Here is a 72089-nt window from a genome sequence, read left to right as displayed (position 1 = left end):
TCAATGGCCAGCAATTGTGTATTTAACATATTTAGAAGCCAACAAGGAAGTGTACCAGCACAGCTGTATGTGGCTGTACAGAAAGCATACTAAATTGTACAAAATGGGCTATTTTGGTAATTTTCCCTTAAATTGCAGGGCTTTCAGGTTCATCCCTTGGAAAACACGAGTTATCTTCGTGTCATATTTTCAGGCTTCCTTCGTCTCTCTATCCTCTCTGCTTCTTCTTTCGCCTTCCTTCTCCACCACCTTATTCTTGCTCTGTAGAGAACTGCTCTGTAGAGAACAGAAAAGTTTCCGCGGAAAATCTCAAACCAAATAATCCCTAGATTTAAAAGTGACAAAGGGCCCTATGTCATTCAAAGTGTTCATGGTTGAAAAGGGAAGTGTTTATAATTGTTTCTCTACTGTAATTTATACTGTCGTATGGGCTAAATTACTGAACAGCGGACACAACAGAATTATTTCGGTTCTTCGTCTCTCTCCCTCTTTCCGTTATGTTTTTATTATACTAATTCTTATATAAAAGACTATGATTCGCCTTTCCTTTCCATTTTTTTTCTTTGGAATTGAAATGGAAAGCTACAAGCTTTAACTTCTTTTGTTTTCTTATGCACTGTACATTAGCAATGGTTGAAGTGTTCTATAGGAACTTTATATATATTTTATTTTGATTGTGTTAAAAAATTGTGGTTGAAGTGGATTCAATTTGTACCCACACAATTCCTTTCAAGATTTCAATCTAACTTTTGTTAACAAAAAGGGTGAGCTATAACTTATTTAAATTTTTTTACCAAATTATCAATATCAATTGTACTGTTTTCAGACAGATATATTGCGGCTTAATCTCCAGATGATAATATGGGGGGTGGCAAGGAAATAGGTAAAATATTATCCCTCATAAGTTTTCAGAAGTGATTTTTTTTATTTGTGTCAAGAATAATGTGAGAGCCCATTTGGATTGGCTTATAAGTTGCTGAAAATAACTTATAAGTTGTTTTTAATTTTTTTGAGCGTTTGACTGGTCAGCTTAAAGTCATTTTGTGTTTAAAATAAGTCCAAAAAAATAATTGGCCCCGTTTGGCTTAGCTTATCTAAAGCAATAGCCCAACTTTTTTTTTTTTTTGCTGTTGTTTTCAGCTTATAAGCTGTTTTTTTTTAAGCCCATCCAAACAGGCTCTTAGTCATGTTTATTCTTATGTAAAATTTTCACAAACAACTATCTTTTAGCTCCTTCTAGCAACCTATAATTACATGTTCTACATTTACAATTCGTAGCTGAAGGACCTATATTTAGCTAGTAGATGCGTCGACTTAAATATAGGATAAATATAACGAAAATACACACGCTAAGAAAACTGAAAGTGCTATATTTATGGAACAAAATCTATTCCAATTTAAATTAAAATCAGTTTTTAATGTTCCTTGATTCACGCAAATATCCTCCCATTCCATATCTGATCTCATATCTCATTTAAACAGCTAACAAATTCAAAAAAAATTGAATTCAAAAAGTACATTCATATTTTTAATAAAAAAAAAGGTTCAAAAATTAGTTCATCAAAAAACTTTGAAAATAACAATATCAAACCAGTGAATAGAGCTCGTTTAAACGACGAATATATACTTGAATTTATCTGTTGGAATATCATATTCAAGTTGAGTTCATAATTGAGGTAACAACGTTTTCACTGCAAATTTTTTTTTCCTGAAATTTTGAAAAATATAATCAAAATATATGAAAAATATATCTGAAATATAGTCAAAAGAAACCAGAATAAATAATATTGAACATAATAATAAAAAATACAATTAAAATATAGCCAAAATATAATCATAATTGAGTTCATAATTGAGGTAACAACGTTTTCACTACAATTTATTTATTTTTTTATTTTTCTAAAATTTTTCTAAATATAGTCAAAATATATGAAAAATATATCTGAAATATAGTCAACAGAAACCAGAATAAGTAATATTGAACATAATAATCAAAATACAATTAAAAATATAGCCAAAATATATATATGAAAACAACTATTAAAATATCAATCCAAAACATTAGGAATTGAAAATTCGGGTTCTATACCTCTAGTCCTCATCGGAGTAGAAGCTTTCTTAGCCATTTCACTTGAATCAAACAAAAAACAACCAAGAACAAATAGTGATAATTAATTATTTAGAGTTGCATTGCTGATTCAAACGAAAAAAAAAAAACGAAAATATAAGTTAAATACACGGTGAAACATAAAAATCAGTATAGAATTTTACCTTTTTTTGGGAATTAGATTTGAATTATGAGTGAAATTAATGAGTAGTTAATTAGAGATAAACAAGGAAGTTGAATTATTGTAAAATTGATTTGAAATTGGAGGAAATTAAGGGATATTAGGCATAATGGCATGTATTTAGGGGGATAGGAGAGAGGGACCCTTTTTTCTTTTGCTTAAATTTAGGGGTGTGGCAAGTTATCAGATGAGTGGTAAAAAAGTGATAGCTATAGAAAGTAAATATGTTATATTTTAGCTACAAAATATAATAATTGTAAAGTTTAGTTATGTTTCATAAATAGATAATAATGTAAGCTATGCCAAGTAAATTTTACTATTCTCATCCGTATTGTTTCCCTTCCATGTTGATGTCTTTTAAGAACTTCCATTTTAAGGATGAACTGATATACTACACTTTAGGGTGAATCTATTTAGAAGTTTTAGCAATATTGCTCTATTGCTTTCTCTAGTGTTGCTCAAACTTTATATGAAGGTTAAGGGAACATGTATATTAATCTTAGTGATATTGGGGATTTATTGATGTTGATATTGGGGATTTATTGATGTTTTCTTTTGGTTTCTTCTTTGTGCTATTGATAGGTTTGCTCTTAAGAAAGTTGCATCGTAGTTTAAGTAGAGAGTAATTGATAATCAATTGATATTACTAAAGAATAAATCTGGGAAAAGAAAATTATTTAATGCTACGATGCATCTGCAAGTGGATTTTTGGATTCCTTTATGTATAATTTTGGGGCTTATTATGCTCCATTTTGAATATATTATCTATTTTGTCTTGCAGATTCAGAAAAGACATTATGACCAACAGTTATCGTCCGGTATTCAGACAAAGATATTTTTTAGCTGTTAATGAAACTCTAAGTTCTTGCTAATTAATTATAGAAAGGAAGGGGAAACAGTGTCTGAATGTGTTTTGTACTACTTCAATCAAGTTATTTTTACCTTTTCTGGTGATTAGTTTTATTTTTATATAAATGTTATATGGATGGACTGTTTTTATATACGTTCTTTTTATTTGTAAACATCCTAACATGCCTAGCCATTTTTCAGGAGTTTACTCTACACTACTGCTATGACATAGAAGATAAAGAGTCACCAGACCTTGCTTTTCGCCTCGGATTGTTCAGTAAAAATTTTGTACGATTTTTTATTTCATAATCTAAATCTTTGTACCAATATATACAATGTGTAGTCTGAAGAATTTCGAGTTCTTATGGATTTAAATCATTTGAGATTGAAAAACGTTTTGTATACTTCCCAAATAGTATTTCTGGATCCTCACTTGCTTATTAATAGTTATAGTGTCAAGTGAGGGAAGGTGACAGACAAAAACATTTTAAGTTCTAGAAGCAGAACAACAAGCAGGCCAAACTATGGGGAAGGATTGATTTCAGATTCTCTAACTTTCAAGCCCTTCAGGCCAATTCCACATACCTTATTCAGGCCCTTTAGATTTTGGGTCCCTTTTCCTTGAGAAAGATCACAGTGTTATGCTTTTGTGTACCGATAATGGTTAGTTACTGAATGTGTTGTATTTGTAATTTTACTCCATCCGTTCTAGAAAATGATTACATTATCGTCTATTTCCCCATTTCATTTACATGAAATGTTTCTACATGTTCTTTTTCGCGTATCCTAACTTGGACTTCTTTCGTGGTGTGTTCTCTACTTCATCCAAAGGTTTTCAAGAAGTTCATGTATCCCTGTAGTGTATAGTGGATCTGGTCTGTATATTTTCATTCCTCTCCTCTAACTTGTTTAAAATTGTTGTATGTTATCTGCCATTACTTAATAAATTGTTCTATAGACAACAACCATCGGTTCAATTGGGAGGCGCTGCTGTCAACTTGGTTGTTGGAGAAAAACCTCATTATGTTTATTTTGGCATATAAGTGAGTTTTTAGATTTTTTCCCTGTAAGCTACTAAGAGGCCTTGAGGTGCTTTTATTCATCTGGTTTTATATGAAAAACTGACTTTGCCTGGTTGGTAATCTTTTTTTTTTTTTTTTCGTTTTCAAAGTTTTCGGAAATATGATTATGAGTTTAACTTAGGCTATTTTCAAAACTGTAAAGATCCTAATGCTTATTTTCCAAGTGCAGATTGGTCAAGGAAAATATGTTAACACTAACAAGGCTCACGGCCCTGAAACCAATTAGATTATCGCAGTGAATAAAGTGGAATTTGTCAATGCGAATCCGGTCGGAGAGTGTTCTCTTTATGGTTGAAGAGATTTGTATTTTACGTATATTGAACCACACAAGCATTATGAAATTGGAGGCTTTGGTAACATCAAGAATATCAGACAGCTTATATTTTGAGTTCAAGTTCATTGAACCAGGGGTACTTCTTCTCCTTACTGTTTGACAATTCCCAGAGAATTCATATTTATTACATGAGTTGACCTCAACATTACAAGACAATTACTTTTGTAGATTTTTTCCGCATATATACCTATTTTCCTTGTTAAATCTTGAGAGCATCGTGATGCAAGTGAAAATGATGTTCGAACGAGTTGGGAAGTATGAAATAAAAAAGAATTTTAAATATTTGCGATTTGGGTATATTATTGTAACATTCGTAGAAGCCTATCCATTGACATGTTAAAGGAGGTACTTGATAATTCCACACCAAGCTATTTTCCTTTAATTTTTGGTCAGTTAGTTAGGCTACACTTTGACACTAGAATTTAGTTAAATGAATAGTGAGGTGATTTCCAGTACTTTTGCTTCAATTGGGAAGTAGATCACATTTGTCTAACATATACATCTTTATTTGATAACATTAAGGAGCAATTGCTTCCAAGAGTATAACTACTCTTCCAAAAAGTTAAAATAATTTTTGAATAATTTTTTGTGCGCACGAAGCTTGACTTTCTATTCTTTGTTGATATATAGTTTTTCTTTGCATACATTCTACCTTCCACTTGTGGAATTACACTGGGTATGTTGTTGTTGAATTATAGTTTCACAGTATCTGTAATGCATTTGTATTACAAGAGTGTCTCCAATTCTTGAAGAACAAACAAATTATAAAATTAATTGTGCTCGTGTTCATTTATCCACTTTGCATAGAGAACCACACTTGCGCTTATGGAATGAGATCCAAGTTTTTGCAAGTAAAGGCTTAATTCGCACCATATAGCCATACTTCTTGTGCAAATACAAGTAATGGGCTCTCGCGCTCTTGAAATGTCATTTACAAAGGCTTTGAATTATTCTTCATTGTTGAAGTCCCTTTGCCAATCCCTTTGCCAAGATGTTGCTAGACAGATTGGCACAATGTTCGAAATGTGATCAACCTGTGAAGTATGCGTCATGATTATCTTATGATGCCTACTTAGCTTACAAGAATCTTCATTAAGGGGCTGAGTTACATCAAGTATCTTCATTAAGGGGCTGAGTTACATCAAAGTCTTACATGTGTCTGGAGTAGGCATGGAGGGGAATAGTAGCTTTCTTCTCCATTGCACAATTGTAAGGTAATTGTGGGAGCTATTAAACAGATAAATTTACATCTGAGTGAGGTGATGCCTAGCCTTTGATAGGGGGATGCAAGTTCATGAAGAAGCTGAAGAGGATTAGGATGACGACCATAACCTGCATCGCAGGTGTCCTTCTGATAAATATATACGATGTTCAAGGAAATACGATGTAATATAATTGTGGCAAAAGTCATAGATAGCCCCCAAAACTTTACCACATTTTCCTCATGGCTACCTAAACCTAACATTTTCTAATTTAATACCTAAACTACTCTAAATTTGTACCACATAGACACTTTTTGCCCACATGGCACGTACAATAGGCGCGTGGGTCCTCTTGTAAAATCTTATTTTAGTATTTCTTAAATAACTTTTTCCTTTTCTTCTTATTTTTCATTTATTTTGATTTTCAAATAATCTGTTTCTCTTTCTTATTCTCTTTCAGCGTGGGTCCTCTTTTGCTTTTCTAACCACCATTTTAGCTACCACATCCCTCTGTTAATTGTTCTCATAACTCCATTAATTCATTCTTAAAATAGTAAGTCCTTTATCCATAAACTATTATGCAACTATTAAATAGAATGTTAGATTAAATAGATGAATAAAAAGGTTGGTCAGAGATAAAATTTCCGGCTAATATCCATGGAAGATTTAACAAATTTTTGCACTTTTCATATCTGCAAAAAGATTTGGTGGAAAATTTTGTGAAAACGAAAGGAACAACTTGAAGGCCATCCGGAAAAGGGTTGGTATGGCCTGTTTTAGCCGGATTTTGGTAGTCAACCGGCGACGATATCAGGTCTAGGAAGAATAAAAATGGGCTGTTGAGTTGATGGAAAGTCGGGAATGATTTTGCGGGGAAGAAGAAGGGTAGGGTTGTGTTGGGTGGGTGGGGATGGGGATGTAGAAACGTTTGGGTTGATGAGGAAGAAAAGGAGAATAATTGTTGGTGGGGTGGAGGAACGACGGCTGGCGGTGGGGAATGGCGGTCGATGGTGGTGGGTTTGACGTGGTGATTGTTTTGGTTGTGGTGAGGTCCGTTATTTTTTTTAAAATTACTTCTTTAATGAGATGAAAATTGTGGGGAGGGGGGGGGGGGGGAGGGGCGGCCGGAGATGAAAATTGGGGGGGGGGGGGGGTTGGTTGCGGCGGCGGGAGATGAAAATGGGGAGGGGGTTGTTGTATATATTTTTTTTTTAATTATTATGATGGACCCTGCCGCCACGTGTCATGTTTTCATTTGACAAAGTTGTCATGTCATGGAGAGTGTAATACACTCTCCTAATTTTGCTGAATATTGTGAAAAAGGTACCCAATGGGATCGAATTCGGACTGATTTTGATACTCAATAGGTATAACCCTCGATTTAGATACCCCAGAGGAAAATGTGGCAAAGTTTAGGGGGCTATCTATGACTTTCGCCTATAATTTTTTCTAATTTCTTTGTTTAGATTATAGTATTAGGAAGCTCCGAGGATGTATTGGACTTGCATCGTTGTGATAATATGATAGGTCGAGTTCAATTTTTTTTTTTTGGGTGTAACTTTTTGTTGGTGATATTACAATTGAAAAATAAAAATGAAGAAATAAAAATTTCTTCGGCTGAGGCGCGGATATCTCGCTCTCTTTAAGGAGATTCAAGCCCACTGCAGCAAATCTACCGGTCTAGCAGTAATCTTTCTGACTTGTCCCCTCCAGGATATAACAGCCCGATCACGTCGTATAACTCAACAAACTCTGGACAAGATGTTGAGTCCAAAGCTCCACCAAAAAAGAAGAACACTTTCCTTTAACTAATAAACTCTTTTATTTATTTTTTCTTCTCTTTTTATGAACTCTCCAAAGGATATATATTTTCCTCTACACCCACAAGTTAAGGATTGATAACTTATTTATAGGTGAATTGGTGAATAATATCATCCTTATGATAATAGAGAAAAGGTATGGTTTTTGTGGGATATTAACCTTATATTTTTGTACAAGGAATAATTGTCATATTTTATACCTCAAAAAACATGAGAAACTAAGACTAAAATTGTCTCTTTGTGGCTGCCCAACATGAAAGACATGGTCACATTTTATACCACAAAAAAAAAAACATGAGAAACTAAGACCAAATATGTCTCTTTGTGGCTGCCATGGTCACACTTTATACTACAAAAAAAATGTGAAAGACATGGTCAAAGAGACACTTTAACATATCAATTAAATGATATTAAAATGCTCAAAACACTTACAATCCCCCACTCATTTTAATATTAATCTAAAGAGAGCTTATTATTTGAAGGTAGACTAGTATGCATAATGAAGGTATGCTCTGCATTGAACCTTCACTTAGTAAAACAATTATCTTTACTCCAGAGCTGTAGTAGTCTCAGACTTGAACTATGATTGCTTTAGGGAAATAAAGAATTACTGCTTACACATAATAATCAAGGTGTTGATCCCAGTTTTCATGAGTGCTTTTGAGAACGAGCCCAATTCTCATAGGGTGCCTACTTCCACACTCACATAGGTGAAATCTGTCAAGAGTGTTTCTGTAACTTAACACCCCACTCATACGAGCTACAGAGTTTCATTAAGAGTTTATAAACTCAACCTCCACAAATTGTTACAGAATAATGCACTTACACCATAGGGAGGGAATAAATAAAATAGTGCATTTTTCTCAACAAGTCATCATATGATTCGTTTTTCCCATTGAACCTGGTTATAGGATCTCTAGTCCCCAGGTTGGGTTTCCTCATATATGACTCATGAATTTATGGGCTTCAATCTCATCCCCCTCGATGTGCTCCAGACCTTTTCTCTTGCCAAGGCCTTGGTTAGTGGATCTGCAAGATTATCACAAGATTTAACATAATCAACATTAATGGTACCACTTGTCAAATATGATCTCACAGTACTGTGTTTTCTCCTTATAGGTCTGGATTTACCGTTATAATAACGGTTTTGAACTCTACCAATTGCAGCGGTGCTATCACAATGAATTAAAATAGGAGGAATTGGTTTTTCAAAATAAGGAATTTGAAATAATAAATCTCTTAACCAATTCGCTTCTTCACTAGCTGAAGCTAAAGCAATGAGTTCAGCCTCCATGGTAGAGTTAGCAATAATAGTTTGCTTTTTTGATTTCCAACAAATAGCACCACCTGCCAACGTAAAAATATAACCAGTGGTAGAACAGGAATCACCAGATAAAGTGTTCCAATCTGCATCAATAAAGCCTTCAAGTACAGCAGGATATTTTTTATAAAATAAGCCATAGGTTTTTGTACCAACTAAATATTTCATAACTCTCGTTATGGCATGCCAATGTTCAATACCTGACTTGCTTGTAAACCTGCTAAGTACTCCAACTGCATATGCAATATCAGGCCTAGTGCAATCAGTCACATATCTCAAACTTCCAATTAAGCTAGCATATTCCTTTTGATTTATCACATCATTGTTACTTTGAACAGGAAACAAGTGAACACTTAAATCAAAAGGAGTTATAACATGCTTGCAATCAAGATTTTCTCAACATAATGTGACTGGTCAAGGAATGTTCCATCACATGTTTTAGTAATTTTTATTCCAAGAATTAAATTTGCCTCACCAAGATCTTTCATGTCAAAATGGCTTCTAAGAATATTTTTAGTTTCACCAATACCATTCATGTTAGAGCTAAAGATCAATAAATCATCAACATAGAGACAAACAATAACATGTGAATTATTCCAAGGACATCATTTTCTCAGAGGACTTGGCTGACCCCTTCTCGAATTCAAAGGTAGAATTGAATAACATCATTGTGACATCTCGATCCCTTGTTATGACTTTATTTGTGTACTAAACGGTGCATTAAATATGATGTTGAAATAACGTAACTGTTTATGACCCTTCTTAAAATTTAAAGGTTGAGTTGAAAGACGTGATCTTGGGCATTATGCATGAGGCTGGGAAGATCAACCTAGTGGATTTTTTCCCCGTTCTTGAAAAGACAAATCCTCAAAGAATAAGGTATCGCTTGTTATAAAACATGTATCTATAAAACAAACTTAAACATAATATGTAAAAACAACTTAGATAGAATCTGTTAAAAACAACAAACTTCAGAAAAACGATAAGAACAGAAACTGGAAATATAAACAGTATCTGAAAAATAATTTTAAGTATCAAACCGAGCCCACTGAATTCACAGTGTGTCCTTAAGGAATTTATTCCCCTCAATGTACCCGAGGAGTTGGAATCTTTTCTCCCAGGATAGAACGATTTACTTACCAAAATAGAGGTACTTCAAATTTTGATGACGACGAACCACGAGAAGGCAGTATATCACACAAGAAGTTTAAGAAATTTTTGAGTGCAAGAAGATCAGAAAATTCGTAAGGAATAATCTGAGTATGAGTAGGAATTTATAGCAATTGAGGCACTGTTTCTGAAAAGGTTTGTAACCTTTCAGAACAGTCCTGTTGCAAAAAACTATGGAAAAAGGATTTAAATTTAATCCGGAAAGAAAGGGGGTCAGGTGTGCGGATCTGGGTCACGAAAATTTGGTCCAAAAAGATTATCAATCAATCAGATCATTTGACCAAATTCGAAGCCGAGCGAGCGAGCGACGACGGCGCGAGGGACTCTTCTTGACCCTTTAGCACTAGAAGTAATGCTTTTACTTATAAGCCCAATAACTCTTCTTTCCACTACAAATGAGGGACAAATGTTTCTTTCATAAAGAAAAGGGAATAACTTATTTCCCTCCACGTTTATTCCCTCCATTTCTCATTCAACCAACAATTAAACCCAACAATCTCCTCCATGAATGGGGAATGGCTATAAGATAAAGGAATGCACGGACAAGTGTGTGATATTTAAACGAAGATTAATTGCATCTGGATAAGTAGCTTTTCCTTTGAGCTTTCCGTAGTGAACTTATATCGGATATACTCGATCAATCGGTAGATTTGATATATTTGAACCGGCGAACTTTGTTGTATACCTAGACAACATAAGTGTCATGACCTAAATACCACTAAGTCGTGCCGGCACCTACTATATCCCACCTCGGTAGGAGAACCCTTCCCTTAATCAGTTATACAACAATAATTACTAAATAAAGCGGAATTGATGAAGAGTCTAACATATATTATAAATATCAAGTGTGGAATTCCCAATTCTAAATACCACCCAAGGAAAAATGGTCTGAAATAGTACAAGAGCCACTGATCAACGGGTCTGAATAATACATGAGTCTCAAAACTAGAAATACTGTCTAAGAATCAAAGTAAGACAAGTAGTAAAGAAGGAGTCCTAGCGGTGGCAGACTCGTCCAATAAGCTCACCCTAGCAAACTTCGCAGATAGCCTTGGGATCAATGTCGAGGTGCAGAAGTGGTACCGATCTCGTACTCTGCACTAAAAAAGAATGCAGCAAGGTAGGGTCAGTACAAACACAAGTACTAGTAGGTATCATAGGACGACCACAATTAGCTAACATATGCACAGGAAGAAACTGAAGAATAGACATGCTCGCAATCAAGTACAAGTAAAAATCACAAACCACTATATCAGTCCCAATATAGAAAGACATATACAGAATCCAAGGCATAAAAGGATGATATGAAGAATGAATAAGCAACGCAAAGCAATACAATACAATGCAGTGCAATGCCCGTAAACACATGCTATGGCGGTGTAGATCGTCGTCCAACAGCTATGACCCATGGGGGACCCGCGAAGTCCATATACCACTCTCACAATCCCGGTAAGGTTCTCGGGCCTGGTTTACTCTCACGATCCCGGTAAGAACCTCGGGCCTCGTTTACTCTCACGATCCCGGTAAGGACCTCAGGCCTCGTATACTCTCTTCTTTATCATCACTTCCAATCAAGTCACAACACAACCATATAAGGCTACAAGCCCACAAATCAATCAACAATACCAGCCTAGTCCATCCCAACTTCATACCTGAACGCGTACATGCTTTCTCCGACAGTATCTAACTATACATATGTTTCGCTAATCGAAGTCTAACCAAAAAGATAAGTTGTAACCTACCTCGAAGCCGAACGAGAGACACGAACAATCAAACTTGAGCTTTACCCTTCCGGAACGCTTCCGAATGATCGAAATCTAACAATTAAATATTCTATGTTAAAAATACAATTTTTTCATAAATTCTCATTTCTTAAGACTGGGACTCGAAACCTTTAATTACCCCAAAATTTTAACTTCGAATTAAAATCTAACTTCCACAGCTCAAATACCATGAATTTAACGGTCCATATACAATTCAATGCATCTAGTATTTAATTTCATAAACCTAATATGCTACAGTTGTAGTTGTAACATAATAATATATGGGAAAATCCGAAACTTGAACTAAGTGATGGAAACAGTACTTCAAACCAAGAAAACAATACATAGGAATCGTATACCATACCCATTCGTTATTGCTCAATTACTAGCCAATAATTACACTTAGCCCTCATATAATCGTGTAATCATTATGCCATGATGAATCCAACAATGCTCACAATATTCTAATAGCACCAAAAGCTAGGACCATAAAACACTCAATTGATGTAACCAAAAAAAAAAAAAAAACAACTTGGCAGACTCAGGAATTTTGAAGAAGATAACTTTGTAGTATAATTAAAGTCAGTCACGTGATGATTACAGTGAATATCAACAACAAAATGTAAAGGCCATCTACCTGATGCCTTTTGATGCCTCTTAACTGTTGTGCACGAAGAAGTTCATGGTAGTTTTCTTTCGCTACTGTGCCAAAGGGTTTCTATTTTTATTTTTTTCTTTCTTTGCCCAAAGTAAATGAATTATTTTTAAACCCTAGGCTTCTAAGATATATAGGTCATAAGAAGTGGTTTAAGCCCCATAACTTAATTACTTATTCACTAAACCATTTGTATAAAATATAGTCATTCCGTCAAACACCTTATTTACCAACCTATACCCTATATGTGTGAAACTCATATTCCTATAAATAACTATTCACACATTAAATAAATATATTTAAAAAAAATATCCGCCAATTAAATCACCATGCCACCAATTCCCACACGTCAAGAATACATTTTAAAACTACGAAAAGAGTATTTTAGTGGGAAAAAGTTCAAACGTGTTAAACGACTAAACGGGTCGTTACAATAAGTCACATAATTAACCCTCAACCGTCTATGGTTCTCACGGTTGCGTTCGTTTCAGCCATGAACACCGCTTGATTTCGTAAGTGCATAGAGAATGGGCCTTTACTATCATTCCCCTTGAAGCAGCTTACACTTCACACTCGCATAGGTGATTTCTAAATGTGTAGTCTTATGGATACACTATCTGGTCATATTCTGCCAGACTTAGACAACCATTAGAAAAATTTAATGCTTTATTAACTCATTAAGAAAGCCTTAAGGTTTTATCCTTGTTTCTGAACATTGTCTTCATAACGAGAATGGGTTGAGTTATTTGACAATGTTGAACCGTCATTCATAACTTTGTTTGATCTCTTTGAACCTAACTCTTGGGATCTCCAGTCTACTAGATAGAGTTACCTCCATGATGACTTGTCCTAGGCCTTAACCCCATTCCTTTTGATGATCTTTCAACTGCCTCTCTAGATAGGCCTTTTGTAAGTGGATCCGACACGTTATCTCTTGACTTTACATAGTCAATAGTGATAACACCACTAGAGAGTAGTTGTCTAACGGTATTGTGTCTTCGTCATTTATGACGAGACTTTCCGTTATACATAACTCTCTCTGCCTTACCTATTGCCACTTGGCTATCACAATGTATGCATATAGGTGCCAAAGGTTTGGGCCAAAATGGAATATCCTCCAAGAAATTCGGAGCCATTTCGCTTCTTCACTGGCCTTGTCTAAAGCTATAAATTCAGATTCCATTATGGAGCAGGCGATACATGTCTGTTTGGATGATTTCCAAGATACTGCTCCTCCACCAATGGTGAACCATATCCACTGGTGGATTTAACTTCAGATGATCCGATGATCCAATTTGCATCACTATATCCTTCAATTACTGCAGGATATTTATTATAATGCAAAGCATAATTTTGGGTGTGTTTTAGATACCCCAAGACTAATTTCGTTGCCATCCAGTGAGTTTGATTGGGATTACTCGCGAATCGACTCAGCTTGCTAATAGCACATGCTATATCTGGTCATGTACAATTCATGATATACATCAAACTTCCCAAAACTCGTGCATAGTCCAATTGTGAATCACTTTCACATGCATTCTTTTGAAGTGCAAAACTTACATCAATTGAAGTCTTTGCAACAATGAAATTCAAGTATTTGAACTTGTCAAGTACATTTTCAATATAATGTGACTGTGATAATGCTACATCTTGTGGAGTTTTATGGATCCTAATTCCTAAGATCAAGTCAGCAACTCCTAAGTCTTTCATATCAAATTTGCCAGCAAGCATCCACTTCGTAGAATTCATGTCGGCAATACTTTACTCATTATCAACATGTTATCAACATATAAGCAAACAATGACTTCACGACTTGGAGTATTTTTAATGTAAACACATTTGTTACACTCATTAATCTTAAATCCATTTGCCAACATTGTTTGGTCAAATTTCGCATGCCATTGTTTGAGTGCTTGTTTAAGTCCATAAAGTGACTTAACAAGTTTGCACACTTTCCTTTCTTTACGAGGAACCACTAAACCCTCAGGTTGTTCCATGTAAATTTCTTCCTTCAAATCTCCATTTAAGAACGCTGTCTTAACATCCATTTGGTGGATTTCAAGACCATACACGGCCGCCAGTGCCACTAGCACCCAAATAGATGTTATCCTCATTACCGACGAGTATGTATCAAAATAATCAAGACCTTTAATTTTTCTATAACCTTTAACAACAAGTCTTGCTTTATATTTGTCAATAGTACCATCAGGTTTCATTTTTTCTTTTAAAGATCCATTTCGAACCTAATGGTTTGTTTGCTGGAGGAAGATCAACCAATTCCCACATATGGTTGTTCAAGATTGATTCAATCTCACTATTGACTGCCTCTTTCCAAAATGCTAAATCAGAAGAAGACATAGCTGCTTTAAATGTTTGAGGTTCATTTTCAAGCAAGAATGTCACAAAATCTGGTCCAAAGGAAGTAGATATCCTTTGACGTTTGCTATGCTTTGGATCCTCTTCACTTGGAGTATTTTCCTTTGGTTCTTCTCGTGGTCATTTAGATCTTTCACTTGATGACTCACATTCAATTTTATACGGATAGATAGTTTCAAATAAGGGAAAAGTGTTCAAAACACACTTAAACTATGGCCAAAGTTGTCATAACACACCTAAACTTTGAGGGGGTCATAGGACTTATTTTTTGTGTATTATCTAAGCTTTCAAATGGACAAAGTCACCCAAACTCGTTTGAGTGTATGCACGCGCTCCACTACAGGAAATTTGATATTTAGCGGCCACTTCTTAACGAAGGGAGATGAATCCGGTTGTTATAAGTGCACTTATAGTGACCAAATTTTTTTGCAGTCGTTAGAGCTAATTTTTCTTTCAATTATCGTGCCTTTTGCTTTGTGCCTTTTGTGTTAAGTTTGTGACTGTTCAAGAATTTATGCCTTTTTGCTTTCCTTTGTGTTGAGTTTAAAAAATTTAATTATTCTTCAATTGGGTATTTTTCATTTCTCCACTTTTCAACATTTCAAACCCAAAAAAACTCCATTGTAACGACCAAATCAAACAGGTCTTTTTCGATATTATATAGGATTTGTGACATTATCGACATTGAAAACATGATTAATCATAGTGGATTAAGATAGTAGAACCAGTAAACAAAAACTCTATTAGGGACGTCGAGTTTCGACTTGAATCTTTCAGATCTGGGTCTTCAAATTCCGGATTTGATGAATAAAATTTTTGGTTGCTGATTGTTTGAAGCTGAACTCGAGCTTAGAAGACGTCTGGAACGTGAAGAAGAACTGAACGACTCCATGACTGCCATGAACAAAGCTTGAAGCTTCGAACTCGAATTTTTGGGTTGCCACAAATGAGCTCCATTTCGAGTGGATGATATATCAAAAGAACCGGAACGTTGAGAGGAATTCGAATCTGAAATTTGGTGATGTTTGGTTGAGATTTGAAGTGCATTAGGATCAAATTTCAGTCCAGTTCTCTATGAAGAAGATGAACAGTAATTTGCTGACCAGATTTTGCCAAAGTTGCCATAACACACCTGAACTTTGTGGGGGTCCTATGACCCCCCTGGACTTATTTTTTATATATTATTTACACTTTTATATGGAATCTTACGCGCTCAAAGAGAGTAGATACAATCGCTTGTACAGGTCACCATATAAAAACGTACAAAATACACAAAAAATAAGTACAGAGGGCTCATAGGACCCCCGCAAAGTTCAGGCGTGTTATGGCAACTTTGGCCATAGTTTGAGTGTGTTTTGAACCCTTTTCCCTTCAAAGAATTCAACATTATCGGATTCAATTACCATATTAACATGAATTTCGGGATTATCGAATGTTACATCTCGTACTTTTGTACGTTGAATTATTCGTAAGTTAACCCACATAATCTTGGAGAACAAGATTATTTTGAGGTTATAAGTATTTATGTAATTCTTAACAAGTGATAAGGAAGTGTCGTGAAGGTTAGAGGTTAAACAAATTCGGGCTATGGTTCAACCGCTCGGACAGGACAATTGTTTTGTCATACACAAGTATGCAAATAAAGAGATCGGAGTATAAAAGGATGAGGTCCCGAAATAATTTAGGGCTTAACAAGTGTGACCATGGTGATTGAGAATAATATTTGGTGTATGTATAAAGAAGCTATGGACTAGAGTTCTATCACATGATTATAATAATGAGTATATGAAATATGTTAAAAATAGATACTATTTAAGTGAATTGAGATCAGAAATTAATTATGGATATAATTATTTAAATATGAAAATTTCATGGGAGAGATATGAATTATTAAATAAGTTGTATGAAGGTTAATGGCTATATGGCACCATGATAGCAAGACACTAAGTAGCTTTCTAATGGTGACATCTATGAGTCTACATGTCATGATGTCAAAGTGGTGGCAAAAGGAAGTGGACCCCACAGCCCACTTAGGAGTCTATAACTACATTTATCACTTGGATATATACACATGCTCCAGCAACATTCACGCTAGTATGAAGATTTTATTCTCTAACCATATTTTTGGATAAATACATTCATCACTTGGAAAAAAAATATGCATATGTTCCAGCAACAATTTTCTAGTGAGATATATATATATATATATATATATATATATATATATATGTTCATTCTTGTCAACCTATATTAGGAAAGTTCCCTTTAGAAAGATAGGAACAGCAAAGTATGGAGGTGGAGATGTCCGCTTGCGCTGAAGCAAAACATGTAGGTTTCCTCCAGATAATAACAAATCGGAGATTTCTTCGAAGTGAAGTAAGGTGGAAGAAGAATAGTTCTTCGCGTATAAGGTAAGAATTATCCTCTCCTTGATATATTTAAATTCACTCAAGCCATAGCTAAATTGTGAGATGAGAACTACAGAATTAATGACGGAAATCGGTTAAATTGATGTTGTTGTCGTGTTGCTGTTGTTACTGCCGATGTGGTTGTTGTTATAATTGTTTGTTGGTATTGTAATTTTGGGCTAAGGATATAAACAGAGGAGATGCTGCCCAAATTTCGGCAAAATTCTTAAAGGATTTAATTTGGAGGCTTAAGATAAGCATATGACGACAAGCCTAATAAAAGTATGAATGATTTATATGTAGATTACGAGACTATGAATAATCTTATGTGGATTGCAAGACAAGAAGTAAGTTGGAAAGTGAAAAGTAAGCTTCCAGGTATGTAAGGCAAACCTTTCTTCCTATGGCATGATTCTTGTTGTTATTCGTTCTATATGTACTCCATATGATTCCATTCTTAGACGAATAAGGTCTAAATATTTCTTGGGATGGCTTATTGATATTGTACTCCTATTCTGTTCCGAAAGGAATACCCATAAGGTGCCAAGTTGAGTTGTGCATATGGTTTTACTAATGATTTCGAGGAAATGAGTTTTATACTAAACGAAAATAAAGTTTGATTTTCAAAACCACTCCCAAGGGGTGCGAGATTTTACTACTTCATTTCATTTACAATTTATGTTTACATTCCATAGTATCATCCCTTTGTGTTGATATGATGGTGATATTAAGCCGGAAGCGGCTGTCCGAAGGGGCCATCATTATTATGCCAGAAGCGGCCGTCCGAAGGGACTATTGTGATACTAGCCATAAGCGGCTGCCCGAAGGGACCATTATGTTAACATGTCGGAAGCGGCATGCGTGTTGGATTGCATTATTTACTTAAAGATTATTTTTGAGACTTCGTGTGCACATTTATGTTTCTTCCAGCGAAGGCTGCAGGTATTGAGTTAGATTGTGATTTCTTATCTCCTAAGTCAAACTATGATTATGACTAGTTACCACCTTACCTACTCAGTACATTGTCCGTACTGACGTCGTTTTGCCTGGGGACGCTGCATTCATGCTCGCAGCCCCAAACTGTTTGGCAGGTTAAGTGTATAGCTAGGATGCTTAGACGTCAGCTGGGATTGGAAAGTTCCACCTCATTCTGGAACCGTGCTGAGTCATGTGTAGATGTGTATGATTATGGTATGTCAGGGCCCTGTCCTAACTCATAATGTTCAATTTACTTCTTAGAGACTTCTGCAGACAGTGTCCTGTATTATGTTTGTCGAGATGTCGACAAAGTGATGTCAGTTGAGTCATTTGTGGATTTTAAAAGAGTATGTATTTTAGATGATTTCAATTGGTTTAAAGTACTTATTTGATTGAAAGTTTTCATAATTGTTATAAAGATAATGATTTCTATTTGGAAAAGTTTAATGTTCTTAAAAGTTTTTGAAATGACAGGTTTTGATAAAGCGAATGTCTGAGGGTTCACTCGACTCTGATGAGAGTCGGGTGCCCGTCATGCCCTATCAGAACTGGGGCATGACATCGAATTTGTGAATCAAGAATCTACATGCTTTACTGTTTGTAGCATATCCAATGAAGACACAATCCACAGTTTTAGGTCCTATTTTGACCTTTTTAGGTATAGGAACTTGTACCTCTGCTAAACACCCCCACACTTTAAAATATTTCAAGTTGAGTTTTCTTCTTTTCCATTTTTCAGATGGAATAGATTGTGTTTTGCTGTGGGGAACTTTGTTGAGTATTCGGTTAGCTGTAAGGCTAGCTTCACCCCAGAAGCTCTGCGGAAAATCGAAACTTATTAGTAAAGCATTCATCATTTCTTTTAATGTTCAGTTTTTCCTTTTCTTCCATTGGACTGTGGTGTGTAGGGGCCAGTAGTTTGATGGATAATTCCATATTCTGAACATATCTCTGCAAAAGAAGATTCGTATTCTCCACCCCTATCACTTATAATCATTTTTGTCTTTTTATTCAATTGATTTTCCACTTCATTGTATTGCTTAAATGTTTCAACCGCCTCATCCTTACTATTAAGCAAATAAACATAGCAATATTGAGTGCAATCATCAATAAAGTTACTTTTTCCACTGCGAGATGGTATTGACTTCATATCACAAATGTCAGTATGGATTAAGTCTAAAGGATTTGAATTCCTTTCGACAGACTTATAAGGATGCTTAACAAACTTAGATTCAACACATATTTGACATTTTGATTCATTACACTCGAATTTAGGCAATACTTCTAAATTAATCAACTTCCGCAAGGTTTTGTAATTGACATGTCCTAAACAAACAAGCCATAAATCATTTGACTCCAATAAATAAGAAGAAGCTGGAACTTTATTAATACTGTCAACAACCATTACATTTAGTTTGAAAAGGCCCTCTGTGAGGTAGCCCTTTCCAACGTACGTTTCATTTTTGCTAATAATTACTTTCTCAGATACAAAAACACATTTAAACCCATTCTTGACAAGAAGGGAAATAGAAACTAAGTTCTTCCTAATAGTAGGAGCATAAAGAACATTGTTGAGCGTTAACACCTTGCCGGAAGTCATCTTCAGGAATATCTTCCCATAACCCTCAATCTTGGTTGTTGTAGTACTTTCCATGGAAAGCACTTCTTCGGGACCAGCAGTGGAGTAAGTAGCAAATGCTTCTTTGACAGCACAAATATGTCGAGTGGAGCCAGAGTCAATCCATCACTCATTCGGATTTCCAACGAAGTTGCATTCCGAGAGCGTTGCACACAAATCATCAATGTCATCATTCTTTTCCACCATGTTGGACTGTCCCATTTTCTTATCCTTTTTTGGGAGACGACAGTCTGGGGCTTTGTGGCCAACTTTTCCACAATTGTAACAGTTGTCCTTAAATTTTTTCTTGTTCTGCTCCTTCGACTGTCCAGAAGGTTTCTTCCTTTTCTTATTCTTTGGAGCAGCTTCCTCAACGATGTTCGCACCTATAATTGTTGAATTTCCATGCGACTTCTTCTCAGCAGCCTTATTGTCTTCCTCAATTTTCGACCGGATCACAAGGTCTTCCAGCATCATTTCTTTGCGCTTGTGTTTCAGATAGTTTTTGAAGTCTCTCCACGAAGGAGGCAACTTCTCAATCACAGCGGCTACTTGAAATACCTCATTTATTACCATACCTTCAGCAATAAGATCATGGATCAAAAATTGTAGTTCTTGAACTTGGGTTACAACAGTCTTACTGTCCACCATTTTATAGTCTAGAAACTTAGCAACCACAATTTTTTTTCAAGCAGGCATCTTCAGTTTTATACTTCTTTTCAAGTGCAGCCAACACTTTCAACTATACTGCAGAATTTAAAGAAAAGGCTGGCTGACTCTAAACACCGATGAGAGTCTTTTCTTTAAATTCTGCAGTATTTTGGATATTTTTTCGTATCCAAAATACTTTCAACTTAATCACATAACAATACAGCTTCCACATCATGATGGAACAACTGTTCTTGTGATAAAGAATTTGGACTTCAATACTAAACACCTAATACAAGGTGATTACATACAATAAAGACTAAAAAATAATCATGAGGTGCTTTCTATGAGGAGCAAAGATTAAATAGAGAAGAATATTGTACCAGATTCTAATGCAGTGCATTGACAAGTGAAACATGTCCAAGAGTAATTTGTTTGTAATATTAGGATGGTCAGAATACCTCCTTGTAGCATCACTTTAATTAAAAATAAACCGAAGTTTGCAACCCTGATCATATGTGCATCTCAAATACTTAATAAATCAACTACCCAAATACATGTGAAATCACAGATTTTCTTTTCACTAAGAAATTACAATATTGACTAATCATCTAAAATCTATGTTTTGTTTCCTATCTTAAGAACATCACTTGACAAAGTGATACAAATCGTCACTCAGAGGCCTAATTTCTAAAATTAGCAACCAATAATAAGTAAGAAAAATGGGCATTGAATCTTTCCAAAAGCATAAAAATTACCCCGACACATTACACTCTAAAGCACGGAGTAATAATCAAGCACAAAAGCCCTATAATTGCCAAAATATTATCAAACCCGGTAGTTTTAAAGCTTAACAGCATGAAAGTATATATAAAAAGAGTTCAATTTCAGCATCAACAAAAAACACTAAATTTACACTTGTATAGAAAGGAAGCAACAATAAAAATCCCAAAAGATCGAGCTTACCGATCTTTAACGCACCAATCACCGTCGGATGTGATAACTTCTCTTGATACAGAAAACGGGAAGGAAGTAAGGTCTTGAATGAGATGAGAAGGAGCATCTTCACCACTGATGGTGTGTCCTTCAGTGATTTGGTTGAGAAGCGGGAGAAGAGGGATTGGTTTGATTTTCTTCACTTCGATTTTTATATATAAAACTAGTTTTCGTGCCATGCGCGGTAGTAATAAATTGTAGTAGTAATTATATCTTATTTATAATATCACATAAAATAATATTACTTCAATATTTAAATTAACATTTTATATATATATATTTAATTTTTTCTTTATAAGTCAATCTTTAATATTGCATCTATAACTAAAAATTAAATTATAGGTTGTTAAAGTAAAATTTTTAACAGGCTTTTAAGTTTTTTAAAAAAAATAATCTAAAAATCATATTTTTTTACCAATTTTTTCACGAATACTATTTTCAATTATTTACCCATTTCAATAAGTATTCTTTAAAAAAAATTGTATTAACAATTCAGCTCTTTCTCTCTCTAGAACGGCTCTGGGCGCACGTTTCGCTAACGTGCACCGGGTGAGGAAACCATGGCAAGAGGGAGACGGAAAACACAAGCTCAAGCTCAGATACCGGGGCAGGAGCAAGGTCGAGGTCGGTGAAGGCCAAGGAAAGTACCGATTACTACTTTTGGTAGCTCGGTGGGTGCTCGAATCGAAGTGGAGTCGGCGAATCGAGATGGGAAAAACCTAGATCTAGTCGACGGCGCCATTATTTCAACTTATGGGGATAACACGAATGGATCTGGGGTGGTCAAAAGGCTAGATCTCACATCCCCTAACACAAATGAGGTGAACATAAGTAATGAAGTCACACGAGAAGTGAAGGCAAAGGATCCAGTGGTCGCCACTACTGTAGTTGCTGATGTAACAATGGCCACTAGCAGGTCGTCGGGTATAGAAAAGCGGTGTACTATACAACCTGCACTTGCGACGGGGAATGAAACACGACTAGGGACTAAATGGGGGAACATGTTTCGAAATAACAGAGCAGCAACATCGGGGAGGGAACTTAACTATATCCCCCCACTGGTGATTGAGGGCCAGTTGGTGGCTCAATTAGCAAAGGAAGAAGTTGAGCCGGAAACCCAAAAATGGAAGTGTGCTATGATTGCATATTTCTTGGGCGAAACTCCGGGCTACAATGCGATGTGCAGATATATCTCGACAAATTGGAAGGATATCCTGGAACCAGATGTCTACCTTCATATCGAAGGTTATTATGTTATTAAATTTCAAACAGTCGGGGATATGCAGAAGGTGTGTTATGCTGGTCCATACTCTATTAACAATCGACCTATCATATTGAAGCAATGGACACCAAATTTTGATTTTAATGTCGAATTCCCATCAGAGATACCACTGTGGGTAGTGTTCCCTAAGCTGCCTATGAACTACTGGGGAGATGCTTCGCTCAGTCGGATTGCCAGTCTTGTCGGGACACCTATTTATGCTGATGAATGCACTTGTAAGCAGACTAGGATTTCTTATGCTAGAATCCTAATAGAGGTCAATGTGACTAAACCACTCCCCGAAGCTGTAGTCATAATGGATTGCGATGGGACCAAATACACCCAAGCTGTTGAATACGACTGGAAGCCAGAGTTTTGTGAACAATGCTTGGTCGTAGGCCACAGATTGGTCGAGCAGCCAGAGAAGATGAATGTGCAACAGCAAGGACCAAATGTGAAACGAGCTAGAAGGAGGAGGCATAATAAGGTTGTCACTCAAGAATGGCAATACAAAGGGCCTGTCCAGGAGCGGCACACTACAGGGGTTGATCAGGATGTTGTTACGCTAGCAGTCAACCAGCCAGCACAACGAACACAACAGACGGAACCAGCTAACCTCGAGACAACTAAAACTTCCCCCCAACAGCAGAACCAGAGACAAAGCCCACTGACCAGCAACAAGGAAGGGGCTCAACCTGTTCCTAATCTGAACTTGGAGCATTTTCCTGTCCTTAATAAGGCACATACTCCGATCAGGAATTCTTTCTCTGTGTTGACTAGTGGAAACAATGAGACTCATACCCGGTCTCCTGATAATGCAAGGCCAATCGAAAATTCAATATGACTTGGCTTTGTTGGAATGTTAGAGGGATGAATAAAAGGTATAAACAAAAGGAGCTGAAATACTATATCACTAGTAAGAAGTTCAAATTTGTGTGCCTGGTAGAAACTCGAGTTAAAATACATAGAGTAGCAAGTGTCTTGAATAATGTAGTTCCTAGATGGGGTAGCCTACACAACTATAGCCATGCCGACAATGGTAGAGTTTGGATGCTTTGGGACCAAAACAGTTACGAGGTGAAGTTGATAGAAGAAGGGGCTCAATACATTCATGCGCATGTGAAAGGTAGACTTGATGGGTTTGACGCGTATGTCACTGCGATCTACGGGTACAACAGTATGGAACAAAGGAAAGTGCTATGGCAAAAGCTTATTCGAATAGGCCAAGGGGTTACAAAACCATGGTTGATGTGGGGCGACTTTAATGCAATATTATCTCCCCTTGATAGACTTATGGGCAACCCCGTTACTTCTGCCGAAACACAGGACTTCTCGGACTGTGTCCAGGACCTACCTATGAATGAATTAACATGGAAGGGTGAGTTTTATACTTGGTCAAACAAGCAAACTGGTGCGGACATGTCCAGACGGAATATGACATGCCACATATTTCGAATCATTCCCCAATGCTTCTACAGTTATACGCAGCTCCTCAAAGTGGCAAAACTCCCTTTAGATTCTTTAATATTTGGGTTGAGCATGACCAGTTCCCTCGCATACTACAGGAGGTATGGATGCATCCGGTGGGGCAAACATGTATGAAGAAAATATGGTAGAAACTTAAAACACTCAAACCGCGTCTTAAAGACCTTAACGTCAAGGAGTTCAAGGGAGTCAGGCATAACATCGATAAGGCTCGACTGACCTTAAAGATTGTCCAGGCACAGTTGGGTTCTCAATGCACTGATGAGTTGATAGCACAGGAAAAACAACTCCTCCTTAATCTAGAAAAATGGTCCTTGATCGAGGAAAGCATCCTGAAGCAGAAATCTAGGGCCTCTTGGATCAAACTTGGAGATTGTAACACCAAATATTTTTCAGCTGTGATGAAAGAGCGATGCCAGAGGAAATTGATCAGTGATATTCGCTCCTTAACTGGCCAGAGAATTCACGAACCCAAAGATATTGAAGCGGAAATCACTACTTCCTATAGAAGCTTGATGGGGTCGACTCAGGCATGCCTCCCAGCTGTGGATAAATGCATTATGAAGCTAGGACCGGTCCTAAAAAGACAACAACAGCTGGAGTTATGCGCAGAAATCCAAGATCAGGAAATTTGGGAGGGGCTTAAATCTATTAATGATGAGAAATCCCCTGGTATATGTTGACACCTAATTTTGGCTTGACGTGCTTAAAATTAACGTTTTGGGGGGCCCTGATTCGTTAAAGAGTACGAAATACATTTTTACACATTTTTTACATTTTTTTCAATAATTTATTGATGATTATCCTTATTTTAGGAATTTTCTCAATTCATTGTCATTTTTCAAGAATCATTATTTTGTACATGTACAGCGTAATACTACCATTTTTTTGTGCAATTAATAATTGTTCTTAATTTTATAGCGATACCTTTTCATATCTTACACATTAATATTTATATTTTATACTTACGTTATTATTTATACATGTATTAATTAACTATATTTTAGTACAGCCCGACAGTGCAGAGAAAAGCGGAGCAACTAATTTTTGAAGCGCAGAGCAAAATTCAATCAAATCAAGGTCTCGTCACTTTTTTTAAAAGTGGACATTTTGAAGTGGTGGGTTAGGTTTTGATTAGTTAAAAGAAATAAGGGGACAAAGGGGTATGACTCTCTCTATATATATATATATATATTTTTTTTGGACTTTATGTTATAAAAAAAAGGGGAGGGGTTTAATTTTATGGGCATCCTACACATACGCACACAACACAGATTTTTGCTGCTCCCTCTCTCTTCTAAAAATAAAACCCTAAACATTTCCCTCTCCTCACTCCTCTCTCAAACGCCGCCGCCCCCGCCGGAGCTCCGAGTTCCGGCGATGCACGAAAATCACCTCCACACCTCCTTTGGCGACGCACCCAAAAACAACCCTCTTCCCCGCCACTCCTCTCCCCACTTCGTCTCCCTCTCTCTCAAACAGCCGCCCATCTCCACCTCCATCTCCACCTCCTTATTTCTCCCTCCTCACGCTGTCACCACAGCAGCCACACCAGTCATCTCCTCCACGAACCACACCCCGACCCTCTCCCTTTGATTTTCCCTACAAAGCAGCCTTGCTGCTCTTAACCCCGTCACTACCTACCCGACGCCGGCGAACAGCCATCAACGGCGGGGGAGGAGCAGCTAGCAGCAACACTGCCTTCCTCCATGAAACCCATCTCCGACGAAACGCCACGACGATGACAAACTCCCTATATTCTGCTGCTTGTCGCCCCTGTTGCTTCTGCATTAAGTGTATCTGTATATATTTGCAGGTTTATAACTATTTTGCGTTTAGCGTTACTGCTCCATTCCGCTACTACCATTGTTGGACTGTTTATGAGAGTTTTCCGGTGACCTCTGTGTTGTCGGATCCGCTCCATCTTGCTCGATGTTGTTGCTACTGGTTGCCTGCTATGTTCATCTTCTCCGCGGATCCTCTTACTGATTTCCTTACGTTTGTGCATGTATATTCATGTGGTACTTTGTGAATTGGTTTTGGTCTTCTCTATAGCTGATGTATTGCTTTGATTCCTTACTGTTGATCTTGGACTTTTCTTTTTGTTTAGGCTTCTTCTAAAAAAATTACGTCATTTTTTTGCCTGGAGTTGCATACTTAGTCTTATATTTTTACTTTACAAAATCATCTTATATGACGCTGATAGGTTGGACCCTACTGTTTTCATTTCTTTTTCTCTTATGGGACAAAATGGCTACTTAGCCTACTAAAAAAATATATTATCTTAACTAATAAATCTTTGTTTTTTATACCCGGAAAATACTAACTTGGGCGGTCAATGGTACTCTGTTCAACCTTTCTTGGCCGACTTGTCACAATCTCGCTATCCGAGACTGTTGTTGACACTTTCATCATTTTTTATCATTTTGTTAATTTAATTTGGACAAATACTACATTTAATGGCTGATGAAGAAATTTCCGTCGATTTTCAAGGCCTTCCATGTACAAAGACGGGTTTTTATTTTAATTTTATTCATTATTTTTTTAATTCATCCGATAATATTTATTCTCTTACTAACATTTTTATTAAGTCTCATGCAGGCATCCGGAGTTACTTTTGAAGATGACACTCAAAAGAAGTTCAAATAGCTTCTTAAATTCTTTGTTTATATATTTTTTTTACATTCTTAAATTATGCAAGCATAAAATATAGTGAAACTTTACTTTTTAGGGTGCAGGTTGGTGGTATTTATTTATGATCTGCTTATGTGATTTAAATTTTATGTGTTTTAGACAAATTAACATTAGACAGTTATTATTTTTCGTAGCTAATATTCTTATAGTTATCACGTTTCGCTAGAGTTTTAATTCAATAGCTTAGCACACTTGAGTAAATAAATAGGGTGATTTGCCTCAATATTTAGGCTTTAGAATGTACTCTCATAATTAATTGATTAGGCGTACATACTTCGCTAGTTAAATTAGTTAACTCACCTTGAGTGCAAAATAATTTCATATCCATTCCTTATACCCTTTTCACATACCCAAGCTTCTAAGTTGCACATAACTTTTTTTTAAAATAATTATTATATCACATATGTATAAAATACGTATTGCACGATTATTTATGTGAATAGTCATATTAGTTATTCTTCAGTCTAAATTCTACTAATTTTTGTAAATAATAATCAAGCCTTTTTACACATCCCTCGTATAGTTAAATTGGTCCAGCCGGGAACCACATTTTTGGATTCTGAAGGATGCCTAACACCTTCCCTTCGGAATAATTTGAACCCTTATCTAGAATCTCACTTATTTTCGTAGACCATGTTAAGCTGCATATATTAATAATTTATAGGTACCCTAGTATACCTTAAATGCTAGGTGGCGACTCTGTACATAATTAACTATTTCAGAGCTCCATAAGTTGTGCTTTGTTTAGCCTCGGTAAAAATAAGGTGCAACAACATGGCGACTCTGCTGGGGACACTTAGGTTCTAACCATATAGACTCAATTTGTTATTCGAGGTATGTTGTCTTTATTTGAGTTTTTGTTTATTATTTTATTTGCCTGTATTTATTCGTCATGTATATCCTTCCATTTGTTCCCTTATTTGTTTACGTACATATCTGCTTTTTTTTTCATACACCGTATTATTGTCCTTTTTCTTTTTACTAACAAGTTTTATTTTAAATTATGCATCTTGCTTTTACTGTTTCTCTTTAATTGCTATCTTTTTGTGGTTTTATATTAATATTCATATGTTTTATCAGTTTATATAAATTGTCAATCCTTTCATACTTCTTCCAAATCCTGGAAAATTCACACAAAACACACACTTAAAGCGGTTTCGCGGTTCGCGGCCGCGCACTACTAAATCACCCTTTAGTTGGATCGATCTTGTGGATTTAGTCGATCGGCGGTGCAGTCGACAGCCACGGACTTTCCACTCCCAAGTTATCCGCTTGGGAGAACCATGTGTTTAGATAAAACCAACTCTTAGAATTCCTAGGTTACTGTACATTCCATTTTGCAGTTGTTTTTAGCTAGGTTGAATTTTATCCTTTATTTCGAACATTCTTTTCATTTTTCACACTCTTTATTTGTTACATGTTTTTGTTTTTAAATAAATATTGTTGTTATTTGCTTTGCACTACCTTAGCACTTTATCTAACTATTTTTAGTTGACTTGTGTTGAACCCTGCATTTTGTAAAATGTTTTTTCTTCAATCAAGCATTTTATACCCTATCTGCAAGAACTACGCACACCTGATTCTCTTCTTTGATGAGATACGTAGGCAGCCCTTTTGGGTTCGGTATTCATTATTCAAAAAAAAAAAAAAAGTCCGAAAATTATTTGAATTTTTTTTTTTTTGTTCTTATCTCTCTGAACGAACTACGCGCACCTGATTCTCATCAAAGATGAGATATGTAGGCAACCCTTTTTGGGTTCGGTACCTTTATTCAAAAAATACAAAAATATTTTTTAGATTCATATCTTTGACTTGGTTGGTACCGACACAGTTAGAATGTGCATAGGAAAGAAACAAGTAATAATCAATATGATGAAGAGGACTGACTTCGTGGTAAACTATAGATTCTTTTGGTACCTCTCATTCACACTTTAAGTGACACTTGAAAAATTCTCTTGCATGCTTTTAAGACAAGAACAAAACCAACCTCATTGTTTTATGTGCATTGCGTGGTGAGCTTTAGATAGCGTTCAATTGCATTGCATTGTGATCTTGAACTTGGCCTGAATGTCTGTTGAGGCGAAATTATGAGTAACACTCAGCATAGAAAAGGATCGTAGGCCTTCTTTGACCCGTTGGAGCCTTTCTAGCCTACCAAATGACATTATCCCTAGCATTCCCCCTTTGAGCCTAAAGCCTTTTTTTGACCACCACATCATAAGCCTATACCATTTCTGAGTGCTTACATGCACTATCTCTCTCTTGGCCCAACCTCCCTGAGCGCACTAAAAACGTGCAACCGCGGATAGAGATCTGAGCTGAAGCTTCCAAAAAAAAAAGGGATTCGACCGTCCCAGAAAAACAAAGGCTAAGAGCGACCTCCAAAGCAAGGAGGAGCCCACACACACAAAAAAAACTCAGTCATTTGGGATCTCGGACATACAACCCGTTATTTCTATTTTATTTTTCACACTCAGGCATACAACCCGGAATTATTATCAAGACCTCGGGCATACAACCCAGGTCAATTCTCTTATTCCCCACAGAGTCTCGGGCATGCAACCCTAAACAAAACAAAAAAAAAATGGAAAAAGGGCTTTAACTTACAAAAGAGGTCGCACAAGTACAAAAGAAAGGGACAATAAAACAAAGTAGATCAGCGTCAGAGCACACAAATACTAATCACCAATTCCTATAGAAGCTTGATGGGGTCGACTCAGGCATGCCTCCCGGCTGTGGATAAATGCATTATGAAGCTAGGACCGATCCTAAAAAGACAACAACAGCTGGAGTTATGCGCAGAAATCCAAGATCAGGAAATTTGGGAGGGGCTTAAATCTATTGATGATGAGAAATCCCTTGGTATAGATGGGTATTCGGCCTATTTTTTCAAGAAAGCATGGGTTATTATCAAAGAGGATATATGCACAGCAGTCAAGGATTTCTTTAGCTCTGGGTTAATGTACAAAGCCATAAACTGTACTACTATCACATTGGTGCCTAAAATCCCGAGCCCTGAGACTGTCAAGGACTTTCGGCCTATTGCGTGTTGTACCATTTTATACAAAATCATCGCTAAGATATTGACATCAAGAATGCAGAAGATTATGCCTTTCCTAATCTGTGAGGCTCAGTCGGGTTTTATACCAGGTAGGAGGATTTCTGACAACATCCTACTAGCTCACGAATTAGTGAAAGCCTACTCTAGGAAACATATCTCTGCTCGATACATGATCAAGATCGATTTAGAAAAAGAGTATGATTCAGTTGAGTGGGCATACCTTGAACAGATTCTGGAGGAGTTGGGATTCCCTGCAAAATTCAAAGGTTGGTTAATGCAATGTGTTACTACTGTCAACTACACTATCCTGGTAAATGGGTTTCCTACTGAACCATTTGATGCAACAAAGGGGTTGCGACAAGGCGATCCGATCTCCCCTTTCTTGTTTGTCATTGTTATGGAATATTTAAGTAGAAGCTTGAACAGTTTGAGAACAGACAGGTCCTTTAAATACCACCCACGATGCTCAAAATTAGGGATCACTCATCTCAGCTTTGCGGATGATTTATTGCTTTTCTCCAAAGGCGACCTAGCCTCCGTGACCGCACTGCATAAGTCCTTCTCGTTGTTCTCTCGGTCATCAGGACTGCAAGCTAATTTGAACAAGAGTTCAGTTTATTTCGGTGGGGTTGAGCAAAGTGAGCGGGATAGAATCCTACAACACCTAGGATATTCGTGTGGAGACTTACCCTTCAAGTATCTTGGTATACCGTAATCTACAAAGAAGCTTACTCTAATTCAATGGCAGCCACTGATTGAGAAAATTGTTAAAAGAGTATCCTCTTGGACTGCTAAGAAACTATCATATGCAGGGCGGGTTCAACTAGTACAGAGTGTATTATTTGGCATACAATCATATTGGGCACAACTCTTCATCTTGCCTGCTAAGGTGATCAAAGCTATTGAAGCATATTGTAGGAGCTATGTTTGGTCCGGGGTCAATACAATCACAAAAAAAGCACTTGTTGCATGGGATAGAGTCTGCTGTCCTAAGGCTTCGGGGGGTCTCAAACTCATCAATCTTCAGGTGTGGAACCAAGCGGCTATAGCTAAACTTTGTTGGGACCTAGTGAGGAAGCAAGATAGACTCTGGATAAAATGGATTCATACATTCTACATCAAAGATCAGAACCTGACCACGCTTCCCATACCTCGCCAAGCAAGTTGGATGGTGCGAAAACTTATCGGCACTTAGGGAAAAACTCGAACAAGTGACCACTAGGACGCAGCCTGCCAAAAGCGTGATCAGAAGCATTTATCTACAACTACTGAATAACCATGAGAGAGTGAATTGGAAATGCTTAAAGTTCCATAATGCTGCCCGACCCAAATCTGTGTTTATTTTGTGGCTTTGTCTTCATGGAAGATTGTTGACAATTGATAGACTACTTGTTGACACCTAATTTTGGCTCGACGTGCTTAAAATTAGCGTTTTGGGGGCCCTGATTCGTTAAAGATCACGAAATACATTTTTTACATATTTTTACATTTTTGACAATTTATTGATGATTATCCTTATTTTAGGAATTTTATCAATTTATTTTTCATTTTTAAGAATCATTATTTTTACACATGTACGGCGTAATACTACCATTTTTGTGCAATTAATAATTGTTTCTTAATTTTATAGCAATACATTTTCATATCTTACACATTAATATTTATATTTTATACTTACGTTATTATTTATACATATATTAATTAACTATATTTTAGTACAATCCGACAGTGCAGAGAAAATCGGAGCAATTAATTTTTAAACGCAGAACAAAAATTCGATCAAGTCAAAGTCTCGTCACCTTTTTAAAAGTTGACATTTGAGGTGATGGGTTGGGTTCTTCATCCATTGGTTGATATATTTTTATACATTGGTTAAAAGAGTGAAATCCCCATTGGATAATAACCCAAGGATTAAAATGTGCATTGAGGGGACAAGGGGGTGCGACTTTATATTTTTTGAACAATAGAAGGGGTTAGTTTGTATTATAAAGGAAGGGAAGGGTTAATTTTTTATGAACTCATCTTCATTTACACACACACTTTTAATATTCAGATTTTTACTCCTCCTTCTAAATATAATAACCTAAACATTTTTTTTTTCTCTCTCTCCCCTCACTCCTCTTCAGCGGCCGCCGCCGCCACCACGCCTGAGCTCGGAACTCCGGCGACGCACAAACCACCCCCACACCTCCATTTCGTCTCCCTCTCTCTTCTAAGAAAATCCCATTTAAGTTGACAGGGTTGAAGTGTTAGAAATTCCTCTGGAATATCCCAAAAATCTCATCTGTTTTCTTTAAAAAAAAAAAATCTCTCTTTTAACCTTTAAGTTTGTTTTTGTCGAATTCTTGGGAGGTTCTCGGCTCTGGAATTCGAGTATATTAAGATGCTATGTCATTGTCCTTAAATATAAAACTGGTTAAAATGTTCCTTTTATGGGGGCTGTTGGTTGCTGCTATTATGTGCTTGAGATTTTTATTTTTGACCCTGTGTCTTTAGGCTTCAGAGATTGGGAAATGACATTATTTTGTTCTGTTAAAAACTCTGCTTCCCTTTTGCTAACACTTAGTTTGATATCGAATCCCAAAAGCTATTTAAAAAAAAAAAAACATGTTCATGTTAAGTTCATTCATATCTTTCTCTCAAAAAGTTGTAACTAGCTAAGTTGTCAGGCTTCAAATTTTGAAAGAATTCTTAACTAAACCTGTCTCTAGATGGGATTATAAGGGTCCTGTTTGGTTGTTGAATTTTGATGAAGTGAAGAAGCTAGGATGAGTTGGTGAAATAGTGGATAAATATGTTTTCATGATTGCTAAGTATATGTTTGATCTAAATGGTTGTCTCTGCTGTTTGCGTGATTAATATCATGTCTAGAAAAACCTCTCTCTTCCTTATAAAATGCAGTTATATGTTGGTTCTACAAATAAGAAAGTAGAACTGCAAAATTTTCATGAAGTATCATAGGTGGTATGGTCGTGTTCTTCAGAAAATCCTTCTTCATAAAATACGCGCAAAGTCTTCAACGTGTGCAACTTATCACAGTTTGATGTAAACGTCGTGTGCATAGTTCTGGACTCATTAATTTATCATGGCTTTACCATAATGTTTGTCAGCTTTTAAATTTAAACTTTGAGACTTATCAAAAATTGAAGTGAAAGATCCTCATCGGAAGCTTAAGTTGAGTTTGATTAGGATCAGTTATGAGGTTTAAGTCAAGTCAGGCAATTTGTTCAAGAACTTTGGAAACTAAAAGGTGTATCTGTGGACTTGAGATCCCCTGTTGAGATGAATTAATTCACTGAAGCATATGTGTTACCTTCTTAGTAATTTTATTTGTGAAAATAAATTCTAGCTAGCTTCTCCAGTTTTTTTTTTTTTTTTAATTTCTTAAATCTTATGCGTTGCCACTGTTTCAAGTAGTCATCCAAGTCTTAAAAGAAGCATGTAATCCGCTAAATAACGCATACAATGTACTGCTGCAATTGGTCATAATTGAAGGCCTGAATCTTCCTCGTGGTAAATATGGGGTGTGTTTGTTTTTATTATCATTCTAGTTTTCTTGGCTCAATTATCTTATTTGCTGTTTTGTATACTCTTTTAGAAGTGAATAGAAATCTGTTTGGACAGTTGGGTTATCATGTATAGAGTTCTCCTCGGAATACATTAAAGTAGCTTGGTCTCAAGGCTGTGTGATTTTTATTATCTAGTCCTGCTACCTATTTGTTTTCAAAATGACTCTAATCCTTATCCTTTTCTTCCTTTATTATTCATGAACACCTTGGGAGCAAATGGGGTTGTATTTAAGAACCCTTGCCGCTACGAGATGTCTCAGTTTGGACTTCATTTGTTTGCTGAGCATTCTTTTGCACTTCGCTACAAATAGTTGCCTACTTTAAGGATCTTGCTAAATATAGCTGTTGCCTTGAGGAATCTCTGTTGTATTTTGAGCCAAGTTTCTGCTGCATTTTGAGTTGACTTGTAATATTTTGAGCGTAATTCCTGCTGCGTCTTGAGCTGAATTACTGCTGCATATGGGTGCAATCTACTGCTGTACTAGTTGCCATTCTTGAGGCAAAAATCTGCTGCATTTTTGGCCACTTTGCTGCTGATTTTGTGACCATGAGCGGCTGAATTTTTGGTTGTTTACAGCTGCATTTTTGGGCCATGCGCAACTGCTTTTTTTGGCCAAATTGCTGCTCCCTTTAAAGCTCTAAACCTGTTGTTAGTTGGCTGCTGCTTAGTGCCATTTGGGCTTGATAACAGATGCATTTTGAAAAGGTCGGCTGGTGTATCTTTGAGGAAAATAACTATTGCGTTACTTGACTCGAGCTGCCGCCTTTGTTAAGGAAAAACGAACAGACGCTACACTTGACAAATGGCCGTTGCCATATTTTTGACGAGCTGCTGCTTCTCTGTCAAAAGAACAGATTGATATACTTGGAAAAAAAGTTTACTAATTCAAACAAAATACTACAGTATGGCCGATGAAAAAATTTCCGTCGATTTCCAAGGCCTCCTATGTACAAAAGACGGCTTTTTTATTTTAAGTTTATTCATTATTTCTTTAATTCATTAGATAGTTATTTATTCTCTTACTAACACTTTTACTAAGTGTTTATACAGGTACCCGGAAATATATCCCAAAAACGACACTCGGAAGGAACCCGAAGACTTCATCGAATCACTGTTTGTATTTACTTTCCGCATTTTTTATAACTGTACAAAATATAAACTCATAGTATAGTGGAAACTTTATTTTTGAATGACGGGTTGATATATTTATTTACTTGTCGCCTTGTTTGTTAAACTTAAAATTGTCGTTCACTTTAGGCAAGACTTAGGCCGTCAATACTTTTATAACTAGATTAAATTGACTTGGTATAAATACTTTGTTCAATAAATTCACACTTTTGACGATTAGGAAAAATACTAGTCCATCCTTTATTTATATTCTTTATACACTCTTAATACAACCTACATTTTATGTTGTTTCGTGTACACTAATACATATTTTAATTAAGTTAAATTTACATTTTGGCTCTAGGTAAATATTAAGTCGTCCATTTACAAATCTTTTATTCTTTAGAGGCATTACACATTTTCACTCATTTTTTATTCACAATTCCTTATACTTATTTTTTACCAATACTTTTACAATTATTTTGTTCCTTATTCTTTTGCTAGGATATTCATTAAAATAAACACTCTTTTTAACTAAACGATAGAAACAAATCAAATAAACTTCACTTTTCTGAATAATTTCGTTATATAAATCTTTACACCAATGAATATTCATAAATTATTTTTTACATTCTTTATGCACTAACATAACTAGTTATACAATTCTTTATATATTTTAGGTTTGATGTATACTCTTTTACACCTGAAATGTGTTTTTTATATGTTTAATATACATACATTCCTTTAATATACATAGACGAACATTACATAGACATACATTCTTTATATACTTGATATATTTATTTTTACATACTCTTGCAATTTTTTATACATTTTTTACACTAACATATAGACACCTTTTATATTAACAGATACACTTTTATTCTTACGAGGTACATTCTCTTTATACTCTTTTATATTTTCCTTTTTTATATACATTCTTTATAAATACTTGATATACATACATTTTTTATACACTGTATATACTTAGTATATTATCACCTAGTGTAGCTTTTCATGAAGTCATACCATTTTGAAAAACATGTAATAATAATGATAAATAGATAGATAATCCCCCTCTAGTGTTCAGTTAAACTAAGTTTAAGGACTGTCTTCGGACAAGCTCTGAGGGATGCTTAATACCTTCCCCTCGGGGTAAATAAAACCCTTATCTAGAATCTCATAGGTTTCGTGGACTAAAAATGGAGTAGACACAAAAATACATATAGGTTTCCTATTTTCCCTTAAAAATTAGGTGGCGACTCTAACCCTTTTATACCAGTTAGAATAATCGGGAAGTTGCAAACTATCTTGGACCCAGTTCAAAATAGAGCGTGACACTACTCAGTTGGGGACTGAGCTTTGATCCAGTGTGTGTGTTGTGTAAAACGTATAATGAAGACAGGGAGCACATGTTCGTCAAGTGTGCGTATGCACAACAACTCTGGAGCAGAGTACTGCTATGGTTACAGCAACCAGTGGCCAGTGCGCAAACATGGCTGCAGCACCTGGAATGGCTGATCAACCGAGGGAAAGGTAAGTCACAACAAGCTAGATTATTTCGTATGGTGTGTGCTGAAGTGACGAATTCAATATGGACCGAAAGGAATGCGAGGATCTTTGAACAGCGAAGTCGTGAAGTGGAAAGAGTTGCCCGCGAAATAGCCTACATCTGTAATGTGCAAGCTACTCCGGACCTCCAATCTCTTATGCAGAGCTACTCCTTCTGAGGGAGTAATAGACCCAACAATAGGCTTTTGTATGTGTTAGTAGGTAGACAGTAGAAAACCAGATAGATAGCTGTGTTTGGCTATGCTATGGAGTTGTAATTGACACACTTGGTGATTAATAAAACATGTTAGTTACCAAAAAATACAAATAATTATTTATCTTTCAATTATTTAAAAGTTTACTACGGTCAATTTAAAATTTTTATTTAAAATCAAATTTAAAATAGGGAAAAGGTGTAAATATACCCCTCAACTTTGTGATTTAGAGCAGATATACCCCTCATTATAAAAGTGGTGTAAACCCTGCCATCACAAAATAGTTCAAATATAGCTTTTTTGTTGACGGAACTTTTAAAAAAATCATTTAGTTTATTTTTTAATTAAAAAAATACCACGTGGATTTAGAAAAAAACTTACCCATTTTTTTTTGTAGACATATTTTTCTAAAGCCACATGATAATTTTTTTTCTAATGGATCGGTTCTCTTTCTTTTATAAAAATGGGTGGACTTATTTTTCTTAAACACAGAGATATTTTTTTAAACGAATCAGACTCAACCCACCATAAATTTTTTTACCCTGTAGCGTTAGCAAAAATGTCTACTAATAAAAAAAATGAGTAGACTTTTTTTTAAGCCACTTTAAGCCACATGGCATTTTTAAAAATTCAAAAATAAGCTAAATGTTTTTTTTTATAATCTGTTTGCGAAAAGGGTATATTTGCACTATTTTTTAAGGACAAGGTATATTTGTACCATTTTGTAACGGCAAGGGTATATATACCCCACTTTTTTAACGGGGATATATCTGCTCTAAATCGCAAAGTTAGGGGTATATATGCACATTTGTCCTTTAAAATATAAACAAACTTAAAAGTAAATGCACTCCATGTCGTTAGATTTCCAGTTAATGTTTTGTCTAAAAGTTATCTTGTGATTTTGTACAATTCTCTTTAAGAAAAAATTAACACATAATTTATTCTTGACAAAATTCTCCCCACCCCCCTCCCCCCCACCTCCCCCCCAAACCTAAAAATTACTTGTTTTTTTTTTTTTTTTTTTTTTTATATTGCTTGATTTTTTAAAATATTGAATCCCCTTTTTTTATATTACTTTTTTTAATATGAGGTCCACGTTTTTTTTTTACATGAGTTGGAGGCGGACCTCCAAACTCATGCTTATATATGGTGACTGACGACGATCCTATATTTCTATATAGTTACTAGATACCTTATGCCCGTGCCAGCACGGGCCCAACATGTGACTCGAGTACTTTTTACATTTTTGGATCAAAATTACAGACATGGACGAATGGAAATTATGAAATTATGAACTTATTGATCTTGAATGCACAAAAAAGAAACTACGAATTTTGCTAGTCTTGAATGATGTTGCAATCAGACATGATCAAGCTATAAATGTAAATTTCCTTTAGGAACATTGAAGAGGAACTTAATCAAATAACTACACTCCTTAAGTTTCAAACTTCATTTAAAGAAACCAAAATCTGGTAGATGTGCCTGTCCACCCAAAATGGGACCTTATTCCAAAAAATAGTTTCCTCTGTCCATACGTATCTGCATCATTCCTTTAACCTATCTGCAACAAAAAATTTACACCCTTCAATGCATATAGTCATGTAAATTACTGGCGAATAATTGGACCGATTTCTAGTGAAACTAACAAGTTCTATGTGAAAATGACTTTGACAATGGCAGGTCCCCTAAAATTTCAAAGAGCACAGCCACTTATTTGATGCTGTAACTTAATAAGCTAAAGCCAATCCGAATTCGTAAAAACATGATGAAGAATATTTCTCCTACCTTATAAATGATTTTTTTTTTTAAAAGAAAAAAAAAAGAAGAAAAAAGAAGGAAGAAGTTATCTTTACACTCTAAAAGATTATACATATAGCACCTTGATATTAGGATGAAGATACGGTTAACTATACACATACATCAATGTAAAATAAGTTTCTATAGTATCAAGTGACATGAAGGAAGAGATTGAATTGCACCTGTATTATGCTCTTGATGATTGGGATATCTTTAGCAGCATATCGTGAATATGGAAGTCCCAAAACTATAAATTTTTTCTGTCATTGAGAGCATATACTTCTGATCATTATTCCATTATCAAATGTATATTACCTGTGTTTTGTCACCATAAAATTGGTCAGATTTACAAAATATGCTACAGCAGAATTGAATAGCAAAAGCCAGATGATTCTACTATTGTCTCTTGCAAGTGCCAATGTGATGCCAACTACATTTTCTTCCATTGAAAGTGTTGCTGGTAATAGAAATACAACTGCTATAGGAGCCATATAGAGTAGAAGGTTCATGGAATTCAGCTTCTCCCTTTATTCAAAATTAAACATTTCAGCATTCAACAAAAAGCAAAACTTGGCTAGAGATTCACTCAAATATATAAAACACAGAGATCTATGCAGTAATTACCCTTTGGAGAACAGCAAAATCCCCTGAAGCACTGACTTGAGTGCTCTTGCAGCTGTTGCACCAACACACATTATGAATCCAAATAGATGAAAACTTGGTTCACCCTGAGAAGATAAATTGAAATGTATCAGACAAGAATAAATTTTTCCAACACCATTACACAAAAAATATGAAACTGCTAGACAACAAAAAAGAAAACATATAGCAATAGAAACCATGTCAGTTTCTTAAGTAGATACGATAGATTTTCTTCCCACAATATTAGACTACTAAACTAAAATGCTAATAGTAAAACTTGGTCATAAAAATGTTAATACAGTTCTTTTCATAAGCCTAGCTCAGACGATATATCTCTTGGTAAATTGTAAATATTGTGCAGGCTATAACCTGACTTTATTGAGCTAAGAAGCTGGTGGTAGGCAGCCGAATCACCACTATGATTCCTAAAGTTGAGACGATTATGTTATAAGACCACAAATTTAAAGTCTAGTTGACTAAACCAACCAAAACAGACCAAGATCAACTGTTGCATGTTCCCCCTTTGGCTAAACCACCACTTTAGGCTAACCCTTTTGCCTGGCTGGGGGAAGTGTTTGGATCTATAATGACACAAACCTTTTTTGGGCTTTGGATAAAACTAAAATTCTAATAAAACTTCATCATAGGGAATACTAATGCAGTCCTTTTCTTAAGCATAGCACACACGCTATATATCTTTTAGCACATTCTAAATATTATGCAGCGACTGAATAAACAACCTAACTTCATTGAGCTAAGAAGCACAGCCAAATCACCTGTGCAAATGACTTTGACAATGGCAGGTATATCCCCAAAACTTGGTATAAGGAGAACCTTAGAGCAGAAAACTACATAAACCTCTAGTAAGCACCTAAGAATAAGAATGGACAGATAGAAACAAACCATATAACAGCTTTTGCAGGTGCACTTTTCAAACGTAGATTCATATTCAACATTGCTTACCCTGAAAAAATCAGTCTGAGCGCTTACTTGGCCTAGACAGTCATAAGAGGAAGTGATGAAGTAGGAAACTGAAAGATAGTAATCAGTTAACCACCAATACAATTGTACAACCTAGAACTAGGAACTAAAGAACTAAGTATCACTTCAATTACTCAGAAAGCTAAAAGAACAAAAGATTTAAGCAGAAAGAATGAGAACTAAGAACTAAAGAACTAAGTACCACTTCAATTACTCAGAAAGCTAAAAGAATAAAAGATTTAAGCAGAAAGAATGAGAATAAGAATGTTTCAGAAGATTCAGAAATTATTACCTTGCCATAATTGAAGCTTCGGCATAGGATGAGTATGCCTTCACCCGGAAAACCAAGCCTGTTGCGGAGGCCACAACAAGAGTAATCTGTTTCCTGCAATTCCAATTAAATTAAGGATAAAATTATTTTTTACTCCTCCTGAAATTAATTATGAAAGGAATGAAAGAGCAACTACACTTATTCAAATAAAAGTAAATTCAAGGCAGCGACCCATCTATGAAAGAACCAGAAATAGAAGGAAAGGAAAATAGAACTACAACAATACTTTTTAAAATTGCGACAAAACACCCGAGAAAGCACAATATCAAAATGCGGACTGAGTCTAATTCTATTGTATCTGATGAGAGAAGGAGATACATCGAAAGCTGCTGGAAAGAGATGATTCAAGAGAGAACACCAATCTTTGCAGGTTAACGGACTACCCTGCAAAGAAATGGATGTGTAAACTGTCCAAATGGATGAAAACACTAAAAATTACCCAATCAAGTCCCATTACCAACAATCTTCTACATTGAATGAACAAAGAATACAGAAAATTCTACAATCTTCTACAAAGAAAAAGTGGATAAAACTCACCAGAATTATCCAAATGGAGACAGTTTGAAAGGAGACCAAATAAAGGGCAAAAAGAAACGAAGATGATGAGCAGCAGTATGTATGACAGAGATAGAAATACAGTAGAATGGAGAAATCTCCAGATACAGAGGTGAAATACTTTGAATGCAGTGTCTCTCTAGTCTTAGGGTTAAACTTTGCATTTTTGTCTACCCTGAAAAGTCTAAAATGCCCTTGAACAAAAATAATTTGTCTGCAAGCAGACATGTCGACGATCCTGCTTCAAACACATGACAAACAGAAACTCCTCAGATAAACAAACAGAAACCAATCAGAACATATGCTATACAATATCTCTGTGTAAACAATCAAATTAAGCAGAAATATTTCTCCCTTTTAATTCGAAAGGGTATCAACATATGATTGCGAAGACCTTAAAGTAAACAAATTCATTATCAACAAAAAAATGACAACAATAAGATTACTCTAAACAGAGAGACTGATACCTCAGAAATGATCAAATTGTCAAACAAACTTTGAAGCGTCATTCAAAAGAGGGCAATGCATTTTTGGGAAGTCGACGTCTCCTCAATGCGAAGAAGCTAAGGGGAAAAAATGAAATCCAATAAAGGAGCAATACTCGCCAAAGTCTGAGATACTGAACACACACACAAACCTGCAATTACCACAACATAAAGCGAAAGTTGAAACAGAGAAGATGAAGCAAAACATACCATCATAAGAATCAGTAATATATATCCGCGACTAACAAAGTTGAAGAAAGGATGCAAACCAAGAAGAAAACAAAGCCATCCATTAGATTGTGTGTTTGGAGGAAATCAAAGGAGCATTTTGAATATTAATACCTCAAGAGATAACATATAAAATCCGACTGCTGAAGTAAAAATTAAGAGCAATGACCGTGACATTCTCTACTCGTATTCCTTCGTCCTCTCACTCGCCTACGTCTCCCTTAGTTCCTTGACAATGGCATGCGCGTAAATCATCGTCATTCCTCTGTAATATGCACCTTGATTCTATACCTATGTACGAATCGTTTCACCTGCCCAGAGTACATTTTCTTCTCCATAGATTGTTAAGCATGTAATATTACCCAAAATTTAGCATTACTACTCTTTCTTGTCAGAATTTCAAGCACAAATTAAAAAGTAGCACAAATAAATGAAGGCTCTTTTAGAAATATACAAACTGGACAAAAGAAGAGACAGCCGAACACGAATGAATTGCAGAAACTTGCAAAAATTAGAAGTTTAAATTGACAATAAGAGAATTGAAAGCAAAGCGAAAAAGGACCTAACTATTGCACAGAAAAAAGCGTAACAGATTACTCATCTCAGATAAATAAGAAGCTCAGAACACAACGAAATGAAGGTAGATGAATGTGGTCTGCTAAAAATAGACTGATTCGGTTCTTCGGTCATCCTAAAAAATGGATGTGACATTTCCTTCATGCTTTAACAATCTTGGTTCCATAAAGCGCTTTGTTTGTTGATAAAAACCTAAACTTTTTCTTTCTTTTCGGTGATAATTTATCTTAACAATTGGAAGCAAAACCTATAAATAACAATAAAGTTAAAGTAGAAATACTCAAGAAAGGATGTTGCGAAGAGGCATCACGATGGAACAAAACCAGAAATTAAAACGGTAGGCTCTTCCTACAACTGATCCAGCAGCTCTAGCCTCTTCTTGTGCAATTTGAAAGCCTACTTTGTGTTTATAATATTGAGTAAAAAATAAAAATCTCTTTTACAGCTTCATTTTACATAGTTTCAATGATGTTAAATAAGAATAAGAAAGAGCTGACAAGGATCACCTTACTAATTTACCAATTTCAAATATTTTCTTATCAAATTTTATTTTAAGGTCAATTTTTTTATGTCAATTTGATAAACTTCTTGAGCAAATGAGGAATCAATTTACTTTTGTATGACTTAATAAATGTTTCATTAACAACAAAATATCCTAAATAAGAATTGAAAAGAAAAAGAAGAAGAAGAAGAAGAAGAAAGAAAGAGCAGATTGAGCTCACCGCAAGGTAGAACCGAAATTGTCCGTCCCCATGACTCCATCAGCAATTTCCAACTGAGAGAGAGGCAGAGAAAATGAGATAAATGCAGATTATAGAGGAAGAATCGAGAAGATTGATTATTAGTATGGAAGACCAAAACGTGAAATGACCGAAATGCCCTTGGAATGATGTTGACGACATTCGGCTCAAACCCGTACTTCTATAATAGTAGAAATAATAATATTTATGCTATATAGAAGCACCAGTTGGGGCCTTTTTGGTCGTCCGTTGTGGGCCCTTAAATTTTTTTTTGGGCCCCATATTAAATAGGCCCATAAAAAAAAAATTGTAAAAAAAAAAATTGTGAGCCCCATATATATTAAACACCAACTAATATTAAAAAAAAATTGTGGGCGCCATATTAAATAGGCCCATAAAAAAAATTGTAGGCCCCATATATATTAAATACCGACTAATATTAAAAATAATAATTGTGGGCTCCATATTAAACACCAACCAGTATTAAAAAAAAGTGGACCCCATATTAACAAAATCAAGCAATATTAAAAAAAAGTGAATCCCATATTAAAAAAACAAACAATGTTAAAAAAATTATAGGCCTCATATTAAACACCAACCATAGGTCAAAGTCTAGAAATAATTGACAGTGATTAAATTAGATAGTGAATATAATTGCTCAAACTGAATAGCAAGCCTGATAAACTTTTTTTTTAGGACAATTTAAATTCATTTTGACTTAATTTAAGAATTGTATACACTTAAATAAATTAGCATAAGAATATCACTAAATTGTTATATTCTTTTCCTAGAGAATAGATCTACTGACTATATTTGAGTTTTTAAATTTTAATCACCAAAATAAAACAAGGTGAGCGAATAAATTTAAATAGGAGAGTTTATTATAGTGTAATTGTGAAAAGGTAGCAAAAAAGAATATCAAGTAAACTTTCACTAGAAAATCAGTCATTTTAAAAGACCATAAGAAACAAAGTTATTGCGTATTCTATTTAAAGTAAAAGACATGAAAATACTGTAAAATTTTAAAATAAGACAAGTGCAAAAATCGTTAAAACAATAAATGATGAGTTTAATAACTTATTAAAAAAAAAAAGAGAAGAAAAAAAAGTGGAACCCACCACATTCAAACTCACGGGAAAAAAAAAGTGGATCCCATATTAACAAAATCAAGTAATATTAATAATAATAAAAAAAAATGAATCCCATATTAAACAAAAACAATGTTAAAAAAAATGCTTAAAAAATCAAACAATTAAATCACTAATGATGGATTCATTGCCACATGCGTATCAACTCATTAGTGGAAGCAAATGAAATTATTGTGCAGCAACATACTTAAAATACTTATATATTAAAATAAGATAGAATTTAATTACTTTTTTCATTTTTTCCTTACTCTAATAAATGTGAAAAAAGATTAATGTCATAAAAGAAAAAATAATATTGAATGGAGATCAAATAATTAATAAGGTAAATTAGTGAAATTCTAATTCTAATTGACGTTTCCTTAAAAAACCGGGTAAAAAATAACATGACAAGTAAAATGAGTTAAACAAAAAATATTTACTAAAAATCCTTTGTGGTCCCACCCACTTTTTTATTTAAGGGCAAAAAATTGACGTTTTATACTTTATATTACCAACTCTTCTAAAAAGTAGATAGAAATATTTTATTATAGTTCTATTTTTCTACTATATAGAAGCATCGATTTACCCATGTTTCGTCGACAGTCACTCTTAAAAAAAAAAAAAAAAAAACTGGACCCCACTCTCCCCAAACTCATGAGAAAAAAAGTGAACCCCACCCTCTCCAAACTCGTGAAAAAAAAAGATGGACCAATGTTTTAAAAAAAAGAAAAAAGGCAACGTAAAAAAAAAACGTGCACCCCATATACTAAAAAATCAAACAATGTGCATGTAATTCCCAAAGTATCCCCATGGCCCCACATCCAAACTCACGGGAAAAAAAGTGGAACCCACCACATCCAAACTCACGGGAAAAAAAATGTGGACCCCATGTTAACAAAATCAACCAATATTTTACACTTTTAAATTAATCGAATTAAAATTGAAAGTATCAACTGATGCTTAAATATTGCTATTATTTTATCTCAAAGAGAGGAAAATAGTTTTCTTTTAAACAAGTCTTCTCTTTTAAAAAATATTTATAAATTGTTGTAGCAAACACGAATAAAATAAAATTTTAGATACGGAGCACAAACTACAATGTTATATTAATCATATTTTGAACATAATATATATTATCATTATTTAAATACAACTATATATACATAAATACACTATAATCCGAAGTGTTGGGTTGCGCACGGACATAAGCCATCTAGTAATATCTATAAAAACAGCCGTTTTTATCAACTGCCACAGCCACGCTAAAAAATGGCTACTTTGTACTTTCATTTAGTAAGTACAAATGACAACCAGCTTTGTACTTTCAAAATTCCACTGCCGCAATTGGAATACTCATCTCAAAGAGAATTTTCGGTTCTTTTTCATTTTTCTTTAATGGGAAAAGGGCCAATAATACTCGACCTCCTGAACTATTCGAAATAGGTTAATTTTATCCTTTATTATATTTTTTGGTTTAAAAATGTTTTCATAGTTACATTTTTGGCTTAAAAGCGTCATCTATCTAGCCAAATAGCTCAAAATATCCTTCTTACTGACAATTATCTAATATAAGAAAAAATAGATCAATTTTATCCTTATTTGTTTTTTTTTAAAAAAAAATTTGGGGAGGGAATGTTGAATGAGTGAGACATATAATAACAACTAAGAAAAAACACTTTCTATTTTAATAAATAAAAACGGTGACATATAACATTCTTTTTCCTTCTAATTTGTTATGCATTAGGTATGAATTTATTAAATGTGACCTATATTGAATAGTTAGAGGTATTGTTAACCTTCTTCCCGGTTTTAATTAAGGAGCCGTTTGAGTTGATTTGAAATCATGAGATGAAATCACGATGATTTGAATTTGAAGTTGAAATTTTGTTTGGACACGCAATTTGCATTTCTTAAGTTTTTTTTTTATAAACATAAAAACCCCAAAGGTGGTGAAAACCATCAAAACTTTTCTAATTCTTATATAATCTTACCAAATGAGCAAGTCATAGTTCATAATAAAATTAATATGCTATTAGAATGCCTTTCTAAAAAATACAACTTCAATTGATCAAATTTTAGTTCAATAAAATGAAAAATTAAACATGAGTTGTAGTATAACTACTCTTTAATATAATCCTCTCACATGATTGGTAAGCGCAAATTTATTATAAATAAATATATTACTAACTTATAATCTTTTAATATTTGATATAAATAGTCGATAAACATGATTAGTAAATATATATATTAACTTATAAATCAACTTTTACATAATGCTTTTAGATGATTTGAAATTTTATTTAACGAGATAAAATCATTGTTTGAGATGAAATCACGTGTTCAAACACCTGCTAAAGATTGGTTGTGTATTTTTCCGCCTAACTACAAAAAGCGCCGTTTACATCAACTGTCACGCTAATATCAACGCTACTATAAATACATCAACAGCCTTTGTGCTGTCAGCTTAATATTTCAGCCATGTCTAGTTCAAGAGGAGGAGGCCGTAAAGGAAGAGCAAAATCATTAACTCATAATCATTCTCGTCGCCACTCCAATAATCAAAATTGGGTAATCAAATCTCCAATTGACACACAAGAGTCACAATTAGGGTCACATAAATATGAAGACTTTTCACCTGAAATAGCAACAACAACAACAACAGTAGAAAAAGAAGAACCCAATTTGGAATATATTCAAAAAGACCAAAAACCCCCTCATCGAAATCGCAAGAATTCCAAAAGGGTATCCCGGAAGGTCAATGGTAACTTGGAGAAGAAACCAGAAAGTTTTGTAGACAAAGTTGAGAAGAAATTACAAGGTGAAGAAAGTTACAGAGATGTGTGTGTTGTTGAAAAGAGTGTAGAGAAAGTTGATGATGTTTGGACAAGGCTTGAGGAACTGCAATTAGGTGCTGAAGAACCCGAGTTATCGCCCGAACAACTTAGAATCAATGATCAAGCACAGGAGGATGAGGTAAAGTAATGTGTTCCAATTTATATGACATAATCTTTCCATTTGTAAGATGCTTCTGAATATTTGACACAATTATATGCTTATGCAACTTTGCAAATTCATTATATTACACAAAATTTACAATGAACTCAGGATCACTATGGCCCACTTTTGTCCGGAGGCGGAGCTAGAGTATCGTTTACGGGTAGCTTTGGTTCAAACTTCAAACCTTGAATTAAGAAAATCTGTTGAATGTGTCCAAATTATTAATTTAGGACCTAGTAACTTATAAAGAACTAGAATCCCGAATCCGTAAGCTTCAAATCCTAGCTTCGCCTCTGCTTTCGTCTCCCTTCGACGAGTCTGTCTCTTGTAGGGTTAGGCGTTCAGGCCGTCTGATTGGATATGAAAATTTTGGGTTGGATTTTTGGTTTTCGGATTGAAGAAATCCAAATCCAATCCAAATAAGCTTGGATCGGATTGGATTTTTTTGAATTCGGTTTCGGATTAATCGATTTGGATATTTCGATTTTCGGTTTTGACTTTTGAGCCTTTAAGGTAGGATTATTAGGAGCGAAATTCATGTGCCCTGGTTACCAAGTTACAGGTCATAGCATAATATGAAACTAAATATGTGGATTCAGCAAAGAGTTGTTACCACTAAATCAAAAGGTATTAAGTCACATAGGTCAGTTCTACATTATTCCCTACGTTTCATCCGAAGCTGCCTTATTCTTAAAGTAGTGAGGTAAACTCCAGCTTTGCAAGCTATATTATATTTAATTTGGTAGAAAATTCTATATTGGACTTAATATTATAATGGATAGGGTTGTAGGGTTGGCCCAAACTATGCCGTAGTCCATAAAGGAACTTCATGCCCTAGACCCCATATTGTGGGATTCTACTGGGCATCTTGTTGTTGTTGTTGGTTGTAGGGTACTAATCAGTATTGAGCACATATAAAATGGGTAGGGATAAATATAAGGTATAAAAATTTCGGATTTTGCGATATCCAAAAATCCGAAGTATTATAACCGATGTCCAATCCGAAATTTAAAATTTTTAAAGTAAAATCCAAAGTCCAATTCATAATCCATAAATCCAAACCAAATATCCAAAAAATTTGGATGTCGGGTTGGCCCAAACTATGTTCACCCCTAGTCTCTTGTATCTCACTAGTCAAGTGGCCAATAGTGACTCAGCCAAAATCTGCTGGAGGTCTGGGAATCAGGAACTTCATGCTGCATAATCAGAGTCTATTGATGAAATTGTTGTGGAGGTATGGACAACATGAAGCGGGTTACTGGAAAAAGATCATCATTGCCAAATATGGAGCCCTAAATGATTGGAGTCCAAAGAAGAGCACATGTCCACACGGTGTTGGGCCATGGAAACACATCAGCAGCTTCCATCAGGTTCTCTTCCAGAATATATCCTACAAAGTTGGTAATGGGCTTCATGTGAAGTTCTGGGAGGACAAGTGGATTGGAAATTTAGCTTTAAAGTATTGCTATCCTGGTTTGTACCGAATTGCTATCAATCGGAAGGCTACTATAGCAGAATACAGAGAGAATAATAACTGGCGGCCTACACTTAGAAGGAATCTCAATGACTGGGAGTTAAACGACGTGATTGCTCTTCTAGCATCACTTGGGGAATTTGCTATGGATGATCAAACACCTGACAGGATTTTATGGGGAGTTTCTAAACAAAGGAGATTAACCGTCAAAGAGAGCTATAATCTTTTGTGCTTTCAGAATGCTCTGTTAGAGGAATGGCCATGGAAACATGTTTGGAAGACCAAGATGCGTCTCAAAGTCTCATGCTTCACATGGTGTTCCCTCAGGGAAGCTATTCTTACGCAGTATAACCTCAGCAGAAGGAAAATAACTCTAGTTAATAGATGCTTTTTTTGCCACAAAAGCTTGGAGACTGTCAACCACCTACTGCTACATTTTCCAGTCACTGCTGAGATCTGGAGCTTCTTTTTTGCTATTTTTGGGTTAGTATGGACCATGCCGTAGTCCATAAAGGAAGCATATATCAGTTGGAATTATTGGAGAGTTGACAAAGCCTTCAAAAAGGTCTGGAAGATGGTTCCTGCCGTCATTTTTTGGGTTACTTGGAATGAGAGAAACAGCAGGTGTTTTGATGGGATTTCAACTACTCTTCATACTCTAAAAGCTAGATGTTTAGTAGTTTTGTTCAGTTGGAGCTTTCACTCCCCTGTTAATAGCATTGACAATTACCTGGACTTTGTTAGCTCCATGGTTCTTGCATAGTCTAACTTAGTTTCCTCTCCAAAAGCTTACTAGCTTTTGTTTTTGCTCCAAAAGCTCCCAAGCTTTTGCTTTTGTAAAATGGCACCTTCCAGTTGCCTTTCTTAATGGAAACTTCTTACTTCATCAAAAAAAAAAATATCATTACTTAAAATCCATAAGTAAAATTTAACATTTAAACTCCATATTCAGTCAAATACCATCACAAGGAAGTGAGAGGCGGGGGATTTAGTATTGTATTGAACTATTATTACTAAAATGTGTAAGTCAAATTAACATTTATACTCGGGTGTTCAGTCAAATACCATCACAAGGAAGTGAGAGGCGGACCCGGGATTTAGTATTGTATTGAACTATTATTACTAAATTGTGTAAGTCAAATTAACATTTAAACTCCGTGTTCAGTCAAATACCGTCAGAGAGGAAGTGAGAGGCGGATCCAGGAATTAAGTTGGTTTAGTTCGACCTTCAAGGTCTTTAGTACTAAACTCATTGTACTTTTGAAATCATGGTTTAGATTTAATATATCTTGGAATTTTGGAGTTGTGTATATATCTTAAAATTGTCAAAAATATTGGGTTCATTGACTCCGAAGCCCAAAGGTTGAATCCCAGCTAGGTACGTCGGTATAGGTTTAAGGATTTCAATGCAGTGAGAGCTGTATCTGCTGTGGAAATGTTATAATTGAGTCATTATTCAATTCGAAATCAGTGTGGAAGACGGTTCAAAACTGCAAATATGCGTTAGTGCGTCCTTGGTTTCTTATGGTTGGGCTAGCTTAAGAACAAATAGTTGAATAATCTTGTATGAGTGCGAAGATAGTTGGATAATCTTGTATGAGTGCAAAAATAATTGGATAATCTTGTATGAGTGTGAAATTGTTTCCTTTCTTTTTCCATTTAGTTTAAATGTTTGTAGCGATATAACTAATGCGAGCATGTTCTGGGTGTTCTGAGTTTGCAATAGTTTGATCTACTAAGATAGTTGATTTTCAATATCTTTCTATCTCTCATCTCTCATTTTGATTGATTTATGTAAAGTACATTTGACATTGTACCTGGTTCTTTGCAGTTACTAGTGCTGGAATCTATTTTTGGTGACAATGTCTTCATTCTTGATAGACGGAATGGTCTACGGTCTTTCCAGGTATTGTAGTGCCTTGATAAACTATGCTTTACTTGGCGAGAGAAAATGACAAAATGGTCCCTTATATTTGGAAGTAGGTTCAAAATAGTCCGTAAAGTATGCTTTTGAACAGTTTTGGTCCTTTAAGTTTGCCAAAAGTTAACAGATTCGGTCTCAGTCAAATTTTTAACTTTATCAGATAGATTTGACGGGAACTATGAAAAAAAAAAAAAGATTTTAGCGGAAACTCACATTTGGTGGTACAGCTTTTGCAATTTCTGCTATTTTTGGTTTAGTTTTGGTGTCTAGTATAGTTTATTGTGTTGCAGTTTCTAGGATTTGATTAGACTTTCTTAGTGCTTTTGAGTAAATCTTCTTTTTTTCACAGTTCCCGTCAATTCTAACAGACAGAGTTCGTTAAACACCTGACGAGACCCAAACTTAAAGGACAGAAACTGTTTAGAGCATACTTTAGGGACTATCTTGAACCTACTTCCAAACATAAGGGACCATTTTTGTCATTTTCTCTACTCGGAGACAACCAAAGCTCATTTCATGCTTTTCTGCAGATTCACGTACATATTGAACTTCCTGATGAGCTGATGGTGTCTGTAAATTTGAGTACCTCTGGTGCTCTTGGAATACCAGATGATTGTTCACCTGAGTTCTCATACTCCCTCAAAGTTGAGCATCTACCACCGATTGTGTTGACATGTTTATTACCTAAATCATATCCGAGCCACCTTCCTCCTCACTTTACAATCTCTGTCCAGTGGTTAAATTCAGCAAAAATTTCGTCTCTTTGCTCCATGCTCGATTCAATCTGGAAGGAACAATTAGGTCAAGAGGTTTTATACCAGTGGGCAGAGTGGTTGCATGGCTCTTCTCTTTCTCATTTGCAATTTGAAAAAGAAATAAAGTTAGGTTTTGGTGCTGAGAGTCATATTGGAGATCGACGTGCAATTTCGGGAACTGTTTCACCAGAGGTTGACATCCCTTCACTCAAGAGCTATGACGAGGAACAGCGCCATGAGAACTTTAGTAGAAACCTTCATCAGTGCTGCATTTGTTTCAATGAATATCCTGGTATTCTTCAAATCTTATGCTTTATTTTTTGAGATAATTACAGTCCAATACCTTTCGGTGATCTGATTTACAAAATAGCCAGCAAATGAATCGGTATTGTATACAACAACAGCAACAACATACCCAGTGTAAGTCCACTATTGGGGTTTGCGGAGGGTAGAGTGTACGCAAACCTTACCCCCGCCTTGGCAGGTAGAGAAGATGTTTTCGATAGAACCTTGGCTCAAGTAAGCCAAAAATACTTCAACAAAATGTATAGCTACATATAATATACATATATTGTATATTTCGGCTAGCGCCCGTAATTAATTTTGGTCGATGGGCGAAAAATGAAAAAAGCCCAATTTACGATGTGTTCACCTTGAGATCTAGCAGTAACACCGTATTACAACTTCATGCTACCTTCTGAGTTTATAAACACTTGAAGAGTTTTGTATTCCAAACCCACTTCTTGTATTTATATAGGTGAAGTTTACTCAAGTCCTTAATATGGACTTCCTTAGTTCTTTTTCCAAACTCTTTTCTTCATCAAGACTTACCCTCTTTCTTTATGTACTATAATTTTCTGTATGTGATAACTGTCACAAACTATGACTTGTTTTTACCTTTTAAATCTTAGTATTGTCGAACAATAAGGAAGGGAAGGTTCCCGTTACCAGTGAAAAATTAAAATTGCCTTAGACCAACTTCATCCAAAAAAAAAAAAAGAAAATGCCTTAGACCCACGACACTTACCGTGTTTTTATCATACCTCTGGAGAGTCTTTTAGTCAATGGGTCAGCAAAGTTCTCTTCAGAGCTTACATAAATAATTGCTGATAACTTTACATATATAGTTGTTTTATGTACTCATGTCTCAAGCAACATGTCTAGATTTTCATTATATATATCTTGCTAGATTTTCATTATATATATCGGAAACAGCCTCCCTACCCAGGTAGGGGTAAGGCTGCGTACATCTTACCCTCCCCAGACCCTACTATTGTGGGATTACACTGGGTAGTGACCAAGACCTAGTGACCATATCTTGCTAAATGCCTTAGATATAATCGCTTCACTATCATAGTGCAAGCGGACAATAGGCATCGCTTGCGGCCACAGCCCTGTATCTAACAATATGTTTTCAGCAATTTTGTCTCTCTTTATGCGACAGTAAAAGCAATAAGCTCATAGTTCATTGTGGAATGAGTAATGCCCGTCGGTTTCTTAGAGGTTTATGAGCCAGCTCCTCCACCCAAAGTGAAAATCCATCCAGACGTTAATTTATTATCTTTTTATCTTTTACACTAGTTATCCAACTAGCATCATAATGTCCTTCCAAATCTGAAGGAAATCTGTTACAAAACAAGGCAAAATACTTTTCTTTGATGACCAAGTATCATTTGGATACCTCTCCAATGATCGCTACTTGGATTATGAGTATATCTTGATGATTTACAAATAACAAAGGCAATATCTGTCCTAGTGCAATATATACCATACATTAAAGTTCCAATGCACTAATATAGTCTAGTTGACTAATAGATTATAGAACTTCCTAAGTTCTTAACCAATTAATCAGAAGCATCAAATTGTGTTAGACTCTATAATACCCAAATGATTAAACAGTTGGAATTTAATCTTTTCAATGTAGTGATATTGGCATATGGAAAAACCTTTCTTTTTTTTTTTTAATTTTTTTTTAAACTTTTATACCTAAGATAGTACCTCCTAGATTTTTCATCAATTTAGAAGTTAAATGCTTTTTAAATTATGTCTTGCATATTATTTTCTACAATTAGCTCGTTGTCAAGATATGTCCATTCCATAATCCCTTGTGAACCTGGAATATATCCATTTATCGGCTCCATTATGTTTAAACTCATTCGATAATATTACCTTATCCCTTGCTTCATTGTTTCTTCCTTGGTAGAGAGACCAATATATTTCCATTTCGATATTTTTTTTCTCTCTATCAGCCAACCCACAATAATTCTCTTAAAATCCTTTGGATTTAAAAAAAATCCCAGGGAAACAGAAAATCTGATGGCGTTGATAAAGTGATCATTGTCCTTAAGGGAATTTAAGCTCCCATTATTTGCTGCATGGGTTTGTGGCAGAATTCCTCCAGTATTTTACTAAGCCAAACGAAATCTAAGTCCAACAAAACTTGAAATTTCTCAAACATGGTGTGAATATTCTGAGAAGAAGAAGAGAAGTAAATTGTTAAACAAATCTGATTTTGTGTATGTTAAGGAGACGAGAAAAAGGCATTTATAATACCTTTGGGTATCTGTTAAAATAGTTTTTTCTTAATAGACACTACTTCTCCTAATAGACATTTTAAAAGTTATCTTAAAATTTAAACTTGCCACACTAACTACACTAACACTTCTATGGTTTATCTTCATTCTTACGATTAGTCTTCCTATCCAATAGGCAATAACCTCTCGAGTGGTAACGGTTGCTGAAACGTTTTGTTTTTATCAGGTATGGAGTTTGTGAGGTTGCCGTGTCAGCATTTTTTTTGCTGGAATTGCATGAAAATTTACTCTGACATGCATGTCAAGGAAGGTACAATCATGAAGCTTTTGTGCCCTGAGGCAAAATGTGGAGGTATGATTCCTCCAGGTTTGCTAAAGAGGTTACTTGGTGAAATGGAGTTTGAACGCTGGGAATCATTGATGTTACAGAAAACATTGGAATCAATGAAGGATGTGTGCTACTGCCCAAGATGTGAAACAGTATGCATCGAGGATGAAGATCAGCATGCCCAATGTGCAAAATGCTTCTTTAGTTTTTGTACCCTATGCAAGGAAAAGCGTCATGTTGGAGTTGAATGCATGACACCAGAACTGAAGCTTCTTATTTTACAGGTATTAGTAGTAGGAGCCGTTTGGCCACGAGAATTATTTACTTTCTTCCGGAGTAATGTTTCAGTTTATTTTAAAATAACTGGTTATAAAATATCCAAACCCAACTTGGAGTTGGATTCCAAATTCGGAAAGTGGTCCAAACTTGTTTTCCAACTTCATCTTCATAAATTCCAAATAAAGTGCTCTCTTCTCTGCTTTGCAAAAAGTATAACCAAACATAACTCTATCTTAATAAATTTCAAAAACTGAAAAGTATTTGGAATCTATGGCCAAACGCCTACTTAATTTCCATATTTTCTCCTCTTATCTTCTTTTTGTGAAGATGGACATACTTGTTACTGAATCAGATCTTTTCTTTTATCTCCTCTACATGTTGAGTAAGTTGCAATACCAATCAATTAAGTATGCCTTAATGCAAAATTTGTTGGGTCATCTATATGAATTCTTTGTATACATCTGATTCAAATACTGAATAATACCTCCTCCATCCCAATTTATGTGATGGTGTTAAGTCGGGCACGGTTTAAGGTAAAGGAAGACTTTTGAAACTTGTGGTCTAAATAAGCTATGAATAGTTGTGTGGCGACAAATTCCATGAATATTTGTGTGGCTACAAATCAATCTCATTAAGGGTAAAATGGGAAATTTAAAGTCAAATTGTTACTAAATATAGAAATGTGTCATTCTTTTTGGGACTGACTAAAAAGAAAAGAGTATCACATAAATTGAATAGAGAGAGATAGAGATAAAAATCTGTAACTAGAATAGGAACTCATGACATCAAATCTACTTTAAGGAGTCCGGCGCCTAAATGGCGCCTTTTTGAAGCAAAAATTCCAAAAGGGATTGGGGGATACACGATAAACCAAAACGGGTTTATGGTGGACCTCTCCACATTTTGCTATTTCATTTTTTTTTAATGGTAATAATAAAATGTGGAGTGGTCCACGTTTTATGATTTCAACTCCTTTTTTTTTTTTTTGCGCTTTTAATTCAAGTTGCTTTTATATCGTGCCTCTGTGCACGTTGAGCTAAATGATTCAAGTGAAATAAAGATCACAATCAGCACTTCTCCTTGCCATCGCCCTCGAAAGTGGGCTTGATTTCCTATTGTACTGTAAGCTATCAGTTGAATTCCATACTCTTGAGTCTTGAGTCAAATAATTCGAATTCCTCTGCTTAACCTTTGCCTTAATAGACTCTGTAGGATTCATGAAATTCGGTTTCTTGCTATGTCCCTCTTCTGGAGGATTCTGATTCAATCCAAGAGTTTCAGAAGGTGGAAATCATTTAGCAACTTGAATTAAAAGCATAAAAAAAAAAGTTGAAATCATAAAACGTGGAATCGTGGACCACTCCACATTTTACTATTATATTTATATTAAAAAAAATGAAATAGCAAAACGTGGAGAGGTCAATGATTTGCAAAGTTTTTTTTTTTTTTTTTAAATGTTAATATGTAACTCGTGTAGCCCCCAACCCCTTTTGGAATTTTTGCTTCAAAAATGTGCCATTTAAGCGTCGGACTCCTACTTTAAGTGTAGGAACAATAACTAATCCATAGCCCCAACTAGTTGGTATCACCTATGTAGTTTCCTGTGCTTTCATTGTGTTTTGTTCTTAGCTAAGCCCCCCATTGATTCCGCATTATTGTAAGTCTTTTGACATGGCTTCCCTCGTTATGGTTTTATGTTAAATCGTCTCATTTATCACTTCTAATCATTACATTGGAACACCAATGGACCAGTGCTCTAAGAGGTTTACGCGCTAAACGATTAACCTAATCTCATTTTATCCTCTATATGTGCTACTTGCACCATCTGGATGTCATCATTTACAATCTTGTGAAATCAAGGGCAGTATACATACAACATAATACTCGAAAAGAATCCTGAATCACAGTTTTCACGAAAGTACATTCATGAAAAGTATTAATATAATTTCTTCCTCTATTAAGTAATACCCCCTTTCGTCCAAAATAATTGACGTTTTAGCCTTTAAAAGTTGGTCCAAAATAATCGATGTTTCACAAAATCAAGAGAGTTTAATTCTTTTTCTCAAATTTTCCCTCGATACATTCCTAATCTCCATGATATTTATGTCAACCTAAAATGAAAAGAAAATTATAATTAAGGGTATTTTAGTTAAAACCCCTCTTAATTTTTAGGAGTAAGTGAATTCCTTAATCCATGTGTGATGGGTCCAAGCCTAAAACATCAATTAATTTAGCTGGAGAGAGTAAAAAAAGGGGGAAGGCCTAAAAATGGAGAAGGCCTTGATTGTCAGCATGGATTTATAAAATCCTTTAGATGTTATCCTGCACCTCAATTGGGAACCTTTTAATGACCCATAATGGGCACACACTGATAAGTTAAATGCCAATCTCCTGTTCTTCCATCTTCAATAGCTTTTGGCCATAGAAAATAGGCACAACAAAACCAATCTAGATAAGATTAATTCCTAAGGTAGCATGGTTCATAAACAGTTGTACAATGTATCTGAAATACTGTGAGGCTTTTCCAGGTTTCTAGTACCAGGAAGCTCTGATAGGGACCCATTTCTGCTCTCTTAAACAATTCATATTACTCCCTCTATTCCAATTTGTTTGTCTTATTTTTTATTTTAGTCTGTTTAAAAAGGAATGACTATTTCCTAATTTGACAACTCTTTAATTTCAACATTCCATATGACATGTTTAAGACCACAAGATTATAGAGAATTTGGGTACACTGTACATATCTTAATTTAAGACCACATGATTCAAAAGTCTTCAATACTTTCTTAAAACTCCGTGTCTAGTCAAACTAAGACAAACAAATTGAAACGGAGGGAGTAACTTAATATAGGGAAGGGTCTACTTGGGTTGGCTTTGTATGAGGCCGTTGTCATCAAGTGCAGGATCTTTTTGTCTACCTGGGGTAGCTTAATTATATGAGGCTCTTTTTTCACTTTATTTTTATAACTTGTCTATTTGGAAGGCACTTTGTGGTTTGTATCCTTATCCCTTGTGTTTTTTTATCTATTGCATCAGGAGCGACAGAATTCATCTCAATTGAAAGATAGCCAAAGACTGCGTGAGAAAGAAATGATTAATGATCTTCTCAGTATGCGGGAAATTCATCGTTCTGCAAAGCAATGCCCTTCCTGTGGGATGGCTATCTCACGAGCTGAGGGCTGCAATAAAATGGTGTGCGATAATTGTGGACAATACTTTTGCTATCGATGTAATCGGGCGATTAGTGGATATGAGCACTTCAGGTTGGTACAAGTCTCAAGTGTAGGTTGCTTCTATGGCCGGCAAAATGGTTAAAAAAACAATTAACCATCCAATCCAACCCATTAGATATGGGTTGGATAACTGATATTTTAAAAATGGATCAAATATGGATATTATGCATATTATCCACTAAAAAAAAGGATATCCAGATGGATGATATGGATATATTATCAATACCCATTTGTTTGCTTGTTATATTTCATAAGTTCTTGCTTTCTGGGAGTCTAAGTTTATTTCAGCTTTTGGCTAGTGTTCTCACCTGGCTATTCCTAAAACCCAGGGATAAAATGAATATCCATATTATTTGTCTGTTAATCCATTTTTTATCCATGTTAATATCGACGGGTTAGATATTTTATCGTTTTGTTTAACCCGTTTTCAGCCTATATCAGATCCTACCCTCCCGTTAGCCACCCTTAGTTGCTTCACATATGGCATCAGTTTATGACCTTGAGATTCACTTATATACTTACTTGAGGAGCTTTTTTTTTGTTGAAGGGATGGGATATGTGAACTTTTCCCACCAGAAGCAATTCAGATGTGGGAAGAGAGGATTAATGCTCGCCAAGTTCTCGGTCAGATTCAAGCTCAAATGCTTCCTAATCATGGTCAGCCATGCCCTAATTGTCGCCAAATGAATCCAAAGGTAAGATGGGTGCTCATTGTTCTTTTAAAAAAAAAAAATGTTTGTAGCACACGATATTTTGAAGTTGCAATGTTCATGCAAAAAGCATTCACATAATGATAAGGGCATCTAAAAAAATTGAGCTACCACTATGTGTTTACTTCTTATTAGTTATGGATCAGAATTCAACAACAACAACAAATCCAATGTAATCCCACGAGTGGGGTCTGGGGAGGGTAGGATGTACGCAGACTTTACCCCTCTACCTTGTGGGATAGAGAGGCTGTTCCGATAGACTTCGGCTCAAAAGAAATGTAACCGATGCCGGAATGTAGGAATGGCAAAGAGACAACAAAATAGCAAATGCACAAAACAAATGTGATAACATATATCAATACACAATAGCGAAAAAGAAACTACGCAAGTATCTAATAAACACGACTATAAGTACAACAATACTCTAGTACCTCCTAACCCTCTACCCTAATCCTCGACCTCCATACCTTCCTATCCAAGGTCATGTCCTCAGTAAACTGGAGTTGTGCCATGTCCTGTCTAATCACCTCCCCTCAGTTCTTCTTCGGCCTACCTCTACATCTCCTAACTCCTGCTATAGCCAACCTCTCACACCTTCTTACCGGCGCATCCTCTCCCCTCCTCTTCACATGTTTGAACCATCTCAGCCTCGCTTCTCTCATCTTATCGGCCACTGAGGCTACTCCCACCTTGTCCCGTATAACTTCGTTCCTAATCATATCCCTGCTAGTATGCCCACACATCCATCTGAGCATCCTTATCTCTGTTACTTTCATCTTCTGGACGTGTGCATTCTTGATTTGCCAATACTCTGCCCCACATACTAGTGTTGGTCTAACCACCACTCTGTAGAATTTACCTTTAAGTCTTGGCGACACATTCTTATTGCTCAGAACCCCAGAAGCGAGCCTCCATTTTGCCTACCCGGCTCCAATACGATGTGCAACGTCAACTTCAATCTCCCCATCTCCTTGGATTGTGGACCCAAGATATTTGAAGCTATCTATCTTAGGTATGGCTAGTGCCTCGAGCTTCACTTCCATCTCCGCCGCATGCATCACATCACTGAACTTGCACTCCAGATACTCCGTCTTAGTCCTGCTTAACTTGAAACAACTCTAGGGTCTCTCTCCACATTTCTAGCCTATCATTGACTCCACCACGTGTCTCGTCAATCAATACTATGTCGTCAGCGAATAACATACATCATGGCACCTCCCCTTGAATATGTCGTGTCAATTTGTCCATCACTAATGCAAAAAGGAACGGGCTAAGGGCTGATCCCTGGTGCAACCCCATTTCGACTGGGAAGTGCTCCGATCACCTCTTACTGTCCTAACTCGGGTTTTGGCTCGATCGTACATGTCTGGATAGCCCTAATATAAGCCACGGATACACCGTTAGACTCCAAACACCTCCAAAGGACCTCCTAGGGACTTTATCATATGCCTTTTCTAGGTCAATGAACACCATGTGCAAGTCCCTCATCTTGATCTTCTTACAAGATGGATGGCTTATGTAGTCGAACGCCCTAGCATGAATCTGAATAGGTTCTTAGAGATAGACACACTCCTCTCATTCTCATCTCGACCACCCTCTCCCAAACTTTTATAGTGTGACTTATTAGCCTTGTAGTTATTGCAATTTTGAATATCGCTTGTACAACGGCATCGTAGTACTCCACCTCCATTCCTCTGGCATTTTAGCCATCCTGAATATGACATTGAATGACCCGTCAGCCACTTCATACCTGCCTTTCCTGCGGTCTTCCAAAAATTCACCAGGATCTCGTCAGGCCCGGTCGCTCTTCCTCTCCTCATCTTCCGAATGACCCCCTGAACCTCTGCAGCCTTAATGCACCTACAATACCTGAAATATCTACGTCTCTCGGACTGCTCTAACTCCCCTAGCACGATATTCCTGTCCCCGTCTTCATTCAAGAGCTTATGGAAATACTCTTGCCATCGCCGTCCAATGTGTGCCTCTTCTACCAACACCTCGTCATACCCGAATTCAGATAAATAATTACCAAAAATAGTTTCAATTATAGATGTAAGATGCACTTCAGCTCTAACTGAGGATTGAGGATTTTCAGATACTGTACTAAAATTTTCTTATTATTGTCAGAAAATATATTTAGAGGAATTTTTCAATGGGGAGCTAGTAAAACAAGCACACAAACTTTTTGGATCTTCTAGCTTTATAGAAAATTCTTGTATTTATTTAAACAATTTTGGTTTCCTCTATAGAGTTTATGTAAGAAATCATAATTTTATTGACGTCCAACTATTCTTCTTTTACCGTATTGGTTCGGCCAGAAGTGGGGAGCGTTTGGATGCGGTAATTAAATATGTATTTTCGGACCTACATATTGAACTTAGAACCCACATCGTCTAAATCCTGAATGCGCCACTGCTTTGAACAGGAGCTATTCTCTTCATTTTCCTTCTTTCTGTTTAGTACTGTAGCTAAGTCGTCCCCGTTTTTCTTTGTTGTCATCATGACAGGTTGGAAATAACAATCACATATTCTGCTGGGCGTGCCAGAATCATTATTGTTACCTTTGTAGAAAGACGGTGAAGCGAAGCTCCCAGCATTATGGACCAAAGGGTTGCAAACAACACACTGCTGATGAATAGTTGGGAAAAAAACATTCCAGTTTAAGGAGATATTTCTCAGAAAATTTCATTGATCTTGCTCATTGATATCCGTGTTCCTCATACATGCTTATGGCAAAGGTCGATGGCCAGGGTCCTAGCTAGTCTCGCGGACATATCTTCTCCTGTGATATATGGCATTTTCGCAGCTGTTGTAAGTGCATGCATTAGTGTACACCGAAGTTTCATTCTGCCAAATACCGAGGCTTAGTAAGAGCTACGCCGGCATAACGAGCAGATTTTAACCAGTGCTCTTTTTTTCTCAAAGGTGAAAGAGTGATGTTGAGTGTATTTATCTTTGCAGTAGGTTCAGGTCAAACAATGACACAAAGTTTTGTCAAATTCTTTTACTTCCCTTTTATTTACGGCTGTGAAATTTGAGCTTGACTGAAATTTCAGCAATGCTGTTTTACAGGCTTGTGGATAGAGAGGAATATACGTTTGTTTGAGTAACTGTGTAATGCCACGGTATTTATACCTTTTGTTTGAAATATGTGATTATTGTTTTATTTGATATTCTTCATCTAGCAATTGTTTACTAGCTTGTGTATTAACTTTATGATTTAACGTCTAAGTGAACAAAATTTAAAATAATTGAATTTCTTCCCAATGAATTATAGTCTCAATAAAATGTTGTTTTTTACTGTTCACATACCACATCAGTTTGTTGTGCATGTATAACATATAATGGTAAAAATCACTATTGAACTGTCACTTTTTCGCGAGTTTCACACCCCTACAATTAGCTGTTTCTTTTTCCTGCTTAACAATTACCATCTATGTACAAAAATTTGTTAAGTTCATGTTGACTTGTAAAGATTTAATATAATAAGTTTTGCTTTAATCATTCGGAGTTCTACCTTATAATGTCTATGTAGTGATGTAGCTTGGCACGATGGAAGATTGAAAGACGAAGCTGGGAGAAAAGTCTTCCTTCTTTCAATCCTTTAAAATTGATAAAAGTGGAACGACTTGATTTAAAAGTGAGAGCATTCATATAAAACACGAAATATTTACTAGTTTTAGTTTGTGGCGTTAGTCTTTTACGATATAACCATCATGACATGTATAATTGAAGAATGGAAAGTCAAAAAGTAGAGATATCAATTGACATTTGAAAGTATTATAGGTTAAAATACCTGTAAAGGGAAAGGACATTTGTTTTTAATCAATGACCCGACTAGCCTGCTTTGCTGACCCTACGAGGAAGTGTTGCTCACTAAAGTCAGCTTCAAACTTCCGGTAACCGCTTATCCCAAAGGTAGGTGGGCTCAGATAAGAAATATAGGAATTAGTGGATTGAAGAATGAAAGCTTGAAGACAAAGAGAATCGGGCTTTTCCAAAGAATTACTGCAGCTTTCCCAAATCGAATTGACGCCGCTGCGCAATTTCTGTATCCACAAAACTCGAACCCGAGACAACCTATAGTAGAAGGATCCCATAATCCTTTCACTGAAGCGACGTTCTTCAATCTCAATATGCGCACTTGCCTATCAAGAATAATTATCAGACCTTCCTCATAAGTCAGGTTTTCATCAACTTCCACTTTCCCTCACTGAATTTTATGGCTATCTTTACGAGCATATCATTTCAGCATGGACACTTAAAACAAAGGATGTACAACCTACAATTCCAGAGGCAAAGCAAGTCTATATGCCACTAATTCATTTTGATCCAAAATCTCTTACAAACCAATATATCTTGAATTTAGCTTACCTTTCTGACCGAATCTCATAGCTCTTTCGTGGTGGAAACCTTAGAAAGAGAAACTATTTCACCCCTCCATAAATTCCACATCACAAACTCGCTTATCCACGTAGGACTTTTGCTTGCTCTGTGTTGTCCAAAGCCATTCTCATATGAGTGAAACTTTTTTCAAATCTAGACCCCAATAGTTGTGACAAACACAGTTTGAACCAACCAACTAGAGAACGGCATCGACGCCCATATAAAGCCTCAAACGACAAAATTTGCATACCGGGTTAGTAACACTACTAGGTACAAACTTGGTCAATAGCAACTTATCATGATGCAATATCCACCATTCGCTAGTGATGGGGATCAGATACCCATACACTCTTGTGCCTCTATTACGCTGGAACACATCCAAGTGGTACGGCCACAATCCTGTAGTGGGACACATCCACTGTTCTTACATATGACTGCGTTGGAACACATCCAAATGTTCCTACATAACACATCCACTGTTCTTACATATGACAGCGTTGGAAGACATCCAAACGTTCCAACATAACATGACTCTCACGTATGATGACGCTATCCTTATGCTCCTATGTAAGTAGTATACCATCAAGCCAGGATTTCTATTAAGGGGGTTTAAAATATAAAAAAATAAATATACAGAGAAGTCGAGGAATTCAACATTTACTATATACACATAAAAAATAATTGTAACTTCGTATATACAGTGTAATTTTTTACCGAAGCGGGTTTAGATGAACCCCCGAGCTCAACCTAGCTCCGCCCTTGATACCATGTACTATTAATCTGTAACCCATGATGATAGTGGCACCAATGGCGGATCCAAGATTTTCATTCAGGGTGTTCGGAAAAAAAGAAAAACTAAATATAATTTAATCAGGGTGTTCAAAAGTTAATATATGCACATAAACACAGAAAATTTACCTTATATATACACTGTAATTTTTTGCCGAAAGTATTCGGGTGAACAATGTAGATCCGCCCCTGAGTGGCACCCCACTACACTATCTCTCGAACATATCGCTGCATAGGCTAGTATGTTGTATAAGTAGTCCATATTGAGTCAGGCGGGCAATCTTTGCTGAGCCAGCTCAACGTATAACTTGTGCCAATTTATCTTAACATTCTAGAGTTTTCTCCTTCGGCAAAATCTCCTAACTATACGCAAATGCTAATGGTGATTTAATAAACTCTTTTATGTAAAAGCGTACTTTACTAAATTAAACGTATTTCTTATTATTTGCGCAAGATTTTTTTTTTTGTTAATGCTTTTGCACATGCACTAAAATATTATTCTCATTTCGTAGGCAAACCATTTTGAGAGTCGAGAAGCTCAAAAGTTTTAAGAGTTAATAGACAAAAACACAAAACTATCACTTTTTCGCGAGTTTCATATTTCAACTATGCATTGTTCCTTTTACCTATCTAAACTATCACTCCTTTTAAAACACACCTTGATGCTAGTTTAGGTAGATAAAGGAAACAATGAATAGTTGACCAATTATGTATCGATGTGTGTTTTAATACAAAGGGAGTGATAATTTAGATAGGTAAAAGGAAAAATGAATAGCTGAAGTATCAAATTGATAGTTTAAGTGTGTTTTTACCATTATCTCAAGTTTTAAAGAAATAGTTTATCATGCTTTATGTCAGTTTTATTGCTAGATTAATTTTATTATTTTGTATCTTAGATATTGGACATGTCATTTAATAAATGCTACAAAGTAATAAAAAGAAAAAAGAAAAAGAAATTGTGTGATCACTCGAAGGGATCTTTTCCCGCCATCTAAATATAATAATACCTTTAGTATTTGAAAACATCAAAACGTATAAATTTTCGGAAAGAGTTTTTAGGGTTAGGGCTAAAAAGATATCTCAATTCAGCAGCTTTACAATGGCAGAGAATGCTCGTAAAGGTAACCGTAAATTGGAAGAGGAAATTAGTGTAAATACAAAGGAGAATAATGTGGAAATAGAAGAGTATGATTCTGATCATGATATGTATGCTGGGAATCATAGGATGACACGAGAAATGCGGGAGGAGTATAATAGACAGATTGATGAGAGCGAGGTACGTACCTACCTACGTTATTCGTATAATGCTTTTTTTGACTTGTGTATTTTTGTTTTTGATTTGTCCTTCTTGTTGGTTTATGCAATTAACGAAGGTTTTAGTAATACAAGATTAGTTATGAGAGAATCTGTGTATTATTTTATGCAGGGATGAGTTATTCCACCATCTAGCCTGCATAAAATAATACATAGAATCACTCATAACGTATACATGCGGATTTCTGATTTGCAAATCACATACCCTATTGATTTTACTTATGAATAACTAACCTTCTAATCAGCTACCATATGGTATTACTTATGTAGGATTTAAAACCTGCATAACTAACCATCAAACCAGTTGTTTGGTTTTTGGTTAGAATGATGTAGGTATTAGTAATGTAGAGATTAGTTATGCAGGTATTAGTCAGGGATTAGTTTGTTTAGTTATGCAGGGTTTAGTTAATCTTCTATCATGCATAAATAATACATAGATTTCCTCATTAGTCATATGATGTTTTTTCTACTTGTGTGTGTTTTCATTTTGTTTTTGATTTGTCCGCCTTGTTGGTTTATGCATTAGGGTTTTGATATCACTTTGGATTTGGATTTGGATTTGGGTGAGTATTGGAGCTCCAATTGTTCCACATCGGGGAGGTAATGAGAACGACCCAAGGTTTACTGAGATGTCCCGCTTAGCCATTGACACTTACAATTCACAGAATGTAAGTGCATTGTTTTGTTCTGAAGATAATAGCATTTATTATCCTTCAATTATTAGTAGATTCTAATTTTGGTCCTCGTGATATATGACTCGACACATTTAACTTTCAATTAATTAAAATGTGTGTTTTTGGTCCTTTTATGATGGAAATATGTTATATTTGAATTATTTTTAGAAGTATATTACCCTTAAATATGGAGGAACAAAACAAGTTTCACTTAGCACATGGATGATGAAACAACAGAAGTGTTAATATTCCTAAAAACTTGTGAATATTGTTAATCAAAAGGATCAAAAGTGCATATTTCAAAGTAACCGAAGGTAAAATGTGTCGAGTCATATATCACAAGGATTGAAAGTGCATATTTCAAAGCAATTGACACTTACAATTCACAGAATGTATGTAAGTGCATTGCCTTTATTCTTTTTAGTTATTAGAGAGAAGAATGTTATTTTGCCATTTGTAATTTGGGTTTCTTCTCTTTATTAGAATACAAGATATGAATTTGTTGAAAATGTGACTGTCAACACATCACTTGCTGCTGGATATTGGTGTTACAACACCTTTCTAGCCAGGGATGTTGATGCTACTATCAATACCTTTCAAGCATTGGGGTTCTGGGGAATTAGTGGAAAGAGAATTATTACATTTTGCAGGCTTAAGAAAACATCCAGTCATAAAGGTAAACTTTGTAATATGCATCACATCCCTTGTTACTTACATTGCTTTTTTTATTTTTTTTAATATAACCGTGGTGTCCGGGCCATCTTGTGCGCACCTTGATAATTTGCTTACACTGCTTATACATGCGACATGCTTAGTAATATATAAACTTCCAATGTTCGTGCCCTCTTAGCATTACCTTGTCCCTAGTGGGTTTTTTTCTTGCATTGGTGTGTGTCGTTGGGGTGGGATGGGGGGTGAGGGAGATGGGGACATATATGGTATCTCTAGCATGCTAGTAAATTGATTTCTGAACAACAGTTAAGAATGAGGCTTCCAGGAAAGTATGTTAATACAGGATTTCAACTCTAGTGGCAGTAGCTTTGTAGCACCTCCCCTCATTTTCGAAATGAAACGTCTATTTACATTGGTTATTGGCGAGGATGCCTGGTCAACCTGAAAATGAGCCCTTCATGTCTGCGAGAGCGAGTTCACTGTCCTTTTTCCTAGCTATTCTTCCAGTGAACTCGTTCTCGCTTATCGCACCCAGCTCCTGCTTTCTTCTTGCGTAATCCCAAAGCCATGCTCTAAACTGTCTAAGGTGTACATCAACATCAAAGTCTTCTATGGGGAGTAACTACTGATCAATACTCAGATACTCTGCAAATGCGGCTACGTGTACCCCAGGACTGCAACCAATAAAATATATATTAGAACTGGTTATTAATTTTAAAAGTTTGACAAACAAATATAAAATATACATACAGCAATCCAAACGCTTGTTTGGGCACCTCTGCAACCAACCATTCAACAGCTAAAGGATGTCTAATGCTGGAGTATGACTAAAATCTATATCAAGATGCATCCCATAAAAATTTAGGTACTGGGGGTAAAAGAGGTATCATATATAATAACGAACTTTTGAACCACTTCTTTAACTGCAGGATTATTCCCCGACTTAATGTAAGAATCACACACAATCAGGGACCTTTTCTCTGTGTTGAATACAACCAACACCCAGTGAAATTTATCCTTAATATTGATTGGCAAATATCACATAGTCTACTTGGTCCCATGAGACATTAACAAGCAACTGTATATCCTAAAATGTAATCTGCTACATGATCTTCTTGTTTGACTGCATCTCCCTTTTTATCAGACGGCGCCAAATCATACAGCTTATATGCTTGTTCAATCCCTGTCTAGAATATACAGTCAGTGGTCGTAAAGCGCACATTATTGTGTGGACCGTACTTCCCTCTTTCTTAGATAGTACAGGATGACATCAAGGTGCTGAATAGAAAAAAAGACAAATAATTAAACATTTTATGAAAATTCGTTTTACTTGCTATTTATATACAATATTCATACATAAAAATACAAATGCATCTACGCATCATTGTCAACTCACTGTGTTATTCAAGGTTTGTCCACTATGTGCCAAGCTGTGGAACCATTCCTTGTCAACATGGTAAACCCCCAAATGAAAAGGTATCGCAAGTTGGTTGAATTCCTTAGCGTAAGGTGTCTTCTTTTTTTAATTGCAGAGGAATAAATATAATAAGTTTTTGCAATGGGAGTTACAAATATATAAGGCATATATTAATAACCAACCTCTTTGTAATTGTGTCAGTCCCTTTATATAGCCCTGCTGTAAATGCAACTATCAGGTCGGGGTCAACATCCTTGCTTTTAACCACGGTAAATGGATGCTTCTTTCAAAAATGAGGGGAAAGGAGTTAAATCCATTGATCTTGTTTACAATAGATGTAGCTCTTTGTGCGTGTGATATTTTATGTTGCTATTTGATAAAGTACGAAGGAATTCTATTCTTGCAAGAGTGTTTTGAGATCTAGAAAAGGTATTAGGGATAAAATAGTAAAATACGTTGTCAATTGAGAAGTGCTATAAGCTGAAAAGCGATAAGTTTGGGATACCAACTTATGACTTAAGTTAATTTTGACTTATAAGCATTTCTAGTGTTTACCAAACCCGTAAAGAAGCCACCACCAAAAATGGTTCTAAGCTAGTTTGACCAGCTCATAAGCTTAGCTAATTAGCTTCTTCTGTAAAATGTTACACTCTTGTCTTTAGAAACATCTCATATCTAGATAGGCTATTGAACTAGAGAAGTAGATATCACTTGAAGAAACATCAATTATGGGATTTTATTGTTTAGTCATTCTTTTTCTGGTAAAAATGATCAAATGTAGAACTGATGTTGAGTAGTTCGCCTTGAGAAGCTACGTGCTTCTTGCATTATTGGTAATTACAAAAGTATATCGATTCAACCAATTTCAGAATTTTTTGCTTTCAAAATGCTTCAGTATGTTGGCTTATTTTTCCTACGGATACCTATTTCCAGTTGTTGTTTAATTAAAAGAGTATAGGTGGAGAAAGTTCTAAACTATTTTTTACTTTCATATTCTCTTTTGTTGATATATTCAATATGGCAGATTGGAGCTATTCTCTTTTGTTTTTTCTTCTTTTTTTTTTTTTGGGGGGGGGGGGGGGGGGGGGGGGGCATAATTATCATTCGGTATTTGCAATCCACTGTCCTGATTAATCCGAATTTCGGCAACATTCTTTTGTAACTTTGTCAGTCCCTTTATGTAGCCATGCTGTAAGTGCAACTATCAGGTCGGGGTCAACATCCTTGCTGATAACCAATGTAAATGGATGCTTCATGTCGAAAATGAGAGGAGCTGCAGCCACCAGAGTTGAAATCCTGTATATTTGGAGACTTAGCTTTCGTTCCTCGAACCCTCATTCTTAACCGTTGTTCAGGAGTTGAAATCCATTAATCTTGTTTACGATTGATGTAACTGTGTGTGTGTGTGTGATATTTGATAAAGTACATAGGTGTAATAACACTCTGTATTAACTATTGTCCATCCTAACCTTTTTGGCCAGAAGTCAATGGATCTAAGAGAAGTTAAAACCAGAGCATAATGGGAAATCAGAGGCGACTTTGATGAAGCTGAAGGAGTGATGGACCTCTCATTTAAGTTTCACAATTCGTACGTGATGTTATAAAAACTTGACTGTGTGGTAAACCAAGTCTTCCAGATTTGTCTTCACAGAATCTTGTTAAGGTTAGTGAATTACTTGTTAGTCACCAAGCTCAGTTATACATCAATAGCAACTAACGAGGATCTTATAGCCTCTGCCGTTTTCTTGGGCATCATGATCAAATTGATCTGCGGAATTTAGTGCTTAGAATTGTATCTACATTTTTTCTCTATACCATAACTATAATGTCCCTTGTGAAAAATCATGTTTATGAGAGAATTCACATGATTCCATTGATCAATGCTGTTACGATATTTGATATTCGTTGTTTTTTTACAATGAACTAGAAAGTCACTTTCACCTGCAGCTTTGATGTTGTTCAGGTAGACACCTTAGAAATCTCCCATCAACAAAACGTTTATGCCAATGACCCTTTTTTTCCTTTGAAATAAATGCTTTGCTTCTACAATAAATTACACATTCCCTCTGCTCTTAAAAGAAGTTATTTCGTTTCTTCAATACCAAAGATCCTTGCCGTGGAAAAAAAAGTAGAGAACTTTCAAAGTTTCAAAAAAGTATCTAAATATGGCGAGTATGCATAGTTCGTAAGAATAATTTAAATTTGCAGGCACCTTTTTTAGCGAGTTAAAATATTATCGGTTTAGGAAAGTTTCCATTTTAAAATGGAACTGTATAAGCTCTAACTCAAGGAGAAATTCATGGAGTTAGAAATTAAGCCACTCCCTTGATGCTTCGAGCCTAATTTTTTTTTTTTTTTAACCTTAAAACAGATAAACCTATGTTTTTGGAGAAATCTCGACAAAGATTTTCTCATAACTTATTACGAAGTGGTTGACATTCAAAGACTTATGAAACAATGGCCAAATTGTAATGAGTGGTCTAAGAAAGTGGCTATTTCTAAGTTTCTCCTCTAGTTGAGTTTGCATTATTGAGATGATATCACATCTCGCTCATAGATAAATCTTTCCTACTTGCCTTTCCTATCTTAGAAACTGAGAACTAGTAAAAAAATTGTTTCCTTTTAATAAGATTATCAACATTTGCACCTTAATATTAGAGCCGTCAATGTGGGCTAAGGCCCGAGGGCCGACCCGACCCAACCCAACCCGTGATTTGATAGGGTTGGGCTTGAATTTTTGAAGCTCATTTAAGAACGAGACTTTTAGCCCAGCCCGAATAACAGAATTGTCAAAATAGGCTGGCCCAGCCCATCTGGGCTAAGCCCATATGGGCTTTGAAATTTGACAGGCCAGGCCGGGCTGGCCCACCATTTGATGGGCCTTTAAACAGCAAGCCCAACCCATCACTACGTGTGCTGCGGGCCAGCCCCCCCCCCCCCCCCCCCCCCTCTTTTCTTTTTTAAAAAAATATGTTTCATAATTCTTTAATTTAAAATCTAATATAAAAATGTTAACATAAATATTTACAAGACAATATTTACATGGTGTTACTACTTGCTAACCAAATCTCAAATCCACAAATAAAAAGATTTTAATAGTGCTTATTAAGTTTGGCTTCAAGTAAAGATTTGATTCGGTATAAATGCAAATATTTTGGGTACAATTGAACAAGAAAATGATCTTGTAGGGCTAAACCTCCTGCAAAATTGAATAACTTTTGATATTGTTAACGCTTAACATATTAATAACTGATATCACTCGAACCAAATAGAGATATTAATAACAAATAAAACAGTTAATGAGTAGCAATATGACTAGCTACTTAGGAATATTAACCTAGCTTTGTTCCAATAGATCTCAATAAAACGCAAAAGAAAATGACAATATTCCCTCCATAAAGTAAAAATAAACTTCTCAAAGACACTAGCATAACACTTATGACATATCCAACACCAGCACATCATCTTCATCAAACACGTTTGAATCTGCTTGTGACAAGATTGTCTTAACATATTCATTTTCTTTCTAACTTTTTTATATTTAATTAAATTTTTTATTTGGCCCGCGGGCTGGCCCAACCCACACGAGCTCAAGCCCACAGCCAGTAGGCTTACTCGGGCTGGGCTAAAAGGCCTCATTCTTAAATGGGCTTGAAAAATTCAAGCCCAACCCTATGAAAACACGGGTTGGTTGGGTCGGCCGGCGAGCCTTAGCCCACATTAACGGTTCTACCGAGTAAGCCCGCTGGCCTGTGGGCTTGAGCGCATGTGGGTTGGGCCGGCCTGCGGGCCAAATAAAATATTTAATTAAATATAAAAAAAATTAGAAAGAAAATGAATATGTTAAGACAACCTTGTCACAAGCAGATTCAGACGTGCTTGATGAAGATGATATGCTGGTGTTGGATATGTCATAAGTGTTATGGTAGTTTCTTTGAGAAGTTTATTTTTACTTTATGAAGGCTAGAAAGTATAGAATGAAAAATGCATATACAAAAAAAAGTATAAAAGTTATTAATGTCTCAACTGCTTAACTTCTCATCCAAAATCGAAAGGAATTTTTGCCCTACAATTAGTTGATCTGGTATTTGGAGTATTTTTTTAACCAAGTTTAAAAACTAATCCAGCTACGGAACTAGCTTGATCTCATAATAAATTACTCTATCCGTTCCATAATAATTGTCATCTTAGTAAAAAAAAATTGTCCCATAATAAGTGTCATCTTAGAAAATCAAGACATAAATTGGCTATTTTTTTTTTCAATTCTACCCTTAGACAAAAACTCATAAGTTAAATAACATCTAAGAGCCCATTTGGATTGGCTTATAAGTTGGTCAAACCAGCTTATAAGCCATTTTAAACCTATTTGGGTGTTTTGCAAAAATAGAAAACAGCTTAAATTAAGTTAAAAAGTGCTTAAAATAAGCCAAAACCAAGAAGTTGCTCAACCCCAATTTTTTTTTTTTTTTGCTTAAAAGCCATTTTGGTTTGACCAATAACTTTATTCTTTTATCCCTTATATTTCTGTTAATTCCAATACTACCCTTACTTCTAAAAACCCTTTATGCACTTTTATCCAAACACGTAACTTTTTATCTATAAAATAACTTTGCACTTAAAAGTACTTTAAACGCTTATGCTTTAAAGCTACTTTTTTTCAGCTAATCCAAACGGGCTTTGAATGATGAT

At 35.6% G+C, this 72089-nt stretch overlaps 2 protein-coding genes across 12 annotated transcripts; one reads left to right on the top strand and one right to left on the bottom strand.

Moving 5' to 3' along the window:
- Nucleotides 1-37724: 37724 nt before the first annotated feature.
- LOC132609714 (probable sugar phosphate/phosphate translocator At3g11320) lies at nucleotides 37725-42903 on the bottom strand. 11 transcript variants are annotated; one of them, XM_060323831.1, is made up of 9 exons: nucleotides 42770-42896; nucleotides 41647-41782; nucleotides 41226-41395; nucleotides 40430-40587; nucleotides 40165-40257; nucleotides 39795-39855; nucleotides 38874-38977; nucleotides 38432-38774; nucleotides 37725-38013 (listed from the first exon to the last, which is right to left on the bottom strand). In XM_060323831.1, exons 3-8 carry the CDS (start codon nucleotides 41265-41267, stop codon nucleotides 38561-38563), a joined length of 672 nt encoding a protein of 223 aa, XP_060179814.1. In that variant the 5' UTR covers nucleotides 41268-41395; nucleotides 41647-41782; nucleotides 42770-42896; the 3' UTR covers nucleotides 37725-38013; nucleotides 38432-38560. The 11 variants fall into 11 exon arrangements, with proteins under 11 accessions (XP_060179814.1, XP_060179819.1, XP_060179816.1 ...); XM_060323836.1 differs by lacking the exon at nucleotides 41647-41782 and having other exon boundaries at nucleotides 40430-40582; nucleotides 41255-41395; nucleotides 42770-42903; XM_060323833.1 differs by lacking the exon at nucleotides 42770-42896 and having other exon boundaries at nucleotides 40430-40582; nucleotides 41255-41395; nucleotides 41586-42763.
- Nucleotides 42904-46331: 3428 nt separating this feature from the next.
- Nucleotides 46332-61319, top strand: LOC132609713 (uncharacterized). Its single transcript, XM_060323825.1, has 7 exons — nucleotides 46332-46887; nucleotides 50217-50291; nucleotides 50840-51356; nucleotides 53825-54210; nucleotides 57242-57468; nucleotides 57986-58133; nucleotides 60656-61319. The coding sequence occupies exons 1-7, from the start codon at nucleotides 46393-46395 to the stop codon at nucleotides 60785-60787; spliced, it is 1980 nt and encodes a 659-aa protein (XP_060179808.1). The 5' UTR covers nucleotides 46332-46392; the 3' UTR covers nucleotides 60788-61319.
- Nucleotides 61320-72089: the final 10770 nt, after the last annotated feature.

This window comes from Lycium barbarum, chromosome 9, assembly GCF_019175385.1.
Source record: "Lycium barbarum isolate Lr01 chromosome 9, ASM1917538v2, whole genome shotgun sequence".
Taxonomy (NCBI): domain Eukaryota; kingdom Viridiplantae; phylum Streptophyta; class Magnoliopsida; order Solanales; family Solanaceae; genus Lycium; species Lycium barbarum.
The sequence above is the reverse complement of the archived record's forward strand: the minus strand, read 5'-3'. Positions and strand labels throughout refer to the sequence as shown.

Coding starts and splice junctions, on each gene's coding strand:
- LOC132609714 (XM_060323828.1), bottom strand. CDS start 40,986: ATGTCTGCTTGCAGACAAATTATTTTTGTTCAAGGGCATTTTAGACTT. Junction 39,856..40,164: donor GAAGCTTCAATTATGGCAAG/GTAATAATTTCT, acceptor TGATTTTTTCAG/GGTAAGCAATGTTGAATATG. Junction 38,978..39,794: donor CCTGCAAAAGCTGTTATATG/GTTTGTTTCTAT, acceptor TTATCTTCTCAG/GGTGAACCAAGTTTTCATCT.
- LOC132609713 (XM_060323825.1), top strand. CDS start 46,393: ATGTCTAGTTCAAGAGGAGGAGGCCGTAAAGGAAGAGCAAAATCATTA. Junction 50,292..50,839: donor ATGGTCTACGGTCTTTCCAG/GTATTGTAGTGC, acceptor GCTTTTCTGCAG/ATTCACGTACATATTGAACT. Junction 54,211..57,241: donor TGAAGCTTCTTATTTTACAG/GTATTAGTAGTA, acceptor CTATTGCATCAG/GAGCGACAGAATTCATCTCA.